The sequence below is a fragment of the Lactuca virosa genome, chromosome 4 (assembly GCF_052849685.1).
Source record: "Lactuca virosa cultivar CGN04683 chromosome 4, Lactuca_virosa_CGN04683_v6, whole genome shotgun sequence".
Taxonomy (NCBI): Eukaryota; Viridiplantae; Streptophyta; class Magnoliopsida; order Asterales; family Asteraceae; genus Lactuca; species Lactuca virosa.
Window position 1 is genome coordinate 24,145,478 of NC_136429.1, and position 72,089 is coordinate 24,217,566.

Genomic DNA, 72,089 nt, shown 5'->3' on the forward strand with positions numbered 1-72,089 from the left:
ATCCTCCATAATATATAAAGGGGTCCTTGGCTCACAAAATTGGAACAAGTGTGTGAAAATAAGAGTGGGCCGATTTTAGTGTGCATACATATTCTCTCAAGTTCTTCCAAGGTGTTTTGGTGATTTTTGATTCCATTTGAGGCTTCCACACTATTGGGGCTAAGCTCTTAAAGCTTGAAGACATCAAGTTACATCAAAAGGTATGTCATCTAACTAGGACTTTGTAGTATACATGCTTCATAATATGATAGTTAGGATGAAACCTTGGAATAGTTAATATTTGCATGTATAATAGAGAAAACATAGATCCAAGGTTTATAGGGTTCCATGTACACCATAGGAGTGTTAGAATGCTCAAAAACCCAACAGTGGTGTCAGAGCCAGGTTGTGTTCTGTTATATTGATGCAAATGTTTTATTTTCAAGTTGAAAAAAAAAGGAAAAAAAAAGATGACGTTTGTCAAATTTTAAGATAATTACTTGTTTTATGAAAAACGAATTATTTGTAAAATTTGAATCATTTGTTATAAGAGTTGAATTAGGTCAAATTTAGTAAAAGATAAAATGATATGATTATTTTATTAGTTTTAAAAGTTTGATCTAAATGTTTTAAGGAGTTACATATTTTGTCATAAAATTTTGGAGCTCAAAAGTTTTTTTTTTTAAAGTTGTGATCTTAAGGGTTTTTGAAACTTCCATAAGTTATGGATATGAAAGTTTTTAAAAAAAAAAAAATTGATTCAAAGTTTTTATGGAGTGACAAAATTTGGTGTTAATGTTTTAAAGAATTCCATAACTTGTTCTTAAGTTATGCAACATGGAAAGTTTCATCATAAAACACCATTAATTCCATAAGTTATGGAATCCAAAGGTTTTCAAGAATTACAAAACTTGCCCTCAAGTTTTGGAATTTGAGAAAAGTTTTTTTTTGGAAAAAAAGAATTGAATTCTAAAACTCTTGGGTTCATAACTTAAACAATTAATTAAATGGTTTTAATTTTGAGTTTAATAATTGGAATTATGATGTTTTGTTGAATAGTTCAAATTAACTCTTATGGACTTTATTAATAGTTAATTAAAACGTTTAATTAAAAGAGTATTATTAATCCATAAATACATGGTTTGAGTTTAATTAAATTAAAAGTCTAGTTTAATTAATAGATTAAACCACCAAGTATTTTAAATGTCTAAAATACACCCTTATACTATTATAATATTAAAAGTTTAATATATTATATGTATAAGAGCAAGTCGTCTTACCATTAGTAGGCCTCATTCATGAAGCCGGTCTATAAGGGGGGTATAAGGTTACTGCCTATAAAATGGCAGTTTAATGGGTGTCCACTCTCACTCACCGCTTCCTTGACCGGTGGAGGGTTGTTAGCCGAACAGGTAGGACAAGGACTATAATTCTCCCTTCATTATAAGTATAATGATAAATACTAAGTAACTAAACACTTATAAATTCGCAATCTTAGTTACTTAGGAAAATGTGAATAAGGTGCTAATCCATGAAATTACACTTTGCACTTTGTTTAAGCTGTTAGTGGAGCGTGTGTGGTTAACCGACACACTAACCTGGACTTAACAAGGTAGGAAAAGGGTAACTTAATGTTTATCATAGTATCGTTGGATCGTGTGTGGTTAACCGGCACATCGATTGAGGGGTAAATATTAAGGGTACCAAGTATATTTGCATGGTTACTTCACACCTTGTTTTGTGATCCTCGGCATCCCAGTCACAAAACCTGAAGGGCACACTCGAGATTGAAGCATGCCATTGAAAAGTTCAATGAATCTCAAAAGAATCTAGGAGTTTCAAAACCAATTAAAACCTAATAATAATACATTTTGTTTATCTTGGTGGAAATTGGTGAATCGTCATTCACCTACCTTCAAATATTTTATAGCTTGGATTACAGCATCCCTCTTCCAAGTTATAAAATAGTTTGTTGGGTCCTAGCCTTAATATATCATATTGGGTGTTATATTAAGGACTTAAATCAACTTTACGTGAATTTCTCCCATTGTTGATGTCTGGTTTAGACAACAATGATCTTCCCAAACCAAGATTTCCTAATGAATATGACTTCCCGAGTTTGGCTCATGGAAGTCATACTTCTCTTCCTCCACCTCCTCCAATTATTCTCCCTAACCCACAAGTTCAAGGTCACTCAAGCCCTAATGGCAAGCAAGGTCTATGTGTGATCACATCTTAGAGATGAAGTCACATATTGACAAGCCGGGAGAGTTGGGTGTCAAAGTCTTGAGAAAGTTGGATGTTCAATCACTTTCTAAGTCACATAGTGAGTTCCTTTGGGACTACTATGAAACAGACTATGACATGAACCTTAATGATCATATCTATTTTCTTGGTGCTGCTGAATCAGCAATGATTTGGAACGATAATAAAGCAAATTTGATTAGAAGATCAACTTCCCAAAAACTTTATGGACAGTGACAATGGTGACACTGGAAATCCAGAAAAAGCATTCTCTTCCCAATGGAAAGGGATTGACCATAGTCAACCCGGTTGACCAAATGGTAAAGAGAAAGGCTAAGTCTGAGATAGTCCCATTACCAAAGGGTCCATATGTTTATTTTGCCAAAGGAAGGGGCGTTGATTGCAAAGCTGCCAAATTTACCTAAGGATGTTAAAGTCAATAAGTTTGACTCTACATCAGGTAGAGCCCATTATCTAACTCTGTTAAGTTCTATTCTGAGATCCTCATTACATGATGTGACTGGGTCACATGTTGATGTTTTAAGAATCAAAGAATAGAGAGAAATCTTAAAGGAAGTATATGCTGATTCTGATCGCGAAGGTGGATTTCGATCGCATCAGAATTTTGAGCAGTTGCTTAAGAAGTTATGATATATTGCTAAGGAATAGATAACAACAATTTTCCATGTGGATTGTAAGGATAAGTTTTTTCCGCAAAGTTTTAAAATAAAAGAAAATTGTTTAATTTTATTTATTTGAAGTATCCTTACAATGGCATTTGTGGAAAATTGTTGCTTATATGATTCCACTGACAGCAATATTGGAAAATGGATTTGATTCTTTCATTTGTAGTAGTGTCTAAATTTACCAAATCAGGAAAGTTCCTCATCACCCAAGTTTCAATTGGACCGAAACTTGGAATCATGCAAGTTGAATAGTATGATGAATGAGAACTTTCAAGCATTGAAAAATCAAGACTAATTACTTGTTCACATGGATGTGTGAGTCAAGTGAAGGACTAAAGGGATCGAGTACACATTCTTGTGCACTGGTCATGTCCACCACAAAGCTCGTTAAGACTATTTGATTTACTAAAGTTTAGTAAATATGGTTATACTTACAAGTTTAAGTATAATTCTGAAACATTGGAAAAGTCTCAATGTATGGCAGAACGAATGGGAAGAATCAAATTAGGCAGAAAGATAAAAGTTTCTCAAATCTGAAAAGATTGGAGAGTACTTTAGTATCATGTTTGTGATCATCTTAATGATTTAGAAATCATATCACAATTAGTCCTCTAAAGGTCATCTTAGTACATTCTTATGACTAAGAAGAGGAGTCATGAATTGTTGAAATGGTTAGATCAGAAAGATGAGTCATACTTCGTTCCAAAACAATTCTTAGAGTCATACTCCAAGATTGTAACTTGAGTGACATATCTTAAAGAAAGGTTTAAAACACTTGTCAAATGTAAGAGTAAAAGTGTCCTACTCTTGTACATTTGAAATTGGTAAGTTGTGATGTTTTGGATAAAACAAAGACCAACTAAGGCCAATTGTGTGAAGTGTTTGTCTTGATAAAGAATCTGCACTATCTCTTGAATATTTGGCAAGATAGTCTTATATGTCAAGAGGATAGTGGGAGTCTTAAAGATCCTAAAAAGAATTTCAAGAACTAATCAAGAATAAAACCTGAGGTTCTTCACTAGCACACGACTTGAGGTTTATAACCTACCGTGTTGACATATTCTGTGCCCATTCCAGTTAAAATTGGCTTTGCATAGGAGTTCTGAAAGTTGTCAATTGGTTGCATAACAACTTGGAAGCAATGGCAGGCCCTGTACTGCCAGGTGGCAAGAAGTTAAGATTGCATAAGTTCAGTCCATATGATTTTAGATTTGTCATTATCCTTGTCTTGTGACTATGGTTTTGACGATTCACATGGATAAGAACACATACACCATAAAATCTAAGGGTCATAAGGTTTCTCTCCGATTCATGAAAATGATGGTGAGGAAACACTTCCAACAAGTAGATATGAAGCAGATGGCAAAAGGTCTAAACAATTGAGACTATGATTACGGCATCCCTTTTCATAGTTCTGAAATTGTTTAGACACACATGCATGCTATCTAAGGAAAGGTGTATGATTTTGATAAAGTTTTATCAAAGCATCTCGTATCAGAAATCTGAACTTTGGTAAGAAAGTCAATAAAGTATTGATTTCTAGAAGTCCAACTGATTTCTTAGTACATGTCAAAGCTAGTGGGAGCATAAGTGTTATGCTAATAATCATCATGTTAGTGGGAGCATGATAATTATTGTTAGTGTTGCAAGTTAGCAATGTTAATTATAGAAAACAAAAGTTTCAATTCGTGAGGCTGCAGGGATTGAAAAAGTTGTTTTGCTATAATTAAGGGAGAGGATATACTTCATTTCAGTTCTAAAGGCTTAGATTGAGACCTTAATCATCTTTAGTCAAGAATATATATATGAATTTCATGTTGGATTGGTTCAACTTAAGGAAATTCTATATATTGTGTTCTCAAAATTCGATTATGATTAAGGGAGAGGATATACTTCATTTCAGTTCTAAAGGCTTAGATTGAGACCTTAATCATCTTTAGTCAAGAATATATATATGAATTTCATGTTGGATTGGTTCAACTTAAGGAAATTCTATATATTGCGTTCTCAAAATTCGATTATGATTACGGCATCCCTCTTCATAGTCAAATTTTGAAAACATGGCAAATAAAAATATTGTAGCAAAAGACTGGTCTAGAATCATGTCTTTATGTGAGACATCATGAATCGTGTACCATTTACTTTGGGTACAAGATCGATTGCATGTGCTATAATATTTGTCATTTCTAAATTTTTCCAAATGCCCAGAGGCATTAAGAAGGGAAAAGGTCTAGAATTGGATATGACTAAAATGATTAAGCAATTGTCGAGGACAATCTGAGGTTTACCAAAGATTGGTTGCTCAAGGACAGTTGGAAGTATAGTGCTAATTTTGGAAGGACCATATTGACATATTCTGAAAAGAGGCATCTCTTATTCAGAAGTGATAGTCAAAATGAGAATATGGAGTTGTCTCCATAGGTGGAAGTTATCTGTGTAAGATTAGAAAACTTAATGCAAGAAGCATGTCCAAAGCAATGTACTTTGAATATGAGACTTAGTTTCCATGGAGTTGATCTCCATTGGAATACCTTATAATGACTGTTGACAAGTCTTTGTGACTTTGTACCTATTCATTACAGGAGGGTGAGTGCATATAAGTTTAAAATCTAAACAGATTTCGATAAATGATAGGAATTTGAAATTCTCACATTTTTCGATAAGGATTTGGGAGTGTGAAATTAGAATCATTGAAATTATGTTCAATTGGTTTATTTCACAAAGTAAGGATCATAGACAAACATAGAGTGCATACTTGGTGTATGGCAAAGCTATTGTTTAAGAAAAACATAGTGTACATGCTTGGAGCATGGGACAACTAGTGTTTTTAATTCAAGTATAAAGTTGATAAAACCGAAACAATGAATAATGAGTAATCAGTATGGTGATAAATAAAAGTGTTTATTTATATTCATAGGGTTTGATACCATATTTGATTCATTTATTCTTGTGTTTCACTTTGCATGTTTTGACTTCCAGAATAACTAAGTCGCTCTTCCTGAATGATTAAGTTATTCAAACCATCCACAGTCGGTCATATGTTGGAAGTAGATATGAATCAAGACTGTCATGGGTTGGTTTGTAGAGGTCCAAGTTGGTGGACAAAGTGGTGCTACAACATTCATGAGTGCTCATAAGTTCTGAGTATTGGATTCAAGCCGCGCTAATTTGAATCACTTCATGGATTTTATCACGAGTGATCATGAGACGATAATATCGTATATTCTTCAAACCTAGAGATATGAGTTGTTACTATGAGTTGGTTATACATTGATTGCACGAAAATGCATTGGTAACTCGATGTTATAAAACGTGCCTTTGTGTATGATTCAACAAGTAGTAGAACAAGCCATATGAGTCGAAGTTTATCCATTCATTTTACCTTCGGGATAAAAGCAATATCTGTGGGCCCCTCGATGATTTAGCGATGACACATGTGAGTTTTTGGCCAAGCCAGGACTGATTTGATTTGTTCAATCAGTCAGTCATCATAAATCGAAAATCGGGAAACAACAAATGGACAGAGAGAATGATTATAATCCATGTCTCAGTCCATATGATATCTAGAATGGAGGAATATATGATCCCTTATCTAATGGACAAGTCATTGACAAGGTCAGAGTTCGACAGCGGCTTTAAGAGCTACGATTGCCAGTTAGGTTATGAAGTCATACTCAATAATAGTTTTAGACTTATCCAAGTGGGAGACTGTTGGATTAATGTCTAAGTCCATAACTATATTTGGTATGTACTTGACCCGACCCGGCATGGTCCATTTGGGTTGCACTTCACCGGCACAATTTATATGGATAGTCTTTTGAGAATAGTATATTTATGATTTATATTAATATATTATAAGTTCTAATATATTAATATGTAATCATATTATTTAATTAGTATTGATCAAGAATTAATTTAGAATTAATTAAGTGATCAAAAAGAACTAATTAAATATGGACTCTTATATATATGGAATGGGCCAAGTTCATTTAGGTTGGGCTAAGCTTTCATGGATGGTCCATGGAGCTTTTAACCCATGGATCCTATGTAAATGAAAGGTCATGGGTATTAGGGTTTACATGGATGTAACCCTAATCCTCCATAATATATAAAGGGGTCCTTGGCTCACAAAATTGGAACAAGTGTGTGAAAATAAGAGTGGGCCGATTTTAGTGTGCATACATATTCTCTCAAGTTCTTCCAAGGTGTTTTGGTGATTTGTGATTCCATTTGAGGCTTCCACACTATTGGGGCTAAGCTCTTAAAGATTGAAGACATCAAGCTACATCAAAAGGTATGTCATCTAACTAGAACTTTGTAGTATAGGTGCTTCATAATATGCTAGTTAGGATGAAACATTGGAATAGTTAATATTTGCATGTATAATAGAGAAAACATAGATCCAAGGTTTATAGGGTTGCATGTACACCATAGGAGTGTTAGAATGCTCAAAAACCCAACAGCTTAACCCTACCCAGTCCCTTTGTGAGGGGATCTGCTAGGTTCTCATCCGATGATACCCTCTTTGCCACGAGGAGTCCTTCTTCTATTCTATGTCTGATGAAATGATATTTTCTGTCGATGTGTCTGGATCTCCCGTGATCCCTTGGTTCCTTGGCTAAGGCAACTGCACTTTCACTATCACAGAAAATCTCTATGGGCTCCTTTATAGCTGGTACAACTCCAAGGTCTCCAATGAAGTTCTTTAGCCATATAGCCTCCTTCGCTGCCTTGCTTGCCGCTATATACTCTGATTCGCAAGTTGAATCAGCCACTGTCTCCTGCTTGGAACTTTTCCAAGAAATTGCTCCTCCATTTAAGGTAAAGACCCAGCCTGACTGAGAGCGGAAATTATCCCTATCAGTCTGGAAGCTAGCATCACTATACCCTAATACTCTCAAGTCATCACTCCCACCGAGGGTAAGGACCCAGTCCTTAGTCCTCCGCAGGTACTTGAGAATGTTCTTTACCGCAGTCCAGTGAGCCTTGCCAGGGTTCCCCTGATATCTACTGACCATGCTCAAGGCAAAGGCCACATCAGGACGAGTACAAGTCATAGCATACATGATCGAGCCTACAGCGGAAGCATACGGTACTCGACTCATTTCTGCTATCTCAGCCTTTGTACTCGGACTCTGAGTTTTACTCAGTCTGGCGTTACTATGGATCGGTAACTCTCTTTTCTTGGAATTCTGCATGCTGAATCTATTCAACACCTTCTCCAAGTAGGTACACTGACTAAGTCCAATTAGTATTTTACTCCTGTCTCTCAGAATCCTTATCCCTAGGATATAGGCAGCTTCTCCAAGGTCCTTCATAGCGAAACACTTCCCAAGCCAGGACTTAACTTCCTGCAGAGTTGTAATGTCATTTCCTATGAGTAGTATGCCATCCACATACAGTACCAAAAAGCTGACTATACTCCCACTAGCCTTGACATATACACAAGATTCATCTCCACTCCTCGAAAAGCCAAACTCTTTGACCTCCTCATCGAAGCAAAGATTCCATCTGCGAGGTGCTTGCTTTAATCCATAAATGGATTTCTCAAGCTTACACACTCTATTAGGATAGTCTGCACTGACAAAACCCTCTGGCTGACTCATGTAAACATCCTCAGCCAACTTTCCATTAAGGAAAGCGGTTTTGACATCCATTTGCCATATTTCATAGTCATGAAATGCAGCAATGGCTAGCATAACTCTAATAGACTTAATCTTGGCTACTGGTGAAAAGGTCTCATCATAATCAACTCCCGGAGTTTGAGAAAAGCCCTTTGCAACCAGTCGCGCCTTATAAGTGTGTACATTACCATCCATGTCGGTCTTCTTCTTGAAGATCCATTTGCACCCGACTGTCTTGCGACCTGGTACATTGTCAACCAAGTTCCAAACTTGATTGTCATACATGGATTGTATCTCGCTGTCCATAGCCTCTTTCCATTTAGCAGCCTCAGGGCCTGCCATGGCTTCCGTGTAGTTGTTAGGTTCATCCAGAATTACTAGTGTGTTATCACTGATAAGTGTATCACCTTCCGCAGTAATATGGAAACCATAGTAATGCTCAGGTGCATTCCTAACTCTCGTGGAATGCCTCAGAGGTACAGACTCTTTTGTCGGATCAACAGGAGTTTCCTCCTCAGGTTGATTGCTAGGGTTTGAGGTTCCTTCACCACTTGACTCTTGAATTTCTTCAAGGTAAATTTGCCTCCCACTGTTTCCTTGGCTTATAAATTCTCTCTCTCGAAAGACTCCTTTCCTTGCTACAAAGACCACATTATGACTGGGTCTGTAGAAGAGGTAACCAAAGGATCTCTGTGGGTAGCCGATGAAAATACACCTCTCACTTCGAGGTTCGAGCTTATCGTGAGACTCACGCCTCACAAAAGCCTTGCAACCCCAAATCTTGATGTGGTCCAGATTGGGAACTTTTCCGGTCCACATCTCATGAGGTGTTTTGGCAACCTTCTTTGTAGGAACTAGATTAAGGATATGGGCGACAGTCTCTAAGGCATACCCCCAAAATGAGATTGGTAGCGAAGCTCGACTCATTATGGAACGAACGATATCCAAAAGGTTCGATTGCGCCGCTCAGCCACACCATTCAACTGTGGTGTCCTGGGAGGTGTCAATTGTGAGATAATCCCACATTCCTTAAGATAGTCAAGGAACTCTGTACTAAGATACTCACCACCTCGATCGGATCGAAGCATCTTAATGTTCCTGCCCAATTGATTCTCTACCTCCTGTTTAAACTCTTTAAACCTTTCAGAAGTCTCTGACTTATGCTTGATTAAGTAGACATAACCATATCTACTATAATCATCAATAAAAGTCATATAATAACGATTAACATCCCTTGTGGCAGTTTTGAAGGGTCCACACACATCAGTATGTATGAGATCCAACAAACCCTCACCCCTAGCACACGAACCAGTGAAGGGTGACTTTGTCATTTTTCCAAGTAAGCATGATTCACAACTATCATCTGACTTTAGATCAAATGACTCCAAGACTCCATCCTTTTGGAGTTGGCCTATGCGTTTCTTGCGTACATGTCCAAGACGACAATGCCATAATGATGCTTTATCCAAGTTATTATTAGAAGAATCAATACACAACACATTATTTCCTAGATTGTCTACAACTGACACAGCTTCATACACACCATCACAAGGTAATGCTTTAAAATAAAGAACATTATTAAAGAAAGCATAAATACCACCACTATCATTATCAAATGAAAAGGTAAATCCTTATTTGTACAAAGCATGAAAGGAAATAATATTTCTTGCCATTTCAGGCGAGTAACAACATTTATTCAAATCTAATGTAAACCCACTACTTAGCAACAAAGAATAAACTCTAATCTTGGTGACAGGTGAAGCTTTCCTATTCCCCATGATCAAGTTTATCTTTCCATGCTCCACATTCTCACTCCTTCTTAGTCCCTGCAAATCAGAACAAATATGAATACCACAACTTGTATCAAGGACCCAATAGTTAGAACAGGGTGAGTTATTAGACAATATAGTGTAAATACCTGCGTGGTTGGGTTTTATTTTCCCATCCTTAACATCTTGCTGGTACTTTGGGCAGTTTCGCTTAAAGTGTGACTTTTCATGGTAATAGAAGCATTCATTCTCTTTAGGGTTAGCAGAAGGAGTGACGAAACCTTTCTTGGTTCCACTTGAAGAGGAGCCATCAAGGGACTTTCCCTTGGTACCTTTCGAAGGGCTCTTCCTCTTCTTTCCTTTGCCTTGCCCGATTGCCAAGACAGGGGCCGCGGTAGGAGTAGGAATAGTAATAACTGACTTACCTTTAAGACCACTTTCCGCGGTCTTCAGAAGTCCTTGAGGTTTTCTGAGTGTAACAGCCTCCTTGTTCATGTGGTATGTCATGCGGAATTGATCATAACACGAAGGTAAGGAGTGCAAAATGATATCTATTGCCAACTCCTCTGGGAAGTTCACATTTAGTTTCAGCAAACGGTCCACATACCTTTGCATTTTCTGCATGTGGCCCGTGATGGGTTCACCATCCTTCATCCCGGTTGTTATCATGGAGGAGATGATCTCATATCTCTCTTGACGAGCACTCTGATGGTAGCGGTCCATCAAATCCTGGTGCATCTCAAAAGGATAGTAGTCATCATAGGACTTTTGGAGCTCGGCTGTCATAGTGGCCAACATGATGCATGCCACTTTGGTAGCATCCCTTTCATGGGCCTGATATTCAGCGACCTCCTCAGGAGTAGCAATCGACTCGAGTTCTTTAAGCTCCTTGTCGAGGACATATTCCTTGTCCTCATACCGAGTGACCATCCTGATGTTCCTGATCCAATCCATAAAGTTGGATCCATCAAAGATGACTCTCCCACAAAGGTTCATGAGAGAGAAGGATCCGATAGGGTTTGAGCCAGAAGCAGCATTGTTGGAAGACATCTGAAAAGAAGAAAGACAAGTTTAGATTAGATATAAAGATAGTCCTTAATAAAACACCCAAATGTAATATTAAGGCTAGGACCCAACACAATATTTTATAACTTAGAAGAGGGATGTCGTAATCTATGCTATAAAATATCTGAAGGTAGGTGAATGACGATTCACCAATTTCCACCATGAAAAACGAAATAAATTATTAGGTTTTAATTGGTTTTTGAAACTCCTAGATTCTTTAAGATTCATTGAACTTTTCAATGGCATTTTCAATCTTGAGTGTGCCCTTCAGGTTTTGTGACTGGGATGCCGAGGATCACAAAACAAGGTGTGAAGTAACCATGCAAATTACTTGGTACCTTTAATATTTACCCCTCAATCGATGTGCCGGTTAACCACACGCGCTCCATCGATACTATGATAAATATTAAGTTACCCTTTCCCTACCTTGTTAAGTCCAGGTTAGTGTGTCGGTTAACCACACACGCTCCACTAACGACTTAATCAAAGTGCAAAGTGTAATTTCATTGGTTAGCACCTTATTCACATTTTCCTAAAGTAACTAAGATTGGGAATTTATAAAACATTTAGTTACTTTATTTTTCATCATATTTTTAATGAAGATTTATAAGTCCTTGTCCTACCCGTTCGGCTAACGACCCTCCACCAGTCAAGGAAGCGGTGGGTGAGAGTGGACACCCATTAAGCAACCATTTTATAGGCAACAACCTTATACCCCCCTTATAGACCGACTTCGTGAATGAGGCCTACTAACGGTAAAACGACTTGTTCTTATACATACATATATATATATATATATATATATATATATATATATATATATATATATTATTAACTTATAATATTATAAAGTATAAGTGCTAAATTTTAACTTTTAAAATTCTAGGGGTTGGAACTAAAGTTTTTTAAAGTGACTTTATATGTTCCAAAACTTGAGGGCAAGTTTTGTAACTTTCAAAAGTTTTCATCTTTCATAACTTATGAGTTAATGATGTAATAAAATGAGTGACTTTTCATTTTATGTAACCTATGTGTTTAATAATGGACTTTAAAAGAGAAACTTTTGGTAATCCATAACTTGAGGACAAATTATGGATTCCATTATAACACATAATGATCATGAATTAAACATTAAACAATTTTAACAAGTAATTCCTATGATCTATCAAGAACTCATAAGAACATGAATATTCCTATCAAAATTTCAAGAACATATCAACACATATAAACATGAAAATTTGATATTAGCCATTGTAAATGGATTAGAACAGCCATTACACCATCTAAAACAAGTTTTAAAACACCAAAACAGTTTAGGGTAATGTTTCTAGTCCATTTCCAGCAGCCAAACTCGAAAATCTGCATTCAGGGGCTCCTACTCGTCGAGTGCAAGAGCCTACTCGTCGAGTAGGATGAATTTGGTCATGGACTCGGCGAGTTCATGCTTCAGAGTGCAGAAAAACTGAGTTTTTTTCACAATTTTGCATCAAGTATCAAACAAACAAGCCTAGGCTTTGATACCACTAAAGGGTTTTGTGACTTCTAACACTCCTATGGTGTACATGCAACCCTAGAAACCCTGGATCTATGTTTTATCTATGATACATGCAAAATTGTTTTCCAAGGTTCATAACCTATCTAGCATACATGGGGAACTTTTAATACATAAAAGTTAGTAGGAAATACATACCTTGTAGTAGTTTGGATTCCTTGAAAACCTTGTGAGCCTAGCACCTCAAGTGTGATGCCTCAAATGTCTCACACAACACCAAATGCACTTGGAATAACTTAGAGAGAAATGATACTTCTTGAAATCGGCTAGCCCTCACTTGTATGCTTAGTGGCCGATTTTTTGTGAACAAAAGGATGCTTATATAGTGTGTTACAATTAGGGTTACACCATGTAAACCCTAATTGTCACGACTTTTCATTTCCATGACCCATGGGTTCTATAACCACCATGGAGCATCCATGGAGAATCCTATGGGTTTTAGCCCAACTTGATAATCCATGAAGCATTAGCCCACTATATAATTATGGATGATTTACACAATCAACCCATATATTTAATTAGTCTTCTTTTGATCACTTAATTAATTCCAAATTAATTCTTGATCAATACTAATTAAATAATATTATTAATATATTAGAACTTATAATATATTAATAAACCGTAAGTGTTATTTCTCTCTTTTTAGTCTATCCAAATGCGTGATGCCATGCAACCCAAATGGACCATGCTAATCGGGTCAAGTACATTCCAGAAATAGTTATGAACTTAGACACCTAATCCAACACATACCAGATATGAGAACACGTTTCGGATGGCTCTCACGACGTAACAAGAGTATGGTCGCGATGTGAAGATAGTTGCAGCCCAAACCCATGATCTTTTAGGGTTTTCGCCATATTTGACCTATACTCTCATATTTAGGGAATCATTTCCGCTTCCATCACCCTCTAGAACCTTGAAGCAAACGCTAATACCCTCTTCTCCATTTGTGAGCTTACCCTTGGTGTTTTGGTGCTTTTGGAAGGAAGAAGAAGGCCCTTGTGGTATAGAGAACCTCTTGGTAAGTTTGGTGTTTCCATTTGAGCCATTTCCGGACCATTGTAACTATTCAAGATCCAAGTTTTACGTTTCATATATGCTTCTAGACCTAGGTTCCTTATCCCTTTTTCTTCATGTTGTGAAAGTTTGGATGAAAGGATTCCATAAAGTTGGCAAATTTATGGGTCCTTGAGGTCCCTTGAGGATTATGTATGTGGGATTAAAAGTTTGACTAAGTTTTGAAGTTATTAATGTGATTGTGGTTCCATTTTTCATCATTTTGACCTATTATGAGCTCAAGACATGCAATGGACATGCATGTCTATAAAGCATTGATTTTTTAGAATGTTTTTGGAGTAAGAAGATCCTCTTGAATGTTTGAATTGATGGGTTAAAGGATTAAGGTTTGAATGTACTAAGATGCTCCAAATTGCAGTAGCCACGACGTGATGATGAGACTTCCCGATTGTTTTGGACGGATTCTGTCACGACGTGGTGGTATGGCCATTACGACGTGACAATGGTTTTGTCTGTGATTAAGTTTTTTGTTACTGGAATTTTGGATCGGGGCTGAATTTGCTAGTCACGACGTGACCATGGGCTAGTCATGACGTGAGTATCAACTAATGGTGATGTTGACTGTTAACTTTCACATTGACTGTTGACTTTTGGCATGGGTTGACTTTTGGTTAAATTTCTAGTTTTAGAAGGTAGGCTAAGGGTTTACCTTGTTTGGTTATTAGGTGGTGTTTAGCACCCGTTCGTTGGATGTGAGAGTTGTTAGCTGTTGTCTACGTCGATAATGTGAGTTTTCTCACTATACTATATAGGATGCTAGTTGTCTTTATGATGCTTGCATGGAAGACTAGGGTGTGGTCCTTGGCATATATATGAAAGACCAGGGTTTGGCCCCTGGAAATGGTATGAAAGACCAAGATGTGGGTCCTGGAAATTGTATGCAAGATTAGGGTCTGACTCCCGACAGTTATACGTAGGATGCTAGTTGTCTTTGTGATGCTTGCATGGAAGACCAGAATGTGGCTCTTGTCACTTGTATGTAAGACCATGATTTGGCTCTTAGCAAAGAAAGACCATGATTTGGCTCATGGTTGATAGTGACAATAAGACTATGGTTCAGCCCATAGCATTCCCTATCCTATGTATGGTATGTGGTATTTTTGGGAACTCACTAAGCTTTGTGCTTACGGTTTTGAGGTTTTAATATTTTCAGGTACTTCCAGTTCCAAAGGGAAGAGCCCAGCTTGACTGCATAGCATCCCCTGATGACTTTTTTCCGCACTTATTATTATTGTTTTGACTCTGATGTTAGAATGATATATTTTATGCTGATTGGTTTTGGAACAATGTTTGTATGAATTTTATGGTTTAAAAAGGAAATTTTTATTGGTATTTTTGGGACGTTACACATATCACCAGACCTCCTTCCACTGCTGCAGGCCTGCTTGTTTTTCAATTCCCTTTCCAGGTCTGATTTTGATTCTTCTTTTTCTTCTTCCTCTCTCTCTCTCTCTCTCTCTCTCTCTCTCTCTCTCTCCAACTCTATATCTCCAGATCTGCTTCCTCGAGAAGACGCACTTTTGTAGTTTTCTACGATGGTGCAACCAACTGTTGCCGCCCTGAACCACCTTCCACCATCACCCATACTTTTCCATATTTTCTTTTTCTTTCTTCAGAAGTGTTTTTTTTGGTTCAATGACGGTTTTTCTTACATGGGTGTAGTGGTGATAGATTTGATTTCAGATGGTGGCGGTAGGAAACAAAATCTAGTTTAAGGTGGTGGATTGTTGCAGGTTTTATGTTCTGGTTTAATAATGAAAACTAGATTATGACCCGCGTATAACGCGGGGGACATATAAAAAAATACATATAAATGTAAAACTAATCCTAATAATTAATCAATGTTTTCAAAAAATTATTAATTTACAAGGATAGATGTTTTATTTGTAAAATTATAATGATTAGTTAAAATTAATATATACATTGGAATATTTGATCGACGTTCTGTATGTGTGGATATTTGATATAACATAGGTGTACAATAGTTAATTTAAACTAATCATGCAAAATGTTTTGAAGATACGAACGTTGTTTAAAAATTGTAATCTTAACCATATATGTGCTAATATTGATTCTTGTAATTGTGATTTACACGTTATAGACAACATCAACATCAATTTTTTTTTGTTTTAATTTTGCTAAGTTTTTTTTCTTCATTTAATAGTACTTATTATATGTGCTACTTTGCCTCTAAAACCTGAAAGAAAATTCTAAGTAAAATAATGACTATAAACAATAATTACTTAAAACTTACATCAAGAGACATTCAAACGATAACCAATTCCAACGCTTGAAAAGGCTTCAGCACCATCAGCTAAATTGTCGGGTAGAAACTATAAAAAAATAGTCAAAATGTTGAAAAAAAACTACAAATTGACATTTTTAGCATTCTTTAGAAGATAAGATACTATATAATGGATAACAATAGCATAGAGTGAGTACCTTCTTTGCCAACTTTCTCCATTGCGTTAGCAATAAGTTCACCGATCTCCCTTTCTCTACACATACACACTCTTCTTTGAGCTTTTTTTGTTCCTAGACGATAATGGAATGATCGTTTATTGTTTATATAATCTCACTGTCATGAAATATGGATGCAAAACATATGTTGCTTCCATCATGCTGATTAAATCTACAAATTTGATTCGTATAGAAAAGAATGAAAGAAGCATCCCAGTTTTCAGATGTTGTTATTTTCCACGTTTAATAAACATTTGAATGAACGCACATTAATATATTCTGGTTAGGTAGGATAGAGTCATGGTAAAATTGGGAGGTACCATTGGTACCTCCAAGACACCACTCCAGCTTGAGTGGACTAGGAGGAGTGGGTTGTTTATGTAGCTTCACTAACCCGCTTCATCCTCTCTCTCTCTCTCTCTCTCTCTCTCTCTCTCTCGCTCTCTCTATCTCTCCTCTTGTACCATGTGTCTTAAAACTCATACCTTAGTTTTTTTTGTATTTTTTTAAATTGAGTGGGTTGAGTGGGTTGAAAAAGATAAAGTTTTCATGTGTTGTGGGTTGGAAAAGATGGAAGAGAGAGGAGAGGGAAGAGCTTATATGGTAGTGGGTTCATGAATGATGGTTTCCATATAGAATGGTAAAGATAATGTTATTAATTTAAAAAAAATGTTTCAATATAATAATCAATAATCTAAAAAAACAACCCCCTTTAAGTACACTATCAAATATAATCAAAAGCTTCGATTGTCTATCTAAAGCACTTACAATTCAAAATTTATTGAAATAATCGATGACGTTAAAATATTGAAAAAAGTCTCTGACTCTTACAATTCCAGACAATGAAAATCATAAATTTGGATCAAATAAAATATTATGACATATTGAATAAGCATAATCAAAAGGTGGTAAATATGTTGTAGATACAGAAGGTAATAAACAATAAAATAAAGAATTTATATTAAAAGGACCATTATACCCTTGCCTCTTTCATAAGGAACCAAAAATCAAAAATATTCGTTTGTACTCTTTAATAAAGTGTAATATTTGAAGATTTACCAAATTACCCTTGATCATAGACAGGGTTGATCATACCTTTTAGCCATCACATGTAGAACATTAAAAAAAATAGAAGAAACGTTATAAAAAAAATAAACTATAGTTCTGATATCTCTTCTAGGGTACATATGATTATTGAAATTAATGCCAACAAAAATCTTCAATATTCAAGTGGTTCTGAGTACAACTACCCTCCAGTTTTAGGGCTTTCGACTTCACCCCAAACCCAAGTAGAAACGGTCCCTCAAATACTCTAAAAAACTTGAAAGATTAAAATATAAACAAAAAAAGATGAAAAAGGGGGAAATGAACTTTCAAATATAACAACAATATTTTATAGACAATACTACGAACAAGCTAGAAACATGCAAATAGAGATGAAAGAACATCATAATTAGATTAACACCATACACTCGTTTAGTCTTATCTTTCTTCTTCCCTTATAGGAGTTTATAAAACATTTCTATTTTGTGATGGATTTCGGAATTACTTTTTTTGAGATATGTGAGGTTGCAAAGAATAAAACAACAAAGAAATGGAAATGATATGTAATCGTAAAAGCCAGATAATAGAATGAGTAATTCCGTTCCAGAAACATGTTTGTGAGGCATGGAACGGAACATAATGAAAATTTAATACGATTTTTATGTTATATATTGCAATTTAAATTATAAAGATAATCTTTCACATATCTTTGTTTAGTTATTATTATGTAATTAAAAAAAGTTTATATTGCAGCTTTTATACTAATGTCTTATCTTATTGCTGAGAAAACCTAGATACTCACAATGTTCCCAACCCTATTTTCAAGAGTGTAGGATATACCCATTTATCCTTGAGAAAGTAAACTCAATAAGAAAATTCAAACCAGTTAAACGAAAGAATAAGGTTGTGCAAGGTTCTTATTATACTTCTCAGCATGCCCAGACAACGCGAGTACTTGCATAACATCAAGTTCACAACTAAAACGTATTCCAAAAACACAAAACGAAAATTAGCAATCTGAGTTCTATGTATCTCTCCTTTGGAAAAACAGAATAATATGTAATAGATAAATTAGAAGACAATTTTTCCAAAAAAAAAAAAAGAACCTACTAAGTAACCAAAAGTAATCAATCATAAACATTTTCCAATAAGGTTTATCGAGATAATCTATTTACATGGTATACTAAAACTTTGTATTTTCTTTACTATTGAGTCTAAAATATGTTTTATAATATTAAAAAGGGATCGGTGAATAACTCCTTTCTGAGAGCCCAATTTGTGTTTTTATAAAAAGATGTTTTTTACAATAAATCAAAACAAATATCACTACTGGGTTTTGCTGAGTTGTAGGATATATGGATCACTCACTGGTATAAGGGTTTGAATTTCATCTCTAACTTCAAGAAGGGATCAAATGGGTAAAACATTATAGACATTGACTCGGGTATATCTTCCATTCACGATTTCCTAAGCCAGAAAAAAATCATTGACTAAACATATATACAAAAAACGTAAAAATAAAAAATAAAATCGACATATACAAATTCAGTACCTAGTGGACATATCTTCCAAATCGAAACAATGGATGAGAGGTAGTGGTGCTATTGTGTCCATCTTTTTGCTCTCAGATACCTATATCTTAAAAAATCAAAATCAACAATACATATCATAAGAAGAAAAATCGAAGCAGATTTAGAAAACGTAACCATTATCGATCTAAACTTAAATCGAAAGGTTTTATAGATTGGAACTTCATAGTTGAAACAGAATAAAATAAACATAATCTAAAACTTAACGAAAATCGATCTAAACTACGATCAAATTAAAGTAGAATCCAAATAAAATTTATCTCTATATCATTCCTAATTCTTCCATGATGATCGAACACAAGATTGATCCATATAGATCGAAGCCCACAAGTATTCTATTTCTTCTTTCCCCTATTTTCTTCTCCAGTACAAAACTTGGGTTAGATAGATTATGTAAATAAATGAGGAGAGAGTGTAGGGGCACTGGTAATAAGGGTGCGGTGGGGTATTTTTTTCATTTTATTTTTGGTGAGATTTAATTGTCATTAATAGAATTCTTAATTTAATTCATTTTATTTTTGGTGATATTTAATTGTCATTAATATAATTCCTAATTTAATTAATTTTACTTTTGATGAGATTTAATTGTCATTAATAAACTTTCTAATTTAAAACGTAATATACGTTTTATAAATTTGGTGGACAAAAATAAAATGATTGACAAAGATGATGTTAGCAAATAATCCAATGGTGGAAAATATAAGATTGAAATGCAATCAATGGCTCTGATTTCTTCAGTTTAGAATTAAAGGTTCTCTTTTAATAATATTTAGAGATTGTGTCCATCTTTTTGCTCTCAGATACCTATAACTTAAAAAATCAAAATCAACAATACATATCATAAGAAGAAAAATCGAAGCAAATTTAGAAAACGTAACCATTATCGATCTAAACATAAATCGAAAGGTTTTATAGATGGGAACTTCTTAGTTGAAACAGAATAAAATAAACATAATCTAAAACTTAACCAAAATCGATCTAAACTACGATCAAATTAAAGTAGAATCCAAATAAAATTTATCTCTATATCATTCCTAATTCTTCCATGATGATCGAACACAAGATTGATCCATACAGATCGAAGCCAAACAAGTATTCTATTTCTTCTTTCCCCTATTTTCTTGTCCAGTACAAAACTTAAGTTAGATAGATTATGTAAAGAAATAAGGAGAGAGTGTAAGGTACTAAGGAGAGAGTGTAGGGTACTGGTAATAAGGGGTGCGGTGGGGTATTTTTTCATTTTATTTTTGGTGAGATTTAATTGTCATTAATAAAATTCCTAATTTAATTCATTTTATTTTTGGTACATTTAATTGTCATTAATAGAATTTTTAATTTAATTAATTTTACTTTTGATGAGATTTAATTGTCATTAATAAACTTCCTAATTTAAAACGTAATATACGTTTTATAAATTTGGTGGACAAAAATAAAATGATTGACAAAGATGATGTCAATAAATAATCCAATGATGGAAAACATAGGATTGAAATGCAATCAATGACTCTGATTTCTTCAGTTTAGAAAAAGTTCTCTTTTAATAATACTTAGAGATTGTGTCCATCTTTTTGCTCAGATACCTATAACTTAAAAAATCAAAATCAACAATACATATCATAAGAAGAAAAATCGAAGCAGATTTAGAAAACGTAACCATTATCGATCTAATCTTAAATCGAAAGGTTTTATAGATTGGAACTTCATAGTTGAAACAGAATAAAATAAACATAATCTAAAACTTAACGAAAATCGATCTAAACTACGATCAAATTAAAGTAGAATCCAAATAAAATTTATCTCTATATCATTCCTAATTCTTCCATGATGATCGAACACAAGATTGATCCATACAGATCGAAGCCCACAAGTATTCTATTTCTTCTTTCCCCTATTTTCTTCTCCAGTACAAAACTTAGGTTAGATAGATTATGTAAAGAAATGAGGAGAGAGTGTAGGGGTACTGGTAATAAGGGGTGCGGTGGGGTATTTTTTCATTTTATTTTGGTGAGATTTAATTGTCATTAATAGAATTCCTAATTTAATTCATTTTATTTTTGGTACATTTAATTGTCATTAATAGAATTTCTAATTTAATTAATTTTACTTTTGATGAGATTTAATTGTCATTAATAAAATTCCTAATTTAAAATGTAATATACGTTTTATAAATTTGGTGGACAAAAATAAAATGATTGACAAAGATGATGTCAGCAAATAATCCAATGGTGAAAAATATAGGATTGAAATGCAATCAATGGCTCTGATTTCTTTTGTTTAGAATTAAATGTTCTTTTTTAATAATATTTTGAGATGAAAAGGATTTGGTTGATTTACTGGTCTATTTTCTACTACAGAGGCAACAATATTTTGTTGATTTTGTTCTTCTTTTTTCTTTCGTAATAAGCATCAATGGTGGTGGATTGTTGCAAGTTTTTAGAGGGCTTTTTTGTAGATGTTCTTTTTGTAAAATGAAAACTGAAGTGAGTATCGGTGCATTTTTTGCAAGTTTTTAGAGGCTTTTTCCTATGTATTTTCTTAGGTTTGAGTCTCAATGGTGGTGGTGATCGATGACAGTGGTGGTGATTAATGCAAAGGTGTTGGATGTGGTTAATGAGAATGATGTTGATTGTGGTTAATAGGAACTGGTATTGGCGGTGGTCGCTGGCAATGATGTTTGTGGTGGTTAACGGTAATGGAGTTGGAGGCGGTGGTCAATGGTGGAGGTGGCAGTCATTGGTCAGTGGTATCGATACGAGATGGGGAAAAAGAACGTAGTGGGTGTATGTGATAATGATATTCATTTTAAAAGATAAATAGTAAATAAAAAATAAAATAAAATAAAAAATTAGGATAATATAGTTTTTATATTTGTTTGAGACTAAAACCTCAAGAAAAGAATACCACAGGGACGGTCTAAGTGCAAAAAAAAAGTTATGAACAAAACATACCATTTTGACAAACCACAACAACTGGGTCGTAGCCCAGTTTTTTGTTTGTAACTAGGGAGAGATAGAATGAAGTTCTTCACTAAGTTTGAGACAAAGAAATAAAAATGACTTTCTCTATAGCCTCCCCATTTTGGGACATTATGGCTTTGGGGTCGACAAAAAGGAATCCATAAAAACTTAGGTTCCGATATCATGATAAAATACTATCCTCATCATGACTAGACTATGTCCCTGAGATTTGATAAAAGAAATGTACATTTGCGGTTAATTTGTTCTTTGCATTAATATATTTTTATTGACATCACAAATAATACAAATCGACTGTACATAAAAGTAAATGCACATGAGATTTTAAATCTTGTCACATCCCATGATCATAGTTTCTATGATTTTCAAAAATAAAAGCAAAAAGTTAACGTTTCATTTCTCCAGGACCAATCGGTGGCATCACGATTCCTTGATTATGACTTGCTAGATTTCCTTGCCATCCTACAAAGCCAACAAAAACAAACTTGAATCAGATCTTTTTTTGATACACAGAGATATATAGCTATTGATTTTAACGTCAAGAAAAAGAGATGGATATTATTAATTTGTTACCAAGAGATGGTTCAAATCCACGATACTTGAGCTCACGATACTCTTGGCAAAGAGCACAATACTCACAGAAGCAATGGAGAAGACAATCATTGCAGGGTTGCTCAGGCAACATGTACTGTTGTCTTAATTTTGAACGATACATAAAAGAATATACGCATTCACATCCAGTAAATAGGCAAAGTATCGAATAAAGAGCCCCGCTAACACCACAAGCTGTTAATTTTTACATGTGAAAACAAAAAAAACTAATTATTCTTCAAAAAACATGAATTTAAAAAATATATATACAAAAAATAACTACATATATTTTGTCGTGAAAAAGTCACTGTAATATCATACAATTATTAAAATATGGTCTTTAGAGACTTACATGTAGTTCCCTTGTCAACAACTTCTGCGATTCGTCCGAAAGAAATACACGGACACCAACACGTTAAGCAACCTGTAATTCCCATAAACAATACAAATTTTCAATAGCATGAATTGATTTATGTATACAATATTAATATACTATAAATAATGATTAATATAATTAATAATTTGTGGACATACAGTTAGGGACATCTTTTCCGCAATCACAAAGGCCGGTGGACCATTGGCCGGGGGTGATGATGGGGTGAGCTGGAACGCCGGTGGCATATTCCGGTTGTGGCATGTTGGAAGAGTACTGCATGGTTGAATATTAATGAGGTTGATAGTGATTGAAGTGTACGTTTGTGGGCTACTATTTGTAGGCACTCTATAATTTAGTCAAGGGTGTGGTTACATCGTCAAACAAAGTTGTCCATAGTACGTTGTTTCCAGGTAACCTCTTTATAATTTCTCTTTCACATATGTGGATCAACTTATAGTATTTTCTATATCAACTTGTTATAAATTATTATTCTAACACAACAATAAGTGTCATTGTCATCGTGGATATATAAGATATTCTTATCGTTCTGTGATATAAGAGGTGTCGATTTCAATTTTTATTTATTTATCTACGAATAAATCTATGTAAATTTTATCTAAATGTTGGCCAAAGTGCATTTCTAACACATATAATAATGTATTATCTTAAAATCTATTTTCTAAAAGAGTAGATTATATTGTAATATGTAGCTTTTGGGGGAAAATACAAAACTAGTCATTTTTCTTAATTACTTATCAAAAAATAACCAAAAAAAACTCACTTAGCCAAAAATAGCCCCCAAAAGAGTAGTCAACATTCGGTTGACTACGGTCAACAGAGGAAGACTACGGTCAACACCCGTTGACTACTCTTTTCCCCTAATGGGCTACTGTTTCAAGGGTCGTTTACTTTTTCGTGACCCATTAGCCCAAAATATATAATGAAATTTTTTTTCAGATTAGGTCATTTTCCTATTGTTTTCTTTTGTTAGGCTACGTTTTTCTCTCAATGGAGCACCCGAAGAACAATCAAGTTTGTCTACTTTTCTTAAAAATTTTACCGTGTTTGTGATTAGGAGTAGGTTTTGTTTATGGGGATAAAATTTTTTTTGAAAAAAATTGAAAAAAAAAAATATAAAACCGTAGGTTTCATATGAAACCTACGGTGTACAAGTGCCCAATGCACTGTTTGTGCAGTTTCGACTTGTACACCGTAGGTTTCATATGAAACCGTACGGACATTATTTTTTTTCGTTTTTTTTTTAATATGGTATCAATAGAATAGGAATTGGATGTATTTTGTTGTGGTATAATTTTTTTTATAAAAAAAAAAAGGAAACCGTAGGTTTTTTAGAAACCTACGGTGTACAAGTATTTACTGCACAGTTTGTGCAGTAAACACTTGTACACCATAGGTTTCACAAAAAAACCGTTTTTTTTTTTTAATAAAAAAAAATTTAATAGCCAATAAACATTTGTATCCCCTTGTATGTATCTTATGATTTTTTTTGGAAATAAAAATTGTAGGTTTCCTAAAATGTATGGTTTTATATATATCTTTTTATTTTCAATTTTTAAAAAAAAAATTTGTTTAAACGTATTTGTAACGATTGTATCCCCTTGTATGTATCTTATGATTCAATATTTTGCATGTTGTTAAAAATGATGTTATTTTCTATGTCTCAATTATAGCATACAATAGCAATGTAGTATCTATTTGAAGAAGTTTTTATGTGTATAATGTGTAGATACTTTGTATTATACTGTATTGATAAAATAACATTGTGTTTTGGTAGTTTCAGGTTTGTTATAAAATATGTTATTGTCACACCATTTTTAAAGTACAATACTATTTTTTGTATACAAGTAGTATAGAAAAGACAAAATTTTGTGTAAAATAATTTACTTTGGTATTTTATAGAAAGTAAATAGATTATATGAAATGTTTAACTGTTTTATTGTGTGATACTCCAACACTGTTTTTTTTTATAAAACCTTATTTAACTTTATTTTTTATTTATTTTGTAGCTTCCTAACAAAAAGATGACATGCAATATATTTGTGAAAGCTTCATGTCACAAGTTGGATGAAGTTTTGAATCGGTTGAATGGGCCGGTTCGAGAGATATTTTCAAGAACTAGCTTTGGTTACCTCTTGGATCTACCGGCTCAGTCCGGAGGCGGACTACTTATTCATGGCCTACTACTTCATATGCTGCGTCCTACCCCTGAAAGTGATGCAGCTGAGCATCTACATTTCATGTTTTCTAGACGTTCTTTATCATTTGGGCCGGAAGAGTTTTGTATTGTCTCGGGACTTTACATGGGCCGTTTTCCTACTTCAAGGATCGAATTTTCAACCATGTATAATCACGGATACGGTGATAATACATTTCGGTCCAGAGTCTTCCCGTATCGCACGGACACTACGTTACTTGTAGAAGATTTAGAGCTACTTATCTTGAACCGACGGTTCAATGAGATATCGGCTGACGATGCTGTCCATGCGATTTTGCTATATATCCTCAATCAAGGTTTTTTGGGAAAAGAACCCAAAGACAAAGTCACGAAGGAATTTCTGTGGGTGGTGGAGAACCTAGATGAATGGAACAGGTATTTATCAATTTAATATTATAAAAAAATACTATTTTTTATATGTTTAACTAATAGTTTTGCATATAATATAGGTTCTCGTGGGGGAGTTACCTATGGAGTAAAACATACCCTAGATTGTCGGGTATGTTTAAGAAATTTGAGGATCATATGTCCAAACATCCCACAAAACCTTGTGTGTATACACTATCCGGTTTTGTTATTCCGTTGAAGGTAAAAATATAATTTTAAATTTTTTGGTTTTTATTTTTTCATAATCCCTGTTAGTTATTGCTAACTCTTATATATTAATGTATATTTATTACAAGATATGGATATGGGAGATGTTCCCACTAGCTCGGGGGAATGCTGCGTTACGACAAAACAATTTATATCCTCGTATGTTGCGGTGGTTTCACCTTAGGAGGTTAACATGGGAGAAAGTTTGCGATCTTTTCGATGTTGACCAAGACGAGGCACATCAACCGAAAAGAAAGATGATTGCCTCAGATGTCGAGTCATCTACTCCACATTACTTGACATATATTTCTAGTCTGAATCCTGAATCGCCAGAAGTCCCTTCTTCTGTACGCTACAACTTTAGAAAAGATGTAAGTAAAATACTAAAAGTAGTATCTAGTATATTAAAATTTTTCAACTATTATTGATATATAAAAAAATTTATGTAGGGAGCATCTTCATCTGATCCATCCTGTGGAAACAGTCGATCTACCCAGTCCACCGGAGAAACTCATACGGTGGGAATTAATAGGAGAACAGCCCAAGAAATAATGGCAAGACTTCAAAGCTTGGAGGAAGAAATCCGAGGAATAAAATGTAAAGAGGGATTTGAAAAACGGGATGACAATAATGAATTTTTTGACGCAGCGTTTGGGGTAAAATATTTCATTTTATAAATTTACTATTAATTCTTAACGAAGGTTTCGAGGTAAAATAATTATTTGTTAAATTATTTTTCGTTTAAATGTAGGGGAATGAAGATGTGGGAGGTAGTTATCAGATGACAAGCCCGGTGAACGAACAATTCGGTAGTCCACCGAATTCAAATCGAGTAAACGAGGATGATGATGTTGGTCGTACAAAACAAAAAAAACCCGTGAAGGAGGTGCCGCCCCTTCATTATACATGGGAAACAAACCGGCTGTTTATTTGAAACATCGGTTTTACAATGAAAGAATCGAAGCAATGTTTTGGGATCTCCTTTTTTATTCAATTGACTTGAGATATTTAGATGAACCGGTATGAAGACATTTGTTTATATTTAAAATTTAAATAATTGATAAGGTCCGTATGTTTAAATTAGATTTAAATGCAACATGTTGACTTATGGGGAAGGCTTTTGAATGAGCGGAGACCGAACGATGCTCGATGGACAATCATGCCATCTTCATTTTTTGCTGCATTTGAGACGTTCGAGTGGGTAGGAAGTGCATTGGGACATCCGTTTGACCCGTTAGATGGATGTAAATCTTGGTTAGAAGTTGACCGTGTAAGTAAACAAATATTATTGATTAATCACTTAAATTTTGATATTACACTAATTAAACGTTGTAACTAATCCCAACGGTTCTGTGGGGTTTATTTTCCAATTTGTATAAACCCACATCATTGGGTACTTGGGGAGTTATGGATGGACACACTGTCGTTGAATTTGTACGACAACTTGCGATCTTTTCGCGTCGTCACCATGATTGATTTTGTGCGGTTTGAAGATCTTGTAGACCGCATTCTTGTTGACATTGATTATTGGAATCACGAATTCCCTCGATAAGCGCTATTATCGGTACATTACAATGATTGCGCGATACTACTGAAAAGTATTGAGGAACTTCCATGTTGAGTACATTTGAACGGATGTTAGGGAAATAGGCTCTTGCCCATTTCGGATGACCGATATTCGTAAGCACTTCACGAGCATTAATGCTTAATCTAGAAAAAATTTGTGCAAAAGTTGACAACGTGTAGGATTTTAATGTTATCCAGAACAAAGTTTCCAATGATCTCCCGGAGCCTACTCTTGTGCGTAAATAGTTTTGCACGCTGTTACAAGTGTAACCACGATAAGAATCACTGAAAACATTATCTACGCAAGAGCTAACACCATCGTACATATTGGATATGAACGCTATTTCCCTACCCTCTCCAAGACATTCTTTTAAACTTATCAGGAACCAGGTAGAATTTACCACATTATTTTCAACCGCCATACCAAACGCTATAGGGAAAGTCAGATTGTTCCCATCTTTAGCAACAACTACAAACATTGTTTTTAGGTAGTCCCCTCTAAGAGGGACGGTACCTATGTAGAGGACAGGCAAGAAACAATGCACGGATACATGGACCTGTAATTTTTAATAGTGCACACCAATTACTTTAATGTACAAACATTATCAAATGTAAAGACACAAAACGGATTTGGAAAAGAATTATACCACCCATCCAATAGCCACAAAACAAGATTGGAAACGATCCATCAAATCCGTTTTGATGTGAGTGTGAGTATGCGGGTTGGTTCGCCTTAGGTTATGAAGGTAAACAGGCAAGTTGTTGAAGCTTTCTTCATGGTCAGTGTCGGAGAAACTCATTTCGAAACAATTGTAAGAGACAATTAGCAATTACTTAGTGTGCGTAAGGTTGTGCGGGTTAGGGGCTTTGCACATGCGGACACATAAATAAGTAGGAGCTGCAAAGGCAAGGTCAACAATGTATTGTCTTTTCGAACAGTATATTTGTCGTTTCAAACAGTATCTCCGTGTAAGGTATCTGACAATCGGACTACTCTTTGACATTATATGACTACGGTTTCATAGACTTTGACTACTACTTTGTAGCCTGCATAATGTATTGTCTTTTCGAACAGTATATTTGTCATTTCAAACAGTATCTCCGTGTAAGGTATCTGACAATCGGACTACTCTTTGACATTATATGATTACGGTTTCATAGACTTTGACTACTACTTTCTAGCCTGCATAATGTATTGTCTTTTCGAACAGTATATTTGTCGTTTCAAACAGTATCTACGTGTAAGGTATCTGACAATCGGACTACTCTTTGACATTATATAACTACGGTTTCATAGAGTTTGACTACTACTTTGTAGCCTGCATAATGTATTGTCTTTTCGAACAATATATTTGTCGTTTCAAATAGTATCTCCGTGTAAGGTATCTGACAATCGGACTACTCTTTGACATTATTTGACTACGGTTTCATAATGTAGTTTCAAACAGTACTTATGGGAATCCACCTAATTGTATGTTATTCTTTTTTCTTATTTAAGTACTCCTATAAAATTATAACAAACTAACAAAAAACTTAAAAAAATGGCCTCCAATCAACCAACTTCTTCCAACGCAGTTGCTCCGTCCAATACTCCACATCCATGGACGATAAGAGAGGTAATGATGGTAACACGTTGTTGGATGAACATTTACGATGATGTAACCATGGTTAACCCTGATTGCTTAGAAGGTGATGAATGGACCCGCATAACAGCCATGTTTAACCTGTCGGTGGGAGAAGGAAAACATCGAACACAAGAAGATATTTTTGGTAAGTGGATGGATTTAAAGGAAAAAATCACATGGTTTAATCGATGGTATCATCATCTTAAAAACAGGTATCGTTATCCAAACAACGATGAAGATCTTTTAGAAATGGTTAAAGATCATTACATTTTGGAGCACGAGGGAAGTGACTTCGAGTATGAGGATGCATGGATCCTACTTAAAAATAACAAATGTTTCATGTAGAAGGCTCTTTTATGTGAAATGTCTTATGTAATGTTTCGTAAGGGTGTATCTCGATTTCTATAATGTTTTATGTTTGTGTTTTATTTTTCATGGAATAAAGGAGTTAATAAGTGGAGTACTAGATTTAATTAATAATCTCAGAAGTGCTTTTTAATACAAGCAATACAAATTACAAATACGGGAATTCATTGCTTTCCTACATTAATCTAAGGACAATTCAAATCAAATGTACTATTGAAATCAAAAGTAGGGTACACGCTTTCGTTCTGTGACCCGCTCCCGGATGCAAACTTATCAGTCATTATGCCCTTTTGTGTAGATTTTGTCCTCCCCCCCAGATCCGCTCCCCGATCCCCTACCCGCACAATCGTTCCTAGTGTGTCCAAATTGACCGCATGTAGAACATTCTTGTCGTATGGGACGCTCACCTTGCGACGGAATACGTCCAGTGTTTCTTGGCCTACACGGCTGACGTCTCTCCATTATGGGTGGCTTCACGGTCATCACATCATCGGGGATCTCCCACTCAGATGGACTTGGTAAGGGGTTCACAGACTCCTCGTACGTTTTCCTCAATGTTTCTGTAAAGTAAGCTTTTAAAGCGAATTCCGAACAATCTTCGTAACGGTTCAATGTTAGCACTTTTATAACATGGCCACAAGGTAAGCCATCTATTTGTCACCGCCTACATGTACAGGTTCTTTGTTGGAAATCAACAATGACACTTTTTGGTTAGAGCTTTTCACTTCAAATCTGCTATTTGAGATAGGGTACACCATCCAATTATTACAAGCATTCTTATTTGCTTGTATAATCGTTTCAGCCCATTGGGTGAGTGTTGTTTTAGTTTCAGCTAAAAAAAATAGACATATTTTTTCATAAAATTATTACTACACGAGTTAAGAAAATACTCAATCAACAATGTATATAAAATATTAGTACCTGCAACATTACATTTCTGAAAACTCCATTGTTGCATTGTTGCACGAAAATACTCAATCAACATCAATATTGGCATCTTTCTTGCAAATCGTGACATTGAATTTATCGACTCCGCACTATTTGATGTCATAAGAAAATACCGATTCCCAGGAAAATGTGCCCTGGCCCATCTTTCTGGATTGATGTTTTGTAGGTATTCCCATACACGAATATTTACATTTTTTATTTTTTTTAATCCCATTATCGAATTTTTTAATGGTATAGGCTTTGCATGTCTCCCAAAATAATGCGTGCATTGTATCGCTGCTTCCAAATTTTGCTGAACTGTTGAAATACAAATGGATACCACATATTCCATGATAGGCGTGAGGAAATATATTTGCAATTGACGTCGCTATGGATGGAGCCCTATCAGATATGATTGTAAGGTCTTCCAAGTTGCCTATACATTCACATAGCTTTCGAAGGAACCAGGACCACGTCTCAGTACATTCACTTTTGCAAATGGCATAAGCAACATGCATGATTTGGTTTTGACTGTCCATTGTCACTGCGAGCAACATCGTGCCTTTGAATTCACCCTTTAGGTGACCACCATCAATTATTAGGGTCGGCCTACAATACTTGATGAACGCTCGTACCTACAATTATTTTTCATTGCATTAACAAATACCAATTAGGATTCATATGTTATATTTGTTATAAAAATTAACACTGCTTACCGAGCAACCCAACGCGATAAACACGAACTCAAACCGATCATCATCGTCTACTCTTATCTGAGTAACAGTTCCTGGATTGTGCTTGACCAAGTTGTGCAGATACACTGGTAGTTTGGTGAATGAATCCTCTTTGGTACCTCCTAACATCAACAACGCATACTGTTTTGCACGCCATGCCTGTTGGTATGAGATATTGATTGGAAATTTCGAATTGATGTCCTTAACAATTTCATTGCCCCGATAAACTCTATTATAGTCTCCGGCCAATACTTCAGCGATAAAGTGGCCGAGTACCTTTTTCTTTGATTGTCGATGATTAGACTCCAAATTTGTCTCACAACATGTGTGTTGGTCAACAACTTTTGTGACTTGGAAAGAAGTAGTCGATTGGATTCCCCTTGCCCTAACCATCCATGAACAATTTTTAACCAAACAAACAACCTCGAACCTTCCTTTGCTCGATCTGGTAGTCTTATACTGCTTACCTTGTTCCATGCATTGTCTTCCGATTGCAAGCTTGAGCAACTCTTTGTCATCAAAAATGTCTAAAACCTTAATCTCTTCACTTATATCCACCCTCTGACATGGAATGTTCACATCAGCGTTTACAGGACACGAAGGCAAAGGGGGCATACCATGAAACATGGTATCTGAATAAATAAGCTTAGATTCGTCATCTAATTCTTCTCCGTTAGAATCACTATCTAGGCCGGATATATCCAACTTGTCACAATCCGCAAACTCGCCATATCCTTTTAGTTCACCATCATGCAAAAACGGAACTTCCTGTTTTCCAGATTCATTACCAACCTTATTCACCACGGCTACTGCTTTTTTTTTTGTCAAATGAATCATTTTCACCAACATCATTAACATATGCACCAACATCATTATCACCGATATACTTATAATTCTCCGGTGTAACATACATAATCGGTTCTAGCACTACATTTACATTTTCAGCAACACTATGATATTGACTTTTACTTGGACTTTTAAAATTACCTATTGGGTTGTTGCTCCCTTTTCCACTTGATAAATTTGCTGCAGATGCCTTTCCTCTATCATCCATTTCGTTCGGCCAAACGCATTCTTCAACCACCACATACACTGACACATATTTATCTCCAACGCCATTTATTACCTTCATCAGCTTTCTAATATCACGATCATCAACAATACCACAATAATAGAGTTGTTCTGGATGTTGATAGGCCAAACTAACTTTTGATTCTGTAACGACGTAAATTTTCAAAACAATTTTTCATTTTTAAAAATGTAATCTCATTCATAAAATATCATAGTAATCCAATGTAACACATGTTATCTCAATAAACAAATCCCAAGATCCTCAAATACATAAATCCTCTCAGTGTGTACGGATAATGCCGGCGCCTTCCCGCGATCCTCGCTAGTACCTAAAACACATATCACAACAACTGTAAGCATAAATGCTTAGTGAGTTCCCCAAAATACCACATGCAACACATACGCCACTCGAGGCTACAATACGACCCTCCGATCGATGTGTCTAAGCGGGACCCTCCAGTCCCGTAGCTCGTTGGACCCTCTGGTCCGGTCATAGCTCGTCGGACCTTTCGGTCCAGTCTGTGTCGTTGGACCCTTCGGTCCGGTCTATATCGTTGGGCCCTCCGGCCCGGTCTATTCAACACATAGCATACATATAACACAATGCACATAACTCATATATATACACATAGCATACAAGACCCTCTGGTCTACACATAAATACCACTCTAGGTAATGTATAGTGAGAAGACTCACCTCAATGAAGTCGGATAAACTCTCGTGCTCAACGTCCCGACTTAGCCTCCTCCTATTATTCAGATAACATCCCCGATCAATATTCACTCATGATCTCATCTCTACAGATTGGGTAGAAGGCCATTCTACCCTTCCCTGAACTCTCCTGAATCAGTCTTGACCAGAACCCTAAAGTCAACGGTCAACTTTGACCCGACTCGTCGAGTGCACAAGGGCGACTCGGCGAGTCCATGCGGGTCCTATGAATCCTTTCAGCCTCTCTTGGCTCGTCGAGTCATCCTTCCACTCGACGGGTTACACCTGTCACGAATCGCGGGGCAACCCCGACTCGACTCATCGAGTCCACTTATGGACTCGGCGAGTTGCCTCCATAACAACTCTCAAATGACCTTCTGAGGTCAGATCTGCTTCTCTAAACTATAGATCTGGCCTTCAAGTGCTCAAAGGTCATGTAAAGGTGCAACCTTTACGTGCATGCAACCCACATCAAGTCATAAATGGAGAAATAACTCTAAAAATGGCAACCTAGTCTCCAATCCTCCATGAACAAGCATAAAGCAGAATGGGAAAGGTTCTCTGGACCTCTATGGGTCCAGATCTGAGGTCTAACCCAGCAAGGGACCATAACCTCAACCTTTCAAGCCTAAAAAGGTTTATAGAAAACCCTAAATCATAGATCTTAACCCAAAACAGAAGGGAAGTTCGATTTGATACCTCAATAGTGTGGATCTGAACTTGAAAACCCTGGATCCACAGCTCCCTTGACCTCCTCTTGTTGGAAACTACTTCTCTTTTGCTAAAACACACAAGAAATGGTGAATTAGCCTTCCTCTTGCACCACAAACGTTCTCTTTCTCTCTCTAGGGTTTCTCAGGGGTGAAGTGGCCGCAATGGAGGCTATAAAGGCCTTTAAATAGGGCGTAGGCCCCGAGAATTAGAGTTTCACTTAACAGCGCGGACTCGCCGAGTCCACGCATCGACTCGTCGAGTCCTTCATTAAATCAGACCAGAAATGTGCGATCCCACTCGGCGAGTATGAGCGCCTACTCGCCGAGTCCCTCTCTAAAATTCAATATAAATACTTAAAATAAGATACCTGGGAATCCGGATGTTACAGATTCTTCGGGAAGACCCATCTTGCACTTGACCAACTGAAAAAATTCGGTGAACGTTGTGTTTTCGTAAAATTCAACACCTAAATAAAACATTCTCGGATTGTATCCCAGTGGCCAAACATATGATAATTGAGAATTAACAAACTCCCATCTTCCATCTGTAATGAGCAATACAAAATACTCGTTACAACTCATTATCTTAATTTTGAGGATAAAGAAGCTAGAGAGAATAAACTTTCCAAAAATATAAAATACTTAATATATATAAGATAGGTTGAAAACAGTTGTCAACTCTGACAAAAAAGTAGTCAAGTTTAACAAAAAAGTAGTCAAATTTAGCAATAAAGTAGTCAACTTTACCCAAAAAGTAGTCTACTCTTTTCGTCAGAGTTTACTACTGTTAAAATTAAAACAAAATAATTCAAAACAAACAATTGTTAAAATTTAAACAAAATAATTGTTAAAGTTATTGTACATATTATAAACACTCTTTTTTATACTCTATATTACAAAAAAAATAATAAAAAAAAATTTTAAAAATAAAAAATAAAAAATAAAAAATTAAAACCGTAGTTTTTTGGCCAAAATAGTAGATAAAACCCCCAAAATAGTAGATAAAACCCCTCCAAAAAAAACCGTAGCTTTTTTTGCGAAAACCATAGGTTTCGAGAGGAAACCGTAGGTTTTAAAAAACCTACGGTTTTGAATGTCAAAAATGAAATATATATATATATATATATATATATATATATATATATATATATATATATATATATATATATATATATATATATATATACAAAACACGAAACAGTAGACGAATCTCGAAACCTACGATTTCGTGGGCTATTTTTGGCCATTTGCTAATTTTTGGCTAAAAATTGTTAATTACCCCTTAATTTGGCTAGATTAGTAATTACTCCTAGCTTTTATAGTTACAGTTAATAAAGTATTTATCGATAATCAAAATCTAAAAAAAGACTCTATAAGACAACTCGATCGATTCAACCCATTTCAATCGTTATAAAAAATTATTTGTTTTGAGCTATTTATCGAACCTCGTGAAGTTCTTATTATACTACCACCATATAATTTGAATGAAAAAAAAGGCATAGATTAATTAAAGCATGGTAGTATGAACTATGAAGTATGAATGAAGCACATAGAATACTCTTATTAAATAAACGTGTAAAAGTTGATGGAAAGAGCTCGCAAGTTGTTTAGCAAGGGGTGTTGACCAAGTAGTGGCGAATCTAAAATAGAATATCACCTGGTTCCTAATTAAGTGAAGACGGAAAAACCAAAGAGTCAATGCTATATGTGATAGATCGGGTCGGGTTGAACCAATAAAAAACCAACTGGTTTGTAAAAATTCAAGTACAACCAGACCGATAGAACAACTAAAAACTAGTAAAATCAATCTACTTAACACTAAAACCTGATTTTTGCAAAAAAAAAAAAAAAAAAAAAAACTACTTTGCACGACCTGAGTCTCTTTTCTTTTTAAATAGTTCATTTGCAACAACCATTTTATACAACCAAAAATATGAGTTGTGTTGTTTTTTACATTCCCTAATAACCATTCATAATTTATTTTTATAACATCAAACAACTTCAACTCTCCTTTTATCTCCAATATGTGATAGGTTTTGAAAGTATTAACCATTTGCTTTGTAATTTAAGTATAAGTCCTCCATCATTATTTTTATTTATTTGTTTTCTTATTTTGTCAAATAATATTAGTTAGGTCTTAATTTTTTTAAAGATAGTTCTTAACTTTTTTTTATATACAAATGCTATAAAAAATTAAAAAAATTAGGTGACTCCTAAGACCATCTTAATTGTTGTAAGTGGCTATGCCCTCTCACAAAGTCAATCACATAATCAGTTCATCGTTTAATGAAACATATATGAACGGTAGATCTATATTATTGCTTAAAGTTATTTTCAACTTATCAATTTATTAATGGAAAAACCTTAAAAAAACCAAACATATATTTATTAAATGCTTAAAAAGCTGCTATATTATTTGGAAAAATGACTTGATAGGGTAAGATACTTTTTGAAATGTACACATTTAGTCATTATTATTTTTTTTTTGTAAATTAAACCCTTATACCCGATTTTTTTTAATTATGCAATCCTTTTGATAGACTATACTCGGTATACCGGTCATATACGAATTTTATTTTATTTTCTTGAAATGAAATAACCAGGTGGCATCCACATGTCACCTTACGTGGATATTGTTAAATTACACCACATTGAAACGACAAGTAGGGCTCATTTAATCAGCCATTCCTCCATTCACTCAGCCGATAATCCCTCAAACTTCTTGACTCACAATCACCATCAACAATGGCAGAAGATGCAGATACAATCGTTGATGTACACTATAATGGGGTGTTCACACCTACCCCATTGATGTATTTTAATGGAATAAAAGCCTCTGTACCATACATGGTTGTGAACAAGATGAACTACCCTGATTTCATCCCCTTTCTTGAAAAGCTTACTAACGGAAGATGCATAGATGTGTATTACTGTCCACATGAAGTGAGGTTGTCGGAGGGATTACATGTTATTTAGAATGACTGCGATTTTAACGAGTTTCTTGAAGATATCAATGAAAAGAAGAGATTGGATGTGTATGTGGATCATCATCATGAACCTTTGTTTGATTGGATTCAGGAGGAAGAAGCAGACCTTGAAGATGATGATTTGGTTTCTATTGATGATGTTCACTCCATTTTAGAAGATGGTCTGAAAGTTAAACATGTAGAGGACGATGAAGTTATATCTCTCAAAAGAAACTTCAATGATCAATTCCTCAACAAACTTTGTCCAATACAGAATGATGACTTGGTTGAAGAAGATCATAATGCAATACGACCTATCTACCCAAGACATGATCATACTCAGGAATGGAATGAGATGAAGCCTCGATTAGGTATGAAATACTCTACTACTGCTGAACTTAAATACTCTCTTAGTTGCTATGCTGTAGCAAATGGTTATGATCTGTGGTATGAAAAGAATGACAAGAGTAGGTTGCTAGTTAGGTGTTGTAAAGGAAAGAATCCAACATGCCTTTTTAGATTGTATGCTTCCTGGATGAAAGAGGAACACACTTTTCAGATTAAGTCTTTTATAACAGAGCACAAGTGCTCTAGGGCATTCAAACTTGGGTCAATTGTAACATATAAGTGGATAGGGAAACAATTTGTGAATGCTGTTTTGGAGAGTCCTAAACTGAGTTTGAGGAAAATGAAAGCCTTAGTATCTACGAGATACAACATTAATGTGAGTGTTGGGCAGTGTAGGAATGCAAAAAAGTTAGCATTGTCTGAAGTTGAGGGAAGTTTGAAAGAACATTATGCCAAATTGTGGGATTATGCAGCTGAAATCAGAAGGGCTAATCCAGGTTCACATGCTGAGGTGTTCTTGGAGCCACAACCTGATAATACCGTGGTGTTTGATAGGTTTTATTTTAGCTTTAAAGGTGTTGTGGATGGGTGGTTAGATGGGTGCAGAAAGGTAATTGGGGTTGATGGTTGCTTTCTTAAGGGTGTTTGTAGAGAGGATCTCCTATCAGCAGTGGGTAGAGATGCTAATAATAACATCTATCCCTTAGCTTGGGCAGTAGTCAATGTTGAGAACAAAAGGACATGGAAATGGTTTTTGGACAACCTGATGGAAGACATTGGAGGGGGGAATGGTCATGACATTACAATCCTCTCAGATGGCCACAAGGTAATCATTTAATTGTTTTGATCATTTAATTAACCTTAATTGTTTTGATCATTTAATTAACTAATCATTTAATTGTTTGAATCAGGGATTATTTGAAGCTGTGAAGGAAAGACTTCCTGATGTGGAGCATAGATTATGTGCTAGACACATTATAGCTAATTTCCACAAAAAATTTAAAGGAGAACAATACTTTAAACCATTTTGGAGGGCTGTGAATGCAACAAATGTACCAAAGTTTGAAGCAACAATGAATGAGATTAAGTCCTTGGAAACCAGGGCTTATGACTATCTCATAGACAGGGATCCAAGGTGTTGGTCAAAGGCTTTTTTTTAGAGAGGGTATGGACTGTGATGCAGTAGAGAATGGAGTTTCTGAAAGTTTCAATTATGTTGTACTTGATGCTAGAAGGAAACCATTGATAACAATGTTGGAGGACATAAGATGTTGGGTAATGCAGAGGTTATGAATGCAGAAGCAAAATAGTTTGAATTGGGATTTGGACATATGCCCAAGCATCAGAAGGGAGATAGAGGATTTGAAAGAATTACAAAGGTTAGTAACAATTTCATTAGTTATACATTGGTTTATAATGGTAACTGACTATCTTCTTGTATATTGACAGATTTTGGGTACCTTATGTGAGTGGCTACAAAGAATTTGAAGTGTTCTCAGGAAATGAGAGGTATGTTGTTGATCTGAATCACAGGGCATGTGGATGCATAAGCTGGCAACTCACAGGCATTCCATGTGTACATGTCATATCAGTAATTTCATCATTGAACCTAGTGTGGAGGCTTTTGTATCAAAATCCTATACTAAAGACTCTTTCCTTAGTAGCTATGAGTATAACATCCACCCACTCAATGATAGTTCTGAGTGGCCACATGTTGAAGGACTTCATACTATTTTACCTCCATTAAGGAGGAGGTTACCTGGCAGGCCATGTGTCAAAAGGAAAAGAGATCAGGCAGAAAGAGAGCTAAGTGGGCACACAAGGCATACTGTGTCAAGGGCAGACATTCCTCTAAGATGTACCATTTTCCACCAAACTGGCCACAACAAAGCCATGTGCCCAAGTAAGCCAACTCCAGCTCCAAGCACAGCTGGTCCAAGTCAATCAAGTCCAGCTCATGTCAAGAGAACTCCTGTGAAGAAGGCTCCTGTGAAGAGAAGTCCTATGAAGAAGGTTCCTTTGAATGATGCTGGTAGGGTGAGAAAGTTTTCAGAAAGAATCACAGAAATTGGTCTTCAGAAAAATGTCAAACTCAAGGATGGAACTGGATGCAGCCAAGACAAACCTGTGACTTTAGAGTAATTAGATTTTGGTGTAGTGGGGTAATGCATGTGATATATATTTTGATGTAGTGTGTGTTAATCTTTTGAACTTAATTACTATATTACCCCTACTAGTTGTTTACTTTTGATGTACTTGTCGAATATTTTGAACTAAATTACTGTATTACCCCTACTGGTGGGCTTATCTTTTGTAATTATTAAATGGCTTGATGCCTTTTGTCAGCCACTTTTATTTGTCTTTACATCCAATTATCTATAAAAGAATATTTCCTATAATTTGTCTTGGTTTTACCTCCATTTGAATGACTTAATTACATCAACATCCATACATAATAGCAATAAACTTTACCATTACATAAACATAAAGTACATCAACATCCATTACATAAACAAGAATTACACAACAAGTCTATTACATCAACATCCCATAAAACCTCCAGAAGCATATCTTCAACTCCAAAACATAACCTTAACAATGACCAGCATAATCAGTACACAAACCATAACCTTCAACTGTTTCACTTATTCTCTAACAGATGCCACATCCTCTAAAACTTGTATAAGATAATCTGCAACATCTGAAAGAGTATCTTTTGCAATTGGCTTCATATTCTCAGGTTCTTCATCAATTCATTCCCAAACTTTACACTTTTTCCCTGGTTTCTGTAGTAATAAAATCAACAACATAGAAGGTAAGAAGAAGAAAACTGATGCGATTTGACAAATAAAATCAATTTAGGTATTTACCAATGAGTTAGGGCACACTCGGAATTTCTTTCCAGGGTTATCTTTGGTCTTGGAGGTACGAATTCTTGTAGAGAGTTTACAATCACAAAGGACTTCCTTATCTACTCTGTGATTGCTTGAACCTGTGGAGATTCTTGAGTCACTCGACATCTTCTTTCTTCTTCTACGACAAAACTGTGATTCATCCTGATTTTGGATGTTAACATTCGTTTATAAGGAGTGACTAAGCTAATTAATTGTAATTGTTGTGCAGTTGTTTTTAGTGCCACGTGTGCTTCCACATCAGCAAAACCTATAGAATCCGGTCAAAAGGACCTAATGTGTACATATTAATAAAGTATAAGGGTTTAATTTACAAAAAAAAAAAGAATAATGACTAAATTTGTACATTTCAAAAAGTAACTTACTCTATCAAGTCATTTTTCCCATATTATTTTTTAGTATACTAAGACTCATATATTCTGAAAGTGTTATTTAAGTCTTTTTGACCTTAGAAAAACTCAGTCTATTATCATCTAAGCATTAAAAAACTATTACATTATTTTTTTTTAGAACATCAAAATCCTTGTATTTTTTGAAATTTTTTAATCTAATGGATTATAATCATCAAACTGTTGAGAATAGATTACCTAACATTTTTTGTTATCTAGGGTTTACCAAACTCAAAGCATTAAATTAGACATTTAAAAAAAATATAAAGACTTTAACATACAAAAAAAATAATATAATAGTTTTTTTTAGAGATTGATTGTTCAAACTCCATTTGGAAAAAAAAGGTGGAATTAATATATAATAATTTAGGTCTATATTAGATTCACAGTTTAAAAAAAATATTATAGATTAACTTTTTTCGTTAGCTTTTTTTTCCTTATTTATCTAAAATATTCTATAAAACCTTTTTATTTAATTAAATATTTTTTAAACACACGATTATATTTCAAATAATTGAAAATATTATAATACATCATTCCAATGTAAGTTTTAGTTGTTATAGGGGCAGACATCCTACATGTTTCAATGACATTCTTAAGAAAGTTGAAGTTAACGTGTAAATCATGATTTTTTAATCATTAAAACTTTTAAATATCGTTAGTCGTAACAATTAGCTTATCGGATGTGTATTTTCCTAAGAACAACATGACATTTTATTCAAACAACATTAAAGAATGTACGACTTACTTGCTAAATGAAATGAAAATACCAAGGTTCTGAATAACGTTAGACATGACTTGACGGTACCGTCAAGCCTCAAGTGTTTACGAGTCATGACGAGCCATATCGTTTGTGAGACATGAATCAATGCGACAATTTTGTATATAATTAATTAATAATTTTATATGTATTTATTATTATTATTAATTTATATATACATATACGACTTAAGACGACATTTTGTTAAAGTTTGGCGGCAAATACAAATTTAAGAGTCATGACACGACGAACTTTTTAGAACCTTCAAAATACCAACATTGCACCACACTCCATCAAACGCTAGCCTCACATCTTACTTTTATTAATTTTATTTCTTTATATGACAACATTTTACTTCTATTTTTTCTTATAATGGAAGTGTACTTTGAAAATCTACACAAATATAGTATATAACTCTTTTTCTTCTTGATAAGACACTATATTTTGGAAAAACCACCCTATTATAGAAATAAAACATTCTTTTTTATTTGGATAATTGTGTATCTTTTTAAGATACATCAGTTAGAAATAATAAAAGTATGATTTTATAAGTGTACCTTATGTATAATTTTGTGGATAATAATCTTCCATTAATGTATGATGTTACATGTTGTATAATCGTTTAGAGTTTCAAAGTTCAATGCCTAAATAGGAAAAAGAAATACAATTTATAAATATTTTAGATTTTTGAAGTGTAATGCCTTAATATGGAACATAATAAAAGGTACAATGTACAATGTTTTCAAAATGTACTGTCATTATCTAGATATATGTTAGATTTAGCATTTGGGAAATTATAATTCTTTTAAAAGTTATAAAAGTGATAAATGGAGTAACGAGTCAAAAAGAAAAGATATTGAAAAAAAATAAAAGGCTATGCTATATAAAAAAGGAGGTTATAAAATCGATTAGTTTCTTATTGTTTTTTTTATATCGACAGAAAATGTTATTTTTGGTTATTATAGAACTACATGATCATTTCAACACATAAAGTCCAAGATATAACATTGGTTCCAAATGATGTTTGACCATTACATTGGTTGGAGCGTGATTAAAACCACAATGATGGTCTTTGTATGCCATTAGATACTCTGATATGGGATGAATTTTTAATGCCATTGTTTTTTGTTGAAGTATTACCAGCCTGCGAGTGCACCAATGGATTCTGCAAGTAACTCCATTTTAGTGTTTATAGTAGCAACTTATGTAAGAAACATATATAAAACACAAAGAATTAAAGTATAATAAAAAAAAGTGAAAGTATAGTGTTATTTTAGCATTTAACCCATAAGTATACTGTTAAAACACAAAAGCAGAAATATACCTTGCATCCCATTTGATCCTTCCATTTTAACCATTTACAAAATAATAAAATGCAATTCATCCATTTATCACTTATTAATGGCTTTCAACCCTAAATAATACATGAAAAACTAATTTGGTTGTAGTTTAGATTAACAAAAGAACATGGTTCCTACAACTATGATGACACTTTGTATATAAAAGCATCATTAATATACAATTACCCTAATTAGTAAAGTAAGATGCTATATTAGGAAAAAATGAAAGTACATTGCTAGTTTTTACATTCAGCCACTGATTGGGCTAATTGCAAAAAATAACAATGTATTTTCAAATTACGACAGATAAATAAGAAAAAATTAAAGTAAAATAAAAAGAAATAAAAATAATGCCACAAACTTATATTAGTATGTGTTTGTACTATTAGTTTTTCGGAAAGTAGCTTGCTATTGTTGGTGAATACCAGTGATTCCTTATAACAACAAAATAACAATGTCAAAAGTCTACAATCAACAAATAGATTTTCTAAATGAAATTTAAGTATCTATATCTATTAACTTATAAGAGATTACACCCGCACGTGCACATACATACACGGTCACATGACATAATAGTGGGACGGATCTCTAGTGCTTGGAAATTAGCAAGCATAATGATGAGATTTATCATTTATGTATTTTATAAACGAAATATATGATAAAATATTTATTGGAAAAGACAAGTCTAACCTTCCTTCCTTGAGATACAGCAAGAAACGTGATTTTAACTTCACTATCATCAATTCATGTGCATAATCTTACAAGAAAAGTGAAGCTTTTGATAATAGGATCAAGTGGGATGTTGTTCTAAGTAGATAGGGTTTATAACCTAAACATATAAATATATGGATGAATATATATCTATACTAAATAATTAACACTCAAAGTTCAAAGTTCAAAATATATCTATACCGGGAATAACTTAAAACATATAATAGATGAAATATCATAAAAATCTAGGTTAGAAATGTTACCTAAGTTTAAAGTTCAAAATCAAGGGCAGGGGGTGAGGCTTGAAGTATGTTGGTTCCAGTGTAATCAACAAATTGATAATCATAAATTCTATGCTGAAATCAGTACATTTGATATAATAACTAATTAGACAATAGATGAAATGACCGACAATATGGCGAGAGAAATATATCAGGTTCATCTAAACAAAGATGGAAAATTTTCAAGACATGGCCTTTATTGTCCAATAAGTTCTAATGCCTTTTACACCAGATCCTCTGTAGAATACAAACATATTCGTGAACCTTAGAGAAAGAGAGAAAGGGAAGACAACAATGAAGGTCATACTGATAGGGATGAAGAATATTAAACAACATGAGAAGATTAACCTGCAAATAAAGATGAAATAACATCATAATTAGATTAAACAGCAAACATAGACATGGGTGTGAACGTGTGTTTAGATGTTATATAAAGTAGATAAATAAATATGGGTAAAAAACCTTAAGAAAAATCCAATAACCATCACGTAGGCGGTCAAAGGTGCCGGAAAGAATATCCACTCCATGGGAATTCGACGAAAAAGGTTGCAGAATTAGGTGCACGCTTCGAATTTCATTTTATCACAGATGTTAGATATCTAATTAGTACTATTGTGTCTGTCATCAAATAAACTGAAAGTCAATATTTATGAATACAAAACACAAAAATCCCTAACTTCAAATCCCTTACTTCGATTAACCTGAAAAGTCGACACTCAAAACTAAAATCAGAATATTGATCTTACTTATTGCAGGTAAGTCGTTAAGCTTGGGTATAATTCTCAAAGTCGGCTTCATCTTGATCTTCATTATCATGCTAAGGGGAATGGTCACACCCAACCCACTCAAAAAGCAATGCCAACTCAGCGCCATGTCAGCTCCATTACAAATCCACTACGTAACCACTAGCCTTTGGAAATGGTTACCAATCCACAATATATATTTTTTATCTTTTTTTTGACATTATTAAATTAAAATAAAAACATAATTCAAATAAAAATACACATTAAATTAAAAACACATTACATTAAGTTACAAATTTAAATCCTAAAATACTTAAAAAATATAAAAAAAAATAAAATCCTAAATTACTTATTTATTCTAAATTACCTAAAAAACATAAAACATAAAAACTAAAACATAAATATTAGAACCTAATTTCCATATTTTTCGTGGACTTGTTAGATTTTTAGAAATGTCGCTAGATTTTCTGGGATGAGATCCGGTTGGGGCTTTATGTTTATGATTTGAAGATCGATAGGAGCGATTTTTTGGCGACAAGCTTCCTCTGTTGATTGTTTTTTTTCTAGAAAACTTAGAGTTTTATATATGGATTCCACAATCCCGTGTTCGCTAGTTGCAGTTGCTTTTCCACTTGAAGACGCCACCCGTTTTGCTTTGTCCCTTCCCGACGGTCGACGAACTTGGACTTCCGGTGGACCCTCCACCTCGGTACTGTCGAATTCATCATTAAGGTCGATGCCAAAAACCGCGTCCGATTTGGAAGTTCTTGGTCTTTTATTAGAGTCGGTGGTCGAGTCCGAATGCGACGTCTCTGGATTAAGGACCCATTTTGGACCCTGACGACAAACTTCCCATGCTTTTTAGTGTCCGAATGGTTTACCATTGTTGGTAACTTTGAATTGGTAGCACGTGGTTGATAAAATGTTGAAGTCGTTGCAACCTTATTCTGCATATTTTAAGATTCTCAAATATGTCATTAAACTTTGTGCAAGCCGCTCGTATATCACGCCATTTTCCGTTGACTGTGTCGTACGACCGATCCGTTTGCCTTCCTAGTAGCGCGTAGTGATCCAAGACACGATTCCAAAAAAATTCGTTGGATTGTGCATTGCCTCTTCTCGAGTCACACGGTAAGAAAATCCAAGCTTTCGCTAAAGCTTCCTCCTCTTCTTCGTTCCAAGCCACTGATTTTTTTCCTTTTCTTTTTGGTTGCCTTCTTCGAGATGGTTGTGGTGTTTCTTGGACCCGTTCGTCGTTGTTGTCGAGGTTTATAGTTTGGGATTGAGATAATGGGACTTGAGATGATTGTGTTTGGAATTGTTGTGGTTGAAATTATTGAGAAGGTTGTTGTTGAAAACCTTGGAATTGGGGTTGAGTGAGTTGGGGTTGAGTGAATTGGTGTTGAATGAATTGTTGTTGTGGTTGTTGTTGTTGGTAGAATTATGGATTGTATTCAAGGTTAGTGAATAAAGGTTGTTGTTGGATTGGAGAGTTTAACAATTCCATGTAAGTTTGATAATCATTTGGAGTGTTTGGGGTGTTTGGAGTGGGTGGGGTATTTTGTTTTGGGTCCATTTTTGAAGAAAAGATAAAGAAAGTAGAAGAAAGTTTGTGTTTTAGAAGTGTAAAATATAGGTAAAATGTGTAGTATATATAGGTAAAAGATGTAAGAGATGTTATTTAAATTTAAAAGTTTAATAATTTTTTTTAAAAAAATGGATTGAACGGTCAAATATACAATAGTTACTTCCCTCCCTTCTCTCCCCTCTTCTAATTCGTTGTCTTCGTCCATGGAGGGTGCTACGCCACAAGCCACCTACGCACACCTGGCGCACTATTCACGTGTAGGTTGGCATGCCAACTCAATTCCCACGCGTAGCTTTTCCTTCCATACTGGAAGGCCTCAACATCAAAACTTCCACCCAATTTTGCTCAATTAGTTGCTAACCACTAAAAACCCTAAAAGAAAAGAGAAGAAGGAGACGAACTTGCATCAACTAGGAGCAAAACGAATTAGGGGAGCATTCCTTGCCAATTGAACTAGGAGACATTTTTGTTATCACTTACAAAAGCAAGTATATATTATATATTAACTACAAAATTTTGTTGAAAATCAAGGCCCTAACTTTTTTGGGGCCTGTACAGTTGCACCCCTTGCACCCCTTCAAGACCCCCTTGGTTATTCATCTTTCTTTCTCTCTCTCTCTCTCTCTCTCTCTCTCTCTCTCTCTCTCTCTCTCTCGCTCTCTCATATTGTGACACCAGTCAAATTTTGGTCAAAAATAAATTGATCAATAATCATAATTGGGATGAACCAAGTGGTAGAGTTTGTAACAAGGTTTCCAAAAACATAAAGAACACTGAAATCCGAGTTATAACGAAGAAGTTATGACTAATCGAAAATCCGTGGTAAAACCGGCAAAACACTGTTCAGTGTAAAAAGCGAATTTTCGATAAAAGGATTTTAGCCTTAACAATCTAAATGAAAGTTGTATAATATGTTAAACCGAGAACGTTCATAAAAAGAACGTAAAAATCCGACTTCGTATGAGGAAGTTATGATTTTTCGAAGTTTCGGTTTAGCAGTAGACAGCTAAAAAGTCGAAATATAAATCGATCGATATTTAGCCGATGCAACTAAAACGAGAATCAAAGGTCTCGTCAAAAGTAGCACAACGGTAAAAAGACAGACAAAAACGGACGTCGGATGAAGAAGTTATGAATTATTAACGGATTCCCGTCCCGGTCTGTTTAAAATAATAATATTAAAAATAAAGTCAAAATCAGCCGACGAAGTTTAAACGAAGGTCGTAGAGTATGGTTTTACCTACGCGTGCATATAAAGAACGTAAAAAACGGAGCTCGTATGCGAAAGTTATGATTTTCGCAAGTTTTTGGCACGAAAATCAAGAAAATCTTGAAAACCGGGAAATTTCGCATGCAAGGCTTCGGACACATCATCATCACGTGCGAGACTCCACGTGTCCTCCTCTGGTTAGACCGCAGTACACGTGTAGCCTTCTGAGTGGACCGCAGCCGAGGTCCAATAATCTTCGGATACCCTCGCATCGGACACCCCGGAGACACCCCGGAGACACTCCCTTCGCACGTGCCTTCTCCCTATTGGACCGAAGCCTGACCACTTAGAAGCCGCCAGCAGTCCGAAGCACGTGCCTCGCACCGGGTCCGATCCGCACCGCCTTTGCAGGAGCTGCCGCGTGTGCTGCTGACTCGCCCCTCGCCTCGCCACCTGTCCTCCTCGGCCGAACCCTCGCACCCCTATATAAAGGGTGCGAGCCTTCTCGGATGGAAGAGGTTTTTCACCCCATTTTTGGCCCTTTTTTCACTCCTCTCTCTTCCATAACTTCACAAACAACCCCCAAGGCCCCGGTATCGCGTCTAAAGCCCGAAGCAAGCCCCGGAGCCCCGGAATTCTCGAGAATTCATCCTCTCTCCTGTCGAAACTCTGCCCGTTTTGAGCTGGTTTTTCATCAAACAAACTCTTTTCCGGGAAACGAAACGCTGCCCGAATCACCGCTTATCAAAGTGAGTTCATACCCCTATAATTTACCTTTTCAATGGTTTTTAAATGCTTTTAGGGGGGAATACAAGTTTAACACAATATTAAATTGTGTTAATAACTGTGTGTGATAATAATCACACAGAAAGTTTCCGTATACTTTTAAGAATTACCAAATACTTCCAAAATAACGTAAAGTCATGTTAAATTCTTTGAAAAATGTTTTATAAACTATTTCAAAATATAAATGCCAAAGTCATGTTTATATATGTATAAATATATAAATAAGACTTGAAGGGCTTAGGACTAATGAATTATCCTATATCCTTTTCCTTATTTGGATGTGGAATTAGGGTTGTATTATTTGTCCGAAGGTCGTTTCCTTCTTAATTATATATATATTATACATATATGAGTCTAAAAGGTTACTCCTTTTGGTATCATCACCTTTGTATCAGGCTGAGCAAAGGTGTTCATCCATGAGAAACCATGCTAATCAGATAGATATAAATTATAATAGGTATAATTTATCATTCAAAACTAAAGATACAAGTATGAGTTACAATTGTACACTTTCCAAGGAAATTACCAAAATTCATTCAAATATACCAAGATATGTATAATACCTTTAATATACGAACAACATATTAAAGAAGTAAAGATACATAATGCCGGGTTTGCATTAGCAAGGGTACTATACAGAGTACTCGAGTTAGCAAACACGAGGTAATAATACATAATTCCGGGTTTGCATTAGCAATGGTACTATACAGAGTACCAGAGTTAGCAAACACGAGGTAATAATTCACGATTCAAGTATACAAGAATACATTGTTTTACAAGAAACTAGAGTTTTGATTCAAGAATATACTGTAAATCATTATTTCAGAATGATTGAGTTTTGATTCAAGAATATACTGTCAATCATTATTTCAGAATGATTGAGTTTTAATTCAAGAATATACTGACAATCATTATTTCCGAATGATTGGGTTTTCAAAACTAATATACATGAACATTTAATATGCTTTTTATGAGACTCTATATTCAGGTTGTTTAATTCATTTTAGACAACATAGGAAAGTCCTGACATTATAACCAGAATCTCCAGCCGGGGATCGAAACAAGTGTGTGTAGATCTATATCGGGAATTGACAACCCCGCACTCAGGCTGCTAGCTACAGTTTGATGAGTGACAATTGTTATCACCAGTTTAAACGCCCACAAAGCGTTTGTTTCAGGCCATCCGTCATAGTATGGTTATAATAAAAACTACTCATTAAAAAGGTATTAACAATACGTTAGTGTATAAACAGATAAACGAAAGTACACCTTCAAAGTACCAGTTTATAGAATACAAAATACAATGGTTTAATACAGTTTCCATTAACACCTGGTGGAGCCAGGCACACTCTCAGTTTCATGTTTTCATAAAGGAATACAAATACAAAACAGTAATATAAAGAGAACGGTTTATGGGATTAACCCACTTATCCAATGGAACTTAGTCACTCAATCTCGGTAAACTAGTATAACATAAAAGACCTTTAGTGGTTAATTCTATAATTCCTTAGTTGATACATCATAGTTATACATAAGTAATGTCCGATTGACAGTAAAGTGTGTGACTTCCGCCTTACTTTCTGTTCCTTGTTTGGTTGTGGGCTTAGGGCAGATACACCCAGTTGACTGTCACTTCGATATTATGTTATGTATAACCAGTATAAACTAAGTAATTACAGAGGGAAACCATTGAGGTTATCAGTTAATCACCTCAGGAGATATAGGATTTACTGGAGAAACCAGTGAACTTATTCAAAGAACTTAGGGTATACTTAACAGAACTAAAATACTTATGAACTCACCAGCTTAAATGCTGATCTACTCTTTCCAAATAACTTGTATTCTCAGGAATTCAGTAGACAGGTACACTCCCGAAGCTTTTGAGAAGCCTACCTAGTACCGTACCGCGACTCTTGTCTTCTCCTGTACCTACTTCAGTGTTTGAATATGTAATGTTTAAACGCTTATCTAAAACTTATACTTATTAATGCAATGGTTGTTTGTACTTTGATTACTATATTGCATGTGTTGTGATACTTACCTAAAGTCCTCCGCCCCCGAACGTTTCCGCCGTTCTGGTTTGGGGGTGCGACAGATTGGTATCAGAGCAGTGTTTATAGTGAACTCAGTATATCAGTCATAAAAGATATACAACTATAAACCCATTGGGATAAAAACACTCTGACCAAGAGTTATACTTTAAAAATATATCAATATTTTATAAAAGTATAAGTACATGCAGAGTATATATACCAGAATGAGTATCACAAGAAGAACAAAACTAAAGTATTTAGATGTTGGACATTGCAGCTAAACCTAGACAGTGATGTAATCATATCTGGGATCAATATAGCCTGATCAACTATATTCATCCGAGATATGACCACCATGTGTTTAGGGGAGTGATTGTAATGTTGCGACTGGTCTAAAACTTACCTAAACACCAAAAGAATTCTAGAACCAAAGACTAAAATACTATGGGAGTATTTTAGGATGCTATAACAAGAAAACTGAAAACCTGTTAAGTTCTTGAATCTAGAAGTCCAAGAATCAAACTCATAACTAAAATAACATGGAGGTATGTTACATACCTCTGGGGAAATGTTAAAAAGATCTATTCTGATAAGTCTATAATTACTAAGTGGATACGTTAAGATCATATATAACCGAGATCTTATAGACTTAGAATATGTGATTTTCACTCTACTTCCTTTTCCTTGTTTGGATATGGTTTTAGAGTAGGATTACTTATTCAAAGGTCTATTTGATCTGGATTATATATAATCGGTACACACCATGTGATTATAGAAGGACCAGAAAGAATCACCTTCGTAAATTTTTTCTCATAGATTCTTTAGACATTTCCATTCTCGTATAAACCCGTTAGTTAAACATAGTTACTCCAGCAATCAATAGAAGAGTCAAGGAGGATCCAACAGAATTTCATTAGGAGAATTCCAAGGAAAGAAACAAATAAACTATAGAAATCATTTAGTGCCTTTACCCTATTAAGGACACCAATGAGATATTCGCATGAACTTTCGAGATTCAAAATCTTCATTACGAAGTAATGGGGATCAGTGTCAGAATCGGAAGTAAGACAGCTCGGGAATTCAATATACCTACAGAGGAGAAGGACACCCTATAGATACCAGGAGGAAACAAATCATTACCACCCAGAATAGAACAAAGGAAAACCACGCATGATTCATGTGAAGTGTTCGGACACCTTTTCATCTAAGTAATAACTAGTAAATCCGTTCAACCTAGTGAGTTAGTGATTTCATTACTCACATTAGGTTTGGAGCTTATCCTCTTTTCCTGTCACGGCTAATAACAATAAATCAGATTACGGAATCTTAATTGATAGTGATTACTTCTCAAATTCATAAGTCTATTTTATGTAGACACCGTTATGAATTATTTTCGAATATTTTCGAAAATTGGGAAACGATATCCACCAAACAAAGGTAACTTAGTTTGGATAATACTCGGTTCCTAACCATTCTAGAAACTTAACTATGTTCCTTACCAGGACTGCATCATAGGGATGCAGGTCGAATCATTAAGAACAATATAACAAAACGAAAGATTAATACATAGATACAAATGATTAGAATACATCTAGAGACACGATAGTCGCTCACGAGCTCATTTTCTTATCATGAAACAGAATCATGCCTCCAAAGTAACCAACCCACCAGCGAAACATCAATCCTTCAGATAGATGCGACTACATTTCAAGCTGCGGTCACAGCAGCTGTAGCAGCTGTCATGGCACACCTTAATGCTAACAATGCAAATGTTAGTAGTAATGCTATCGGTAACCCCGATCGTGGTGATGGCCAAGTACAGCCACAAGCACCTACTTATAAGAACACCTCGAACCTTAAGCCTAATATCCTTAAACGAAAGTTCGAGAACAAGGAAGGGAGTTGTTCAACTCAAGAACCTAACAGAGGGCAACGAACTGGGGCAGTCAATACCCCCATCAGCCTTGTTATTCTAGCACCAACTAAGCCGTACTTAGGAAACCTCCCACACTGCAGCAAGTGCAACTACCATCATCATGGAGTTTTCCGAGAGCTGCATTGCAATAGATGCAACATGAAGGGGCATACTGCCCGCATCTGTAGAACTCCGGTTGAGTTCATCACTTCAACTACCGATGTTGGAACCATTCCCATATGTCACCTTTGTGGTGAGATAGGACATTACAAGAGGGACTGTCCAACAGAGAAGAACGATGGGGGAGCAGGAGGATTTTGATCCCAATACATGGGAAAACATCAAAGAACCCTGCTATATTTTGGTACGCTTCCAAACCCCGATAATTATCTATAATTACTTATATAAAAATTTGAAACCCTAACAGGTAAGCTATGATAATTTAGTATATACATAAGGGTCATTTATAATTAAGATTTGTAGACTTAGAGTGAGTAATCCCGCCTCATTTCTTGTTCCTTGTTTGGTTGTGGATTTAGGGCAGGGTTGCTCAGTCAAAGGTCTTACCAACCTTAATTATACATGACTTGTATACACCAAGCAATTATAGAGAGACCTAGTAAGGATCGTTTCATGAAAGTTCATAATTTCAAATTATCAGAACCATCGTATTGGTAGTACCCGCCAAGTTCGAATCAAAAGGGGTTCGTAGTGATAATAACAGAATAAAACCAGAAGCACAGAAAACTTAGGTACATAGGATATCGCCCTAGTAATCATTCATCCCAGAACGACTTAATATCTATTTCGTCGAGAAAATTCTGACATCCTCATTCGACATGGTTTGGCCTGGTCCTTACCATGTGAAAATTCTTATGCTGTATAAGAGAACTTTTTCCTTAATCAGCCGTAAGATGAAATTCCTCCAATCATTAACGTAAAACCCTTAGGTTGTCTCACATTTCAAAACTTTAGAAGTACCCATGCGAAGAGTACCACGCCATTCTAGCCTACTCAGTAGACATGAAACTTCAAACGAAAAGCACCGAAGTAGTCTTGGAAGTCAGTAACTACCGAAGTACCTCAATAGATCTCATAGGAAAATCATCGAACCATAGGTCAAGTTCAAGAATAGAGACTAAGAACTCATGGAGTTAATCTATCGCTGCTAAGTGTATACACGAGAGTGGTATATAAGTTAGACTTAACAAGATTAAGGATGTGTGATTCCGCCCTATCTCCTGTTCCTTGTTTGGTGTGGACCTGGGGCAGAGTAACCCATCCGAACGTTTTGTGAAATCTAAATTATATACGACTTGTATACACGAGGTGATGATGGATGAGCCAAGTATGAGTCTGATCATGAACTTCGGAGCAAAAGCCAACATCATGTATTCTACCAGGTAGAATTGAACATGAGACCATGACAGTGGGTTGAGTTACTAAATGACTACGAATTTGAAATTCGTTATCATCTCGACAAAGCCAATATAGTAGCTAACACCCTAAGTCAGAAAGAGTACCCAGGTCATAGTGCCACTCATGGACTATGATAACCCTTTCAAATCTCTCCACACAAAGTAAGGAGGCTCAATAGGAAGCCTTGAAACCTGAAAATGTGGCAAGTAGAGAAGATAACTAGAACGTGTGAGTGCACGGTGTGCCAATATCTGTTATCTCCACTGAGATAATAGAATAATCTCCCAGTTCAGTCCGTCACTCAAAAACCTCTAGGAACCAGAGTAGTCATGATTCTATGGGATCGGCTATGGTAAAGAATGGGGTATCCATTTACCAATTAGTCGAGTCCTTTAACACGCTAGCATTTAAGTTGCTCCATTCGAAACCTTCTGTGGTCACAAGTGCAGATTCTATCTGCACTGGACTAAAGTAGGTAATACGCAACTAGCTATAGATCCAATTTCCACACATCACCCTTGTTGATCTGGAAATTATCCGAGAAACTACCAAAAACAAAATACGAATCAGGAAATGCCATAAAGCTTCCAGAGTTAACAAGAGAAGCTACGGCTTCGATAAAAGAAAACCCTTGGAATTCCAGGATTGATGACCTTGTCATATGAAGGTCTCACTCAGGAAGGACAAGATGCGCTTGAGAAAGTGTGAAATACAAAACTCAAAGTACATAGGACCATTTGAGGTTCTTACCAGAATCGGTCTTGTACTTTTAAACTAAAACTACCACCAAAAACTTAATAGCATTCATCCCATCTTTCACATATCGAATCTAAAGAGGTGTCTATCTGATAAAACACTTGTTATTTCACTTAATGAAATCAAGTTAAATAAAAGTCTACACTCTGTAGAAGAAACAATAAAAACCATGGATAGGGAAATCTGAAGAACCATGCTAAGTCTTATCCCGTTAGTGAAGGTTCACTGGAGTACAAACCAGGGACCTGAATTCACTTGGGAAGGAAAGATTAGACCTAGTCCATGAGTATCACTTTAGACTTAATTTCGGGACGAAATTCCCTCTAACGGGGGGATAATGTGACACCAGTCAAATTTTGGTCAAAAATAAATTGATCAATAATCGTAATTGGGATGAACCAAGTGGTAGAGTTTGTATCAAGGTTTCCAAAAACATAAAGAACACTGAAATCCGAGTTATAACGAAGAAGTAATGACCAATCGAAAATCCGCGGTAAAACCGGCAAAACACTGTTCAGTGTAAAAAGCGAATTTTCGATAAAAGGATTTTTAGCCTTAACAATCTACATGAAATTTGTAGAATATGTTAAACCGAGAACCTTTATAAAAAGAACGTAAAAATCCGACTTCGTATGAGGAAGTTATGATTTTTCGAAGTTTCGGTTTAGCAGTAGACAGCTAAAAATTCGAAATATAAATCGATCGATATTTAGCCGATGCAACTTAAACGAGAATCGAAGGTCTCGTCAAAATTAGCACAACGGTAAAAAGACAGACAAAAACGGACGTCGGATGAAGAAGTTATGAATTATTAACGGATTCCCGTCCCGGTCTGTTTAAAATAATAATATTAAAAATAAAGTAAAAATCAGCCGACGAAGTCTAAACGAAAGTCGTAGAGTATGATTTTACCTACGCGTGCATATAAAGAACGTCAAAAACGGAGCTCGTATGCGAAAGTTATGATTTTCGCAAGTTTTTGGCACGAAAATCAAGAAAATCTTGAAAACCGGGAAATTTCGCATGCAAGGGCTTAGGACTAATGAACTATCCTATATCCTTTTCCTTATTTGGATGTGGAATTAGGGTTGTATTATTTGTCCGAAGGTCGTTTCCTTCTTAATTATATATATATTATACATATATGAGTCTAAAAGGTTACTCCTTTTGGTATCATCACCTTTGTATCAGACTGAGCAAAGGTGTTCATCCATGAGAAACCATGCTAATCAGATAGAACATATAAATTATAATAGGTATAATTTATCATTCAAAACTAAAGATACAAGTATGAGTTACAATTGTACATTTTCCAAGGAAATTACCAAAATTCATTCAAATATACCAAGATATGTATAATACCTTTAATATACGAACAACATATTAAAGAAGTAAAGATACATAATGCCGGGTTTGCATTAGCAAGGGTACTATACAGAGTACCCGAGTTAGCAAACACGAGGTAATAATACATAATTCCGGGTTTGCATTAGCAATGGTACTATATAGAGTACCAGAGTTAGCAAACACGAGGTAATAATTCACGATTCAAGTATACAAGAATACACTGTTTTACAAGAAACTAGAGTTTTGATTCAAGAATATACTGTCAATCATTATTTCAAAATGATCGAGTTTTGATTCAAGAATATACTGTCAATCATTATTTCAGAATGATTGAGTTTTAATTCAAGAATATACTGACAATCATTATTTCCGAATGATTGGGTTTTCAAAACTAATATACATGATCGTTTAATATGCTTTTTATGAGACTCTATATTCAGGTTGTTTAATTCACTTTAGACAACATAGGAAAGTCCTGACATTATAACCAGAATCTCCAGCCGGGGATCGAAACAAGTGTGTGTAGATCTATATCGGGAATTGACAACCCCGCACTCAGGCTGCTAGCTACAGTTTGATGAGTGACAATTGTTATCACCAGTTTAAACGCCCACAAAGCGTTTGTTTCAGGCCATCCGTCATAGTATGGTTATAATAAAAACTACTCATTAAAAAGGTATTAACAATACGTTAGTGTATAAACAGATAAACGAAAGTACACCTTCAAAGTACCAGTTTATAGAATACAAAATACAATGGTTTAATACAGTTTCCATTAACACCTGGTGGAGCCAGGTACACTCTCAGTTTCAAGTTTTCATAAAGGAATACAAATACAAAACAGTAATACAAAGAGAACGGTTTATGGGATTAAACCACTTATCCAATGGAACTTAGTCACTCAATCTCGGTAAACTAGTATAACATAAAAGACCTTTAGTGGTTAATTCTATAATTCCTTAGTTGATACATCATAGTTATACATAAGTAATGTCCGATTAACAGTAAAGTGTGTGACTTCCGCCTTACTTCCTGTTCCTTGTTTGGTTGTGGGCTTAGGGCAGATACACCTAGTTGACTGTCAATTCGATATTATGTTATGTATAACCAGTATAAACTAAGTAATTACAGAGGGAAACCATTGAGGTTATCAGTTAATCACCTCAGGAGATATAGGATTTCCTGGAGAAACCAGTGAACTTATTCAAAGAACTTAGGGTATACTTAACAGAACTAAAATACTTATGAACTCACCAGCTTAAATGCTGATCTACTCTTTCCAAATAACTTGTATTCTCAGGAATCCAGTAGACAGGTACACTCCCGAAGCTTTTGAGAAGACTACCTAGTACCGTACCGCAACTCTTGTCTTCTCCTGTACCTACTTCAGTGTTTGAATATGTAATGTTTAAACGCTTATGTAAAACTTATACTTATTAATGCAATGGTTGTTTGTACTTTGATTACTATATTGCATGTGTTGTGATACTTACCTAAAGTCCTCTGCCCCCGAACGTTTCCACCGTTCTGGTTTGGGGGTGCAACACATATCCTTAATTTTGTCTTACATAAAAAACAGTCATTTTTCGGTCTTTACTAGAACAATCTTTGCCGATACCGTTCCAGTTTTGGATGGTCGTTTTTGGTCTCAATTTGGTTTGACCAATTCGATCTCACATTCTTTGCATTTATTTTTAGGTTTGTATTCTAATTGTTTTGATCGAGTTTTGGGTTTTTTTAGGTTCAAAAAGTCAAAAGATAAAAATAACTAACATAAAATACTAAAACTATCAATCAAAGTTTTTATTGCAAAATAATCTCAAATTAAATATCTAAAAAAATACTATGACTATTCTAAGGTAGAAAAATATAAACATAAAAATGAATAAAAAAAGAGAATACCTAGGTTAGTTTTTATTGTAAAATAATCCCTAATTAAATATCTAAAAAGAATACTAAGATTATTCTAAGGTAGAAAAATATAAACATAAAAAATAGAGAATATCTAGGTTATATACTATATCCACATCATATGACTTAGTTTACACCATAACTTTATGCTTTGAATTTATTCTATGATATTATGTTGTAATTTTTATGATTTTATGTGATTATTTACATAGTATTTCCTATAAAATGTGATAAAATTGTTATATATGATGAAATTTTTTATTCATGTTACATGGAGATAGGTATGTGTGAATATGTAAGGTCTAAACATATATTTTTGGTGCTAAAGATTAGGTCTTGATTACACCTTAGGTCACGACCAAATTAGCTACCACAAGTGACTCAGGACAAGTTGTGTTTGTTTTATTGTAAGTCGCTCCTGGTGGACATATGGTGACGAATTTTTCATCTCTTGTCATACAGTAGGATAGGCTTAGGCAGACTGATTTATTTATCATTTCGTCACGCCACCGATTATGGGTGAATCTCACTATACCACCACTACAACATCCTAAAATTTAAGACTAAGTTCTTATGTTAATAAAGAAAGTAAATGAAAGGTGATTTATATAGTTAAATCATCAAGGAATAATCATATTATTAGTTGATATGGAGTTTAGAAAGTTAGAAGCGAAAATGATAACATTTTAAAAGTTAAAGGGCCATAAGTATTAAGTTGGCAAAGTGAGTTGACCAAATGGTTGACTTAATTAATGAAGAGACTGTCAAAGTTATATAACGGATAGAGGAGGACTTATTATGTCAACCTTTTAAGCAAATATGAAAATAAATGAAGTAATGGTAAATTTGACAAAATATGTAAACTAGAGGGACCAAATATGAAAATGTTGGGAAATAAGATGCATCCATTTCCCCACATTCATAAAAAAAACGTGGATGGAGAGATAAGGAGCTCTCTCATGGTGATTTTCTTCCATTTTGCATCTAAGGTTTTATCCAAGACAAGATGTTAGCATCCAAGCAAAGGAAAGAGGAATCAAAAGTTTGCTAGGTATAATTTCTTCTCTTTTATCTTAAATTTCGAATTCAAGGTTTGGGGAAATCGCAAAGTCGAAATTAGCTTCATCTAATGGTTGGAGTTTTGGTTTCTAACCTCTTTTGAGTATCTTTGATGATTCCTTTAACGAACTAAATTTCAATCAACTAATTAACTAGGGAATTATCGAAGTTTTCTAACAAGTGTCGAATTTTATTAAAATTTAAACACTCTACATCCCAGGTTACATCCGTGTTTAAACAAAATTACAAACATATATTATATGAGAAAAAAGGAATATAAAAATAATAAAGCTACTCATAATCTAAGTCTTTGTGCTTCTATCTTCTTCAAGTACATCAACTACTACATAAACCTACGAAACATGAAACATCTCTACAACATCAAACAACAATGTCTAGTGAGTTATATTCTTTCTATCTTTCCATATTCTAATCTTTTTCTCTTGTCCTTCTTAAACTCTGCAATATATCTCTTATTCTTTATCTTCCACTTATCTTCACATACTATGGATTATGTCCTCTTTTATCAAACTCTGCTCTATTCTCTATCTTTCTTATTTTATCTATCTCTTACTCTATCATCTACTCTTCTTCTCATACCCTTTCTTAGCCTCTTCCTAGGCTCATATCATACTCTATACATGCTCTATCTTCTCTTTTTTACCTCTCTCATGCTCTACTCATTTCTTTTCTTTTCTTTTTCCCCATACTCTATCTCATCTCATCTTTCTCTACTATTTCCTCTCTCTATAAATTCCGTTCTTACACCCATACTCTGCTCCTTTCTCATCTCTTACTCTTGGAATGCCTTTCTCTTACTCTACTTACACTTACCGCTCTATTCTCAACTTTTCATGCCTTATCCTCAATAATCATCTAAGGGAGACAACATGCCACTAATGTTACCGGGTACGCTCATCCGGTCTTTACACTTACTGCTCTTTTCTCAAAATTTCATGCCTTAGTGTTAACAATCATCTAAGGGAGACAACATCATGCTAATGTTATCAGGAACACGCATCCAGTCTTACTCGTCTCTCTTATGATCCCTCGTGGATCCTTGGTCATTCTTCTTCTCTTGAATCCCTCACGGATTCCTTACTCTTAATCCATCAAGGATTATATCTAAGTTCTTAGAAGAACAGTTTTACCTTGTTCCACTCATGGAACCTTACTCTACCTCTTATCTAATCAAACAAATTCTTATTCCTGCAAGAATCATCTATCTATGTTCCCTAAGGAACCATCATCTCATTCCCGAAGGCATCATACTCTTGCCCGTGAAGGAATAATCTTTCTACATGTATCTATCTCTATTATGTGACTCAACACATAATACATAGAACCATGGACATCCTATCTCCTTATCTGATCAAGAGATCTTCTATTACACATCTAGTACTTCATTCATTAAGTACATAATTTTTAACAATGTCTATTAACATAAAGTTATTATACACAATAACTAATGTTTAGACATACATACATACATATATACATAGAATTATAAGGCATATAATCCTATTATTTTCTCACCTACATCTTGCAGGTATTACTCATAATCCCATTAACATCTACATGTGCTTACATGTTCTTTTATATGATTATGTTGCATATAATTATATTTCATCTCTTTCTACATCTCTTAGTTATTTAACAAATATCTTTGTTATCTCTGACCATACTTACTCTAGGTACACGTACATGATCTAATACATGTTTCTAAACGTATACCTCATACATTATATATACATATATACATATATACATACATATATATATATATATATATACACGTGCATGCTATGTGTGTGTGTGTGTGGGGGGGGGGGTGTAGTTTTAATCTAAAGTGTGAGAGTGAGATTTATAACTCACCTTGTTAGTTAGTGAGGACTAACTACCACCTGGCTCCAAATCTTCAATTGATACATCTTGGCCCATCCTCTTGATCAAGTCCTATTTATACAACATTTAGAGTTCATTAAAACTTGTCTTAGTCTATTAAGATCTTATCTACTTCCTAATGTCAGAGTGATCACTTAATTAATCATAATTCTAAAATTTTATTTTCTACTTCTAAATTCAACCCAAACAATGAACTAGGCATCCTATACTACCTAATTTATTTCACTCTAATCTCTAATGCATCAATTAAACATTGACACTAGTTAGGGTTTCAAACCCTAACTTCAGATATATAGATTTCACCTTGGAAATCACATATAGAGCTTGTTCATAGCTTCTAAACACTTGATTAAAATTTTTAACAAACTCTCTTAACATAATACTACATAACTTACTCAATTCATCAAAACACCATTAAGCCATAATTAGCTTAATTATGGAGAAGATGACTACCTCATGAGTTTTCAAAGTTCAATCCAAGTGATAAAGACCCATAATCGACCTTTGATCATTTTTCCTTCTCCAAATCATTGGAGCTCATCTATAGGGGTTGGGAATTGCTTATGACGAGAATGATCTATAACTGAGTTTTCGATCTATTCCGACACCGCGTCGCAATGTGTTCTTTAACATGCCGTGATGTCCATTTGACTTCGGTCAACGACAACTCACTTAAGCCAGTGCACCATAGCGATCTGCTTACCGTATAACAGTTTGAGATCATCAAAGTACATGGTTGATTCCAATCCAGCTTTGGGGACAACTTTTCCTCCAACTTCTAACCTTTGTAACTTCTTCATTCCTAACATGTTTTCTATGATCTTTATATCCACGCGAAGGTGGGAACATACTCTAAAACGTTTTTAAGTAATTTCTCACTGACTTAATACAGGTCTATTGTAACATTCATTATTAAGGTAATTTACATTTTTGACCACCCTTAGTATGTAATTTGTTTGCAAAGTGGTCCCAAGTGGCATTTAACTGAAAAACGTGGCTTTGATTGTGTACGTTGGGCGTACTCTATGTATGTTGGGCGTACGTGGTTGATGCCTAAACCCTAATTATTAGGGTCTGGACCCTATTTAAGCATCATTATTTCAATGAGACCCCTTCTCTCACCAGCCTCCATTGCCCACTTCGTCCCTTACAAACCCTAATCCCCATTTGTGGTGTCTTGAGTTCATTGTTGGTGTTTAGTGTCCATTGTGGAAGGAATGAAGCCATTGGAAAGCAAGGAAGGATATCCAAGCTTGATAGATCTTTGTTTTACTCCCATTTGAGCAACCTCCAGAAGGTATAAAGTTCTGAACTTGATGATTATATCTCTAGATCTTGCTATTTTAAGAAATTATGTGCTTTTAGTCCCATAGTCTTGGTCTAAATGAGTACGGATTACTCTAAACCAAATGAGTTGTCCTTTTGGATGTTTTGGAGTGTTTAAAGGTATAAAAATGTGATCTTACCTTCTTTTCCTTCCATACAAATGTTGTAAAATCTTAATGGATTATAGAGTTAGGGTTTTAGCTTTTGGGCCTTGTCTAGCCATGGAAAGTCATAAAGGTGGAAACTTTATGACTTAGAACAATGTTTTGAGTCTAGATCTGTGCTTAAGTGGAATGTCTTAATGGAATAAGCACATTTTGAAAAGAAAATAGGGTCAGGCGCAATACGTTTGGCATACCAAATGGTACGTTGTGCGTACTGGGCTAGAGCCTCGATGGTTCACTTGGTCCTCGACTACGCATAACGTAAGAGATGAGTACATGGGGCATACGTAGCCAACTTGATTTTTCCTTTTATTTTTGATGTGTTGACTTTGACCTTTGACCTGGAGTTTGACCTAGGGGCATTTTGGGTATTTTGAGCAGTAGTTTGAGACTAGGTCATTGTTTGTGTATAGGTGACCTAAAGAGTCAGTAGTTTGAGCTGTGACCTGTTCCGCTATCTTTTCGGATTGTGAGGTGGGTTTTCCCTCACTATACTTGTGGGTCGAAGGCACCAATTTCATCCCAAAAGATTGTATATTCTGGTTTGGAATGTTACTATACTATAGTGAACTATTAAGATTTGCACAATTATCTGGTTACTTTTATATGTTTAGTAGTTTTACATGTCGACGTTGTGTAGTTAGGTTGAGATTGTACTGCTTTGTGCTTCCAACCAACAAAACTGGGCAATCCAACCAAAAGGTTGTGGGCCGGAGGCAATCCAACCATGAGGTTGTGGGCTGGAAGGGGGGAATTCAACTGTGAGGTTGTGGGCCGGGGGTAATCCAACCGTGAGGTTGTGGACCTAATATGTATTATTTGTATATGTTCTTTTGTATGGTACTTTGGGTGAACTCACTAAGATTTGGCTTACAGTTTAAGTTTATTGTTTCAGGTACATTAGATGATTGGGGAAAAGAAAAGGCATAATCGTACACATCCTTCGGTGACATGTTTTAGAGTTGTTATGATACATTGATTTTGGAACAATTTTTCTTGATCTTGGGTTTGATTAAAAACAATGATTTTCCTTAATTAAAATTGAATTTTTTTGGGATGTTACAAGTTGGCATCAAAGCCTTGATTTGAGAGAATTGGATGAGTATTCGTGTGCATACAGACTCAAACTATGGATCTGTAAAAGTTTTCAAAATAAATCCCAAAATTGTTTTCAAAATTGTATCTAAGTTGGTTTTCAAAATTGTTTCAAGGATGAAAAGAAGGATGAGATTTATATGATCAGCAGGAGCAAGAAAGTATACCCTAGGATACCAACATTGTTATATGTTATGATGTTTATGATAAAACTGTATGATAGTGATAGGGTAGGGATCTTTAGGAATTGTATGATAGAATTTCCTGATGTATGATGGTTGATAGACTAGGTGGACTTTGGATATGTTAGATGAAATTGACATCATTACTGTAGTTGCTTAGTGTGTGCATCCTAGTTGTACATAACTAAGATTCTATAGCCTGAGAATGTTTGGTATAGCCTTATTTCTTATTCCTTGTTTGGTTGTGGGCTTAGGGTAGAATCAAGTATTCAACTATGTATGGGATCCAACATTTTGTATGATTATCATGGACGAGTAGTTGCAAGGTTGGTGGAAGTTTCATGAGTAAGTATGTCCGTAGCCAGCCAGATGAGGAGTGATTAGCCACGAGAGAGAGAGAGAAAGAGATAGAGTGTGTGTGTGTGCGTGTGAGTATAGGATTAATGTGTATCCTAGTTATGAGTTTGTTTTTGGGTAGTTTGTGATGATCCATTGAGACAAATATGGATAGGTGTGGAAGGTAGTATGGACCCATACTACTGAAAGCATAGGACCCGTATGTGTAACAGGAAGTCACAAATCCCAAGGGTTAAGCCTCTCTGTGATTATTGTATTGTATGAATGGTGACATTTTTTGATATATTTATTGTTTCATTTTAGTATGGTGTTCACGGGAGGATCTGGTTCTACATCTGGAGCGGGTAGCCTAGATAGGTCTGGGTTGACTGATGATCTGATACTGGAGTTGATTTCCACTGAGGTGGTTGTTTCTGTCTGGAGTTCTATTATGGTGTTGTTTGGGTCTATCAAGACCGTTATGATTGAGCTATTTGATGATCGTTATGTTGTCCTCACCGAGACTGCTACTGCTGTAGCCACTACAGCCGTTGCTGCTGTTGCGGGTGGACGACGTGGAAGTTCATTCTAGTACCAGGACTTCAGCAACATGAAGCCCCTGGAGTTCGACAGGGTCAAGGACCTGATTGTGGTTATGAGATGGATTTATGATATGGAGGGATGCTTGTTCACCTGTTCCTGTCTGGAGGACTGGAAGGTTAGGTACGCCCTGAACCTCCTTCGACTGGGCGCGAAGGACTGGTAGAACCTGGTGACCGGTTCCTACACTCAAGAGCAGATGATTGCTGTTATTTGGGAGCAGTTCTCCTAAATGTTTCGTATGAGGTATGCTCCCCTGGTGGAGAGGGAGAGATTAGCTCAGGAGTACTTGGATCTAAGACAAACGACGGAGTCCGTGATGGTGATCACCAAGATGTTCACTGGGAGGGATTTATTCTGTCCCGAGTTTGTTGCTTCGGAGAAGGCTCAGATGACGCAGTACTTGAGCATGCTCAAGATGGATATCCGACAGTTTGTGTCTACCCAACGTTATAGTACCCTCGCCGAGCTTCAGGATGTCGTGAGGAGGTGAGAGATTGAGATAGAGATCCAGAAGAAGGATCAGCGTCAGGCTCCGGTACAGTCCCAGCCTGCAACAAAGTAGTTCAACCCCGCTGATGCACGATCTGGGGGAAAGAGGGGCCATACTTGTGGTAAGTGCGACAAGGTTCATGAGGGTGCTTGTTAATTTTCTTATGGATGCTACAAATGTGGCAGGGAGGGCCATAGAGCTAGAGATAGTCACCAGCAGGCTCTGCCTTCGAGCTCCCGAATTTGTTACCATTACGAGCAGGTGGGCCATGTGAAGGCCCGATGCCCCTTTCACCACCAGATCCATGCAGGCACCAACTACGTCTACCACTCGTATCATGGATGGACACGATGGTAGGGTGGGGCCTCCAAGGGCTCGAGGTCGTGCTTTTCAGCTCACAGCAGAGGAGGCCAGTGTAGCACTGGACATCGTTACTGGTATGTTTCATTTATTATTCTGTCAAATATTTTATTGTATACTTATGATTATGATTCTGCTAGGTACCTTCTTAGTGAATTCCCTGCCTGCTCCTGTGCTTTTTGACTCGGGTGCGAGTCGGTATTTTGTGTCTCAGTCCTTCAGTAGGAGTTTTGATATGTCTCTTGGAGAGTTGGAGTTCCCGTTGCGAGTTTCCATCGCCAACGAAAATGGGGTTTCTGCATCAAGTATTTATCGGGGTTGTGTTATGGAGATTTTTGGGGTGCCTTACCCGATTGATCTGAGCCCTGTTCCCATGGGGGATGTATGTGTGATAGTAGGGATGGATTGGTTGATCAGGTTTGGTGTGATGATTGACTGCGAAGGTCATCGGGTGGTAGTTTTAACCACAAGTGGGGGGGGGGGGGACTGGTTATTTATGGAGAGGGTACCAAGGTTGGCTCAACCTTTTGTTCTGCTGCCAGGGCTCAGTAGTATCTGCGGCATGGGTGTATGGGTTATCTTGCATATATGGTTGAAACTCGGGTTGGGAAGGAGGTCTCACTTTCAGATGTGTCTGTAGTTAGGGAGTTTCTAGATGGGTTTCCTGAGGAATCACACGGTGTGCCTCCTGAGAGGCAGGTTGAGTTCATGATTGATTTGGTTCCCGGTGTGGCCCCGATTGCTATGGCGTCGTACCGATTGGCACCACCGAAGATGCATGAGTTGTCCTCTTAGCTTCAGGAGCTATTAGGCAAGTAGTTTATCAGAACTAGCAGTTTACCTTGGGGAGCATCGATTCTTTTTCTGAAAAAGAATGATGGTTCACACCGTACGTGTTTTGATTATCGGGAGTTGAACTAGCTGATGATGAAGAGCTGTTACCCACTTTTACATATTTATGACCTATTTAATCAGCTACATGGTGCATCTTGGTTTTCCAAGATCTATTTGAGGTCCGGGTATCATCACATGAGGGTTAGAGAGGAGGATGTGGAGAAGATATTGTTCCGGACTCGTAATGGTCATTACGAGTTTATGGTGATGTCGTTTGGGCTCACCAATGCGCCTGCGACATTTATGGATTTGATGAATCGGGTATGCAGGCCGATGCTCGATTGATCATTCATCGTTTTTATTGATGATATCCTGGTCTATTACAGGACCAAGGAACAGCATGAGGAGCACCTTCGAGAGCTTCTGGGAGTTTTGAGTCGAGAACGACTGTATGCCAAGTTCTCGAAGTGTGACTTTTGGTTATGGGAGGTCCAGTTCTTGGAGAACCTCATTAACCTGAATGGGATCTTGGTCGACCCGGTCAAGATTGAGGCTGTTATGCAGTGGGAGGTCCCGAGGTCTCCCTCGGAGACCAGGAGCTTAATTTCTAGGTCTAGCCGGGTATTATCAGAGATTTATTCAGGATTTCTCTAAGGTTGTTGTACCACTCACTCGGCTGACGAGGAAGGGCGTGGATTTTCGCTAGGGGACTGAGTAGCAGGCTGCTTACGAGACGCTGAGACAGAAGCTATGTGATGCCCCAGTGTTGACTTTCCCTAAGGGTGTTGAGGATTTTGTTGTATATTGTGATGCATCCATCATAGGTTTGGGAGCAGTACTCATGCATAGGGGGAGAGGGATTGCTTATGTTTCCTGGCAGCTGAAGTCGCATGAGGTTCAGTATCCGATGCATGATCTGGAGTTGGGGGCGGTGGTGTTTGCCCTCAATATTTGACGAAATTATCTGTATGGGGTCCGGTGTACCATCTACACGGATCATAAGAGTGTAAGATATCTCATGGATCGACCGAATGTGAACATGAGGCAGTGCAGGTGGCTTGACATGGTGAAGGATTATGATTCCAAGATTCTGTACCACCTGGGGAAGGCAAATGTGTTAGTTGATGATTTGAGCCACAAGTCAACCAATTCTTCTGTTGAGAGCTTATGTATGAGAATATCTATCGATTCGCCACTTCTGGATCTGATCTGAGAGGCCCAGGCTGAGGGTGTCAAGAAAGAGAATTGGAATCAGGAGCGAGTCAGGGGTGAGATCGACAAGTTTTCTACCGACAGTCATGGATTGTAGACCCGGTGTGGTCATGTTTGGGTACCGTATTTTGGCAGGATCAGGTAGACTGTGTTGGAGGAGGCACATAAGTCTAGATTTTCATACACCCTAGACCCACCAAGATGTATTAGGATTTGATGCTTAGGTATTGGTGGACATGTATGAAGAGGGAGATAGGCTGGTATGTTGAGAGGTGATTGACTTGTCGGATGGTCAAGGTCGAGCACTAGAGGCCTCATGGAAAGCTTCAGCCTTTGGAGGTTCCCATGTGGAAATGGGAACATATCACTATGGATTTTATCACCAAGTTACCTCGAATGGCTAAGGGTTTTTGATGTGATATGGGTGATAGTGAACTGTCTGACCAAGAGTGCCCACTTCTTAGCTATTCGGGAGAGCTCCTCGACCGAGAAATTGGCCGATATTTATATTTGCAAGATTGTCGTCCGACATGGTGTTCCCATTTCTATTGTATCAGATCGAGGTGTTCGATTCACTTCATGATTTTGGCAGAGGTTCCACGAGGAACTGGGCATGAGGTTACATTTTATCACTACTTATCATCTACAAACTGGTGGCCAAAGCGATAGGACCATTCAAACACTTGAGGATATGTTGAGAGCTTGTGTCATAGATTTTTGTGGGAGTTGGGACTCCTGGCTTCCCCTAGCTAAGTTTTCTTACAATAACAACTATCACTCCAGTATCGATGCACCGCCATTTGAGATTCTCAATAGGAGGAGGTTTTGTACCCTAGTCTGTTGGTTAGAGGTCGGGTACATGGTCATGATAAATATCGAAGTAGTCCTTCATACGATAGAGCTTATTCAGCAGACCAGACAGAGATTGCAAACAGCTCAAAGTCAGTAGAAAAGTTATGCGGACAGACGTCAATCTGAGGTAGAATTCCAGGTCGACGATATGGATTTACTGAAGGTATCACCCTGGAAGGGTGTAATACGCTTCAGGAAGAGCGGCAAGTTTGGTCCCTGATATATTGGGTCATTTCGAGTGATTTCCAGGGTTGGCAGGGTAACCTATCGACTAGATATGCCTGAGGAGCTCAGTCAGATCTACAACACCTTTCACGTTTCTCAGTTAAAAAAGTGTGTAGCTGATGATTCGGTAGTGGTTCCTTTATATGATATTCAGGTTAATGATCGTCTGAATTTTGTTGAGAGACTAGCAACAATTTTGGATAGGAAGTCGAAGGCCTTGCGCAACAAGGTGGTATCTTTGGTCAAGGTCCAATGGCAGCATTAGAAGGGTTCCGAATGGACATGGGAACCCGAAGTAGAGATGCGAGAGCATTACCCTAAGTTATTTGTAGCACCGAATTTCGAGGATAAAGTCTGATTCAAGTGGGGGAGTATTGTAACATTCATTATTAAGGTAATTTACATTTTTTACCCTTATTATGTAATTTGTTTGCAAAGTGGTACCAAATGGCATTTAAATGAAAACTGTGGGTTTGATTACGTATGTTGGGCATACTCTGTGTACGTTGGACGTATGTGGCTGACGCCCAAACCCTAATTTTTAGGGTTTGGACCCTATTTAAGCATCATTATCTCATTGAGACCCCTTGTCTAATCATCCTCCATTTGCCACTTCATCCCTTACAAACCCTAATCGCCATTTGTGGTGTCTTGAGCTCATTTTTGGTGTTTGATGTCCATTGTGGAAGGAAGGAAGCCATTGGAAAGCAAGGAAGGAGCTCCAAGCTTGATAGATCTGAGTTTTACAACCCTTGAGCAACCTCTAAAAGGTATAAAGTTCTGAACTTGATGATTATCTCTCTAGATCTTGCTAGTTTTAGAAATTATGTGCTTTTAGTCCCACACTCTTGGTCTAAGTGAGTACGAATTGCTCTAGACCAAATGAGTTGTCCTTTTGGACGTTTTGGAGTGTTTAAAGTTATAAAAATGTGATCATGGCCCTTATTTTCCTTCCATGCAAGAGTTGTAATGTCTTAATGGATTATGAAGTTAGGGATTTAGCTTTTGGGCCTTATCTAGCCATGAAAAGTCATAAAGGTGGAAACTTTATGACTTAGAAAAATGTTTTGAATCTAGATCTATGTTTGAGTGGAATGTCTTAATGGAATAAGCACATTTTGAAGAGAAAATGGGGTCAGGCGCAGTACACCGGGCGTACTAAATGGTACGTTGCACGTATTGGGCTGAAGCCCCGATGGTTTGCTTGGCCCTTGACTACGCCCAACATAAGAGCTAAGTACGCAGGGCGTACTCAGCCAAGTTTGACTTTGACCTTTGACCTGGAGTTTAACCAAGTTTGACCTATGGGCATTTTTGGGTATTTTGAGCAGTAGTTTGAGACTAGGTCATTGTTTGTGTATAGGTGACCTGTAGAGTCAACAGTTGGAGTTGTGGCCTGTTCAACTATCTTTTCGGACTGTGAAGTGAGTTTTCCTTCACTGTACTTGTGGGTCGAAGGCACCAATATCGGCCCAGTAGATTGTGTATTTTGGATTGGACTGTTACTATATTGTAGCGAATTGTTAAGATTTGCATGATTATCTGGTTACTGTTATATGTTTATTAGTTTTACATGTTGACATGGTGTGGTCGGGTTGAGACTGTACTGCTTTGTGCAACCAATCAACAAACCCAGGCAATCCAACCGAAAGGTTGTGGGCTGGTGGCAATCCAACCGTGAGGTTGTAGGCTGGAAGGGGGTAATCCAACCGTGAGGTTATGGGCCGAGGCAATCCAACTGAAAGGTTGTCATCCGGGGGTAATCCAACTGTGAGGTTGTGGACCCAGTATGTATTATTTGTATATGTTCTATTGTGTGTTACTTTAGGGGAACTCACTAAGCTTTGGCTTACAGTTTAAGTTTACTGTTTCAGGTACTTCAGATGATCCGGGAAAAGCAAATGCGTGATCTTACACATCGTTCAACGACATGTTTTGGAGTTGTTATGATACATTGATTTTGGAACAATTGTACTTGATCTTGGGTTTTTATTCTTGGGTTTGATTGAAAACAATGATTTTCCTTAATTAAAAATGAAAAATTTTATCATGATTTTTAGGATGTTACATCTTTGTTAGATCGCAATCTTTAGAATGAAATCATATCAATACATAATCAAGAAAGAACACACGGATGTAAATAGAATCTGACTTTTCATTAGAGAGTAAAAGGAATGTAATTACAATTATGTAAGACTCCTTTTCAAAAGATATTCTCCACTACTAACTAACTATCCTTATATGTAACACATAAAGAAGTCGGTTATGCTTCTAACCAATAAGGTTAGGAAACCTAGGCATAACAAAACTGTCAAAACAAACTAACATAATCTACGAATCCTAAGTACGAAAAATACAAAAAAAACACGTTGTTCACAATTACAAGTGGGACTATTACATCATAAACTGAACACTATTTCACATCCAAACTCAAATACAATATTACAATACGAACCCTAATAATCTCCCTCTTTGTATTGAGTTGTGAAATAGATCTTAACTTTTTTTCTTAAACACCTCAGGAATAATACCAATAACCACAATGTGAACCATTATCCACAAGCGAATTATTTTAGATACCCATTTGATATTTTCAACGGAGTTCAATTTGCATATCTCTGCTCTAGCAAGGATCCTATTGAGTGTTTATGTTGGATTAAGGTGTCAAAGTCAATAACTAAATTGGTATATTCTTGGAATTAGAAGGAAAGTCCTTTTTGGGTTGCCCTCATAACTAGAACTTGGTTAGAATGACATTTGTAGAGAGAGGATTATTTATTAGATTATTGCATGATTGATAAACTAATTGGAAATTATGAGGAAATAATTGGTTAATATATAATGTGATTAATACATTAATTGGAAATAGAAAATAGGTTTGTTAATTTATATGATTAATTAATTAATGAGAAATCATTTAGAATTAATTAATTATTAATCAGAATTAATCTAGAATTAATTCAGGATTAATTGGAATTAATTAAAGGTCTAAGGTTTGAATTGTAATTATTCATAACTGAGAAAGGAAAGAAAATTCTAGAACATATATAGTGGTAAACGAAATTTGGGAGTATTCTAGAGTTTCTGGAATATTCTTAAAGCTGATAATGATACCATATTTTAATAGAATAAAATCTGAATATTTTATTATTCAAATCTAGAGTTTTACTTGTCTCATCTACAATATAAATAGGACCCCCAATGAGGTCAAATTTCATGAATACTCTTCCTAGAAAGATACTCTGGCCAAAAATCTCATCCTTCCTTTCTCCTCTTATCTTCTACTTCTAGGGTTTGGGTGTGAGCCACTAGAGGCACCATCCTTTTGGTGCTAAGCTTTCTAAGACCTACACTACGAGGAGATTGAAGTGATTTGTTTACTACAACAAACTAAATATATGTAATCCTAATCCCATGATTTCGATTTCATTAGGGTTTATGCTAGTTTTTTTGTTCATAGCATGTTGCCTTCAAGGTGTTATGACATAGATCTTTTATAAGATGCATGTACCCTATTAATTGTTAATTGTTTTCTGCATTGTACAATTTTGTTTTCTATAAAACCCATCAGTGGTATTAGAGCTTAGGCTTGTCAAACATTGATTGCACATAAGATGAATTGAACAAAACATAATTCTCGTAAAATTTGTATGCCACAACGTGACAGTTCCTCTATCATGACGTGAGATTAGTTTTATTCTAGTTTTCGGTTGTTATCTGCCTAATATGATTTATGGTAGTTTTTTTTGGTAATTATCTGGTATTAATTCTGATTGATTTTGAATTTTGAATGCCTTGTGTGATAATTAATTAATCCCTAAATATTAGGAGATATCCTTATTTGATAATTTTTAATTAGTTAAATTAAATTGAATTATCCCTTATGAATTTGATAATTAATTTAATTGTAATGTAATTAAAAGATAATTATAAATTCATTATATGTTTAAATTGATTAATTAATCATATGATAATTAATATTTAAACCTCGTACTTTGAAAAGATTTAAATTACACCTTATACTATATAAGATTAAAAGTTTAATATATTATATGTATAAGAAAAGTCAGTGAATCAATAGTACGACTCATTCATGAAGCCATGCTATAAGGGGGTATAAGGAAACGGCCTATAAAATGACTGTTGAATGGGTGTCTATTCTCACCCACTGCTCCCTTGCATGGTGGAGGGTCGTTAGCCAAACAGGTTGATAGGACATAACATCTTAAAATTATGATGCTATTAAGTACTAGAACCCACTTTAAAAATATCACTCTAGTTACTTTAGGAAAAATGTCAAATTGTATGTTAATCCATGAAAATGCACATCGTTTCTTTATGAGTTGTTAGTGGAGCGTGTGTGGTTAACCAACATACTAATTTGGGACTATAAAGGTGAAATGATGAAGCAACTTGTGTTTATGATTGTTGATGGACATAGGTGGTTAACCGACACA

General features: G+C 35.7%; 3 protein-coding genes across 3 annotated transcripts; all 3 read right to left on the reverse strand.

Annotated features, from left to right (window-relative positions):
• Positions 1-22,294: 22,294 nt before the first annotated feature.
• Positions 22,295-23,416, reverse strand: LOC145109642 (protein PLANT CADMIUM RESISTANCE 2-like). The gene is made up of 4 exons (XM_079046839.1): positions 23,190-23,416; positions 23,008-23,079; positions 22,638-22,850; positions 22,295-22,526 (listed from the first exon to the last, which is right to left on the reverse strand). Exons 1-4 carry the CDS (start codon positions 23,308-23,310, stop codon positions 22,450-22,452), a joined length of 483 nt encoding a protein of 160 aa, XP_078902965.1. The 5' UTR covers positions 23,311-23,416; the 3' UTR covers positions 22,295-22,449.
• Positions 23,417-27,324: 3,908 nt separating this feature from the next.
• LOC145104190 (uncharacterized) lies at positions 27,325-28,227 on the reverse strand. The gene is made up of 2 exons (XM_079041468.1): positions 28,075-28,227; positions 27,325-27,984 (listed from the first exon to the last, which is right to left on the reverse strand). The coding sequence occupies exons 1-2, from the start codon at positions 28,225-28,227 to the stop codon at positions 27,325-27,327; spliced, it is 813 nt and encodes a 270-aa protein (XP_078897594.1).
• A 1,841-nt stretch (positions 28,228-30,068) lies between these two features.
• Positions 30,069-34,156, reverse strand: LOC145104191 (uncharacterized). The gene is made up of 7 exons (XM_079041469.1): positions 33,943-34,156; positions 32,067-32,294; positions 31,944-32,006; positions 31,062-31,891; positions 30,830-30,980; positions 30,340-30,663; positions 30,069-30,250 (listed from the first exon to the last, which is right to left on the reverse strand). Exons 1-7 carry the CDS (start codon positions 34,154-34,156, stop codon positions 30,069-30,071), a joined length of 1,992 nt encoding a protein of 663 aa, XP_078897595.1.
• Between the last annotated feature and the right edge of the window lie 37,933 nt (positions 34,157-72,089).

Bases quoted from the DNA above. Each gene is read 5' to 3' on its own strand.
- LOC145104191 (XM_079041469.1), bottom strand. From the start codon at position 34,156: ATGAGTTGTAACGAGTATTTTGTATTGCTCATTACAGATGGAAGATGG. The intron at 32,295-33,942 runs GTATCTTATTTT...ACGTCGTTACAG, and splicing joins TGTAACATCCGGATTCCCAG to AATCAAAAGTTAGTTTGGCC. The intron at 30,981-31,061 runs GTAAGCAGTGTT...AAATAATTGTAG, and splicing joins TTATCGCGTTGGGTTGCTCG to GTACGAGCGTTCATCAAGTA.
- LOC145104190 (XM_079041468.1), bottom strand. From the start codon at position 28,227: ATGAGTTTCTCCGACACTGACCATGAAGAAAGCTTCAACAACTTGCCT. The intron at 27,985-28,074 runs GTATAATTCTTT...TAAAAATTACAG, and splicing joins TTGTGGCTATTGGATGGGTG to GTCCATGTATCCGTGCATTG.
- LOC145109642 (XM_079046839.1), bottom strand. From the start codon at position 23,310: ATGCAGTACTCTTCCAACATGCCACAACCGGAATATGCCACCGGCGTT. The intron at 23,080-23,189 runs GTATGTCCACAA...TGGGAATTACAG, and splicing joins CGGAAAAGATGTCCCTAACT to GTTGCTTAACGTGTTGGTGT. The intron at 22,851-23,007 runs GTAAGTCTCTAA...AAAAATTAACAG, and splicing joins TGTTGACAAGGGAACTACAT to CTTGTGGTGTTAGCGGGGCT.